Source organism: Gossypium arboreum, chromosome 7, assembly GCF_025698485.1.
Source record: "Gossypium arboreum isolate Shixiya-1 chromosome 7, ASM2569848v2, whole genome shotgun sequence".
Classification (NCBI taxonomy): domain Eukaryota; kingdom Viridiplantae; phylum Streptophyta; class Magnoliopsida; order Malvales; family Malvaceae; genus Gossypium; species Gossypium arboreum.
In genome coordinates, this window is record NC_069076.1 from 96,761,599 (window position 1) to 96,833,687 (window position 72,089).

General features: G+C 30.1%; 5 protein-coding genes and 1 long non-coding RNA gene across 9 annotated transcripts in view; 2 read left to right on the forward strand and 4 right to left on the reverse strand.

Annotated features, from left to right (window-relative positions):
• Window positions 1–19,459: 19,459 nt before the first annotated feature.
• Window positions 19,460–21,319, reverse strand: LOC108472346 (40S ribosomal protein S7). Its single transcript, XM_017773855.2, has 6 exons — window positions 21,146–21,319; window positions 20,850–20,933; window positions 20,686–20,759; window positions 20,477–20,600; window positions 20,077–20,259; window positions 19,460–19,883 (listed from the first exon to the last, which is right to left on the reverse strand). Exons 1-6 carry the CDS (start codon window positions 21,302–21,304, stop codon window positions 19,764–19,766), a joined length of 744 nt encoding a protein of 247 aa, XP_017629344.2. The 5' UTR covers window positions 21,305–21,319; the 3' UTR covers window positions 19,460–19,763.
• Window positions 21,320–28,341: 7,022 nt separating this feature from the next.
• Window positions 28,342–30,119, reverse strand: LOC108480275 (transcription factor MYB62-like). The gene is made up of 3 exons (XM_017783208.2): window positions 29,891–30,119; window positions 29,435–29,564; window positions 28,342–29,368 (listed from the first exon to the last, which is right to left on the reverse strand). The coding sequence occupies exons 1-3, from the start codon at window positions 30,030–30,032 to the stop codon at window positions 28,852–28,854; spliced, it is 789 nt and encodes a 262-aa protein (XP_017638697.1). The 5' UTR covers window positions 30,033–30,119; the 3' UTR covers window positions 28,342–28,851.
• A 5,468-nt stretch (window positions 30,120–35,587) lies between these two features.
• Window positions 35,588–36,420, reverse strand: LOC108472287 (uncharacterized). The gene is made up of 2 exons (XR_001869527.2): window positions 36,233–36,420; window positions 35,588–35,913 (listed from the first exon to the last, which is right to left on the reverse strand). It is a non-coding gene; the product is annotated as an uncharacterized LOC108472287 (long non-coding RNA).
• Window positions 36,421–43,923: 7,503 nt separating this feature from the next.
• On the forward strand, window positions 43,924–45,791 carry LOC108487859 (transcription factor BEE 3-like). 2 transcript variants are annotated; one of them, XM_053031170.1, is made up of 6 exons: window positions 43,924–44,395; window positions 44,737–44,856; window positions 44,940–45,005; window positions 45,102–45,170; window positions 45,288–45,365; window positions 45,473–45,791. In XM_053031170.1, the coding sequence occupies exons 1-6, from the start codon at window positions 44,006–44,008 to the stop codon at window positions 45,581–45,583; spliced, it is 834 nt and encodes a 277-aa protein (XP_052887130.1). In that variant the 5' UTR covers window positions 43,924–44,005; the 3' UTR covers window positions 45,584–45,791. The 2 variants fall into 2 exon arrangements, with proteins under 2 accessions (XP_052887130.1, XP_017647691.1); XM_017792202.2 differs by having other exon boundaries at window positions 43,926–44,389.
• A 17,022-nt stretch (window positions 45,792–62,813) lies between these two features.
• LOC108456009 (glycine-rich RNA-binding protein RZ1A-like) lies at window positions 62,814–66,065 on the forward strand. Of its 2 annotated transcripts, none has more exons than XM_017754604.2 (4): window positions 62,814–62,965; window positions 64,189–64,307; window positions 64,802–65,340; window positions 65,446–66,065. In XM_017754604.2, the coding sequence occupies exons 2-3, from the start codon at window positions 64,197–64,199 to the stop codon at window positions 65,324–65,326; spliced, it is 636 nt and encodes a 211-aa protein (XP_017610093.1). In that variant the 5' UTR covers window positions 62,814–62,965; window positions 64,189–64,196; the 3' UTR covers window positions 65,327–65,340; window positions 65,446–66,065. The 2 variants fall into 2 exon arrangements, with proteins under 2 accessions (XP_017610093.1, XP_017610104.1); XM_017754615.2 differs by having other exon boundaries at window positions 62,851–63,018.
• A 3,391-nt stretch (window positions 66,066–69,456) lies between these two features.
• The window catches only part of LOC108458189 (malate dehydrogenase, chloroplastic-like), a 2,946-nt gene continuing 313 nt past the window's right edge, over window positions 69,457–72,089 (reverse strand). The window contains exons 1-2 of one of the 2 annotated variants that reach the window (XM_053031287.1): window positions 71,977–72,058; window positions 69,457–70,986 (exon numbers count right to left, since the gene is read on the reverse strand). In XM_053031287.1, the coding sequence (XP_052887247.1) occupies window positions 69,742–70,980 (1,239 nt within the window). In that variant the 5' untranslated portion in view covers window positions 70,981–70,986; window positions 71,977–72,058 and the 3' untranslated portion in view covers window positions 69,457–69,741. Of the gene's footprint in view, window positions 70,987–71,976; window positions 72,059–72,089 lie in introns of those variants that run through there. The other variant, XM_017757488.2, reaches the window with a different exon arrangement.

Below are 72,089 nucleotides of genomic sequence, written 5' to 3' on the forward strand. Positions count from 1 at the left end.
ATGATGCCATAGTGTCTTTCAACTATGGTCTTACTCATTTTCTGTCATGTTGCCATGGTATCTTTCAACCATGGTCTTGTTCATTTCATATCACGTTGCCATGGTATCTTTCAACCATGGTATCTTTCAACCATGGTCTTGTTCATTTCATATCACGTTGCCATGGTATCTTTCAACCATGGTCTTACACATTTTATATCAAGTTGCCATGGTATCTTTCAACCATGGTCTTACACTCAGGTTGCCATGGTATCTTTCAACCATGGTCTTACACATTTCATATCGAGAGCACACTCCATGAACCTCATCCTTGCAGCGGATTACCACCGAGCTAAATCCTCGCAATATAAACTCATAGAGTATTGTCGGGATTACCATCCGAGCTAAATCCTCGCAACGACAATTACTCTAATGAGCTTGGATCTGAATTACCGTCCAGCTAAATTCAGACCCTAATTCGGATTACCCGTCCGGGCTAAATCCATTTTACACATATTCTTGGGAGGGCTATATCAGATAGGATCACCCGTCCGGCTAGATCCTTTTTACCGTCAATTCCTTTTCGAGATCCATCGAATTTTCCTTTCATTCAACCGGATTTCTTCCCATTTTATCAAATATATCAATGTTTTATAGATTTTCATACAATGAACATTCAAATCATATTCACATCAATAACATACAATCTCAAGCATTTCGAATATAATTCAAGTTACGAACTTACCTCATTGATTGCTCGTGTTTATTATTTCATTATTCGATATATTTTCTTTCCATGATCAAGTCTCGTATTTGTGTCGTCCGGATCTTTATAAATAAATTTGATCATCATTTTCATTCATTTCATATTCTAATACATTTAATTAATGCTCTAGGCAAAATTACCATTTGCCCCTAAACTTTAATTAATGACGATTTCATCCTTAGGGACGGAAAGTAAAATTCTTGCAATTTAATCCTTATTTCCAACTATTATTCTCATATATATTGATAACAGTCCATGAATTCTATAAAATATCAAAATTTTCCATAATTTCAACACTTTTCAATTTAATCCCTAAAACATGTTTTCCCCCGATCTTGAACTAAATTGATAATTTCGTTAAATTTTTGTAATTTAAATAATAAAATGATCTATTTCATGCAATTTAGTCATTTCTGACATTTTTACAAAATTGCCCATAAAATTTTACTTTTATTCAATTTAGTCCCTGAGCCTAAAACATGCAAATTAGCCATGCTAGATGAATATTCATACATATTTTCCTCCTCCTCCTCCTCTTCATTCCACATCCTTAATTTATATAACATACAACAAGTAACATTATCAATAATTTCACTATTTACTTATATGTACATTCAAAACTGTCCATTTGCGTCATAGTCACTAAATTATTTATATATTAAGATACAGAACTCGAAATTAAGATCCGTTAATTTTTCCTGAAACTAGACTCACATGTATTCTTATCATAAAATTTTCAGAATTTTGGTTTATCCAATTAGTACAGTTTATTCATTAAAGTCACCCTGTTCTGCTGTCTGACAGTTCTGACCCTTCTTCACTAAAAATTAGTTATTTCCTTTTACAGAATTCAAATGATGTTCTAGTTTGTTTCTAATAAAACTAGACTCATTCAGGATTCTATAAATATAAATTTAACCCTCTAATTATTTTTATTCATTTTTTATTATTTTCAAAGTCTGAACAGGGAACCTGAATTCATTCTGACCTTGTCTCACAAAATTCATTATATATAAAATTTACAAATTCATTGCTTACACTGTTTCTTCTATGAGAAACTAGACTCATTAAGATTTAATTCCATATTTTTTCATCTTCTAATTCAATTTATAAAATTTATGGTGATTTTTCAAAGTTAGACTACTGCTGCTGTCCATAACTGTTTTAGTGCAAGATATTAATTACCATGTTATAACACCCTTATTTTCTTTTTCTACACCATTTCTCATCACTTTCTCTTATTTTCTCTTCACTAACATATCAAGAACATAGGACCTTATGTAATAAAACTCTACTATAACATTATTTCCATGATTTATCGACAATAACAAACTTAAAACATATTGAAATCTTGATGTACTTACCTTATTCTCTTGATACCAATCTTTAACTTGATTTTCTCTCTCCTCCAGCTTCTATTTCTTGAATCCAACTTGATATTCTAACTCCCCATGTTCTCCTTAACATTTTCTCTCTTGGTAGCTATGGAAATTCATTTGATTTTTGGGTGAAAATGGTGAATTTTTGGTAAAGGACCAAATTGTAAAGAAAGTAAAACTTTCTTTCTTCCTCTCTTTCTCTCACGTTAGTTTGCATGGAAAGGAAGATGATGAAAATTCTTCATCTTTCTTTCCTTATATACTAAATAAATAATAATAAAATAATATTAAATATCTCATAAAATATTAATAAAATAATATTTATCTAATTAATTAATTTAAAATATCATTAACATAATCATTACATTCTAGAATTCTCTCTCTTACTAATTGACCATTTTGCCCTTCATGATCTTTTAGAATTCCATCCTTGAGTCATCATTTAATTTGGTAAAATTGCAATTTAGTCCCTCATAGTTCTTCACTTATTCAATTTGGTCCTAATTCATCCATTTTCCTTAGTTTCTAGATCATTCTACCCTTAAAATATTTACACTATTGGCCCTTCAACTTTTTCATATTTACACTTTAACCCTTTAAGTCTTGAGTATTTACTCTTAGGCAACAAAACTTTTCTAACTTTTACAATTTAGTCCTTTCCTGAATCAAGATATCATAATTTACTTCCCAATGTTGCCATAACTCAAAACTTCCCTTTTTTATCACTTTATTTCCTTATTTTATTATATCAAGGATAATATATTACTGTAAAGATTTTCAGGGTATTACATTTCTCTCCCCCTTAAAATAAATTTCGTCCTCAAAATTTTCTTGTTTTCTTTTGATCATGAATTTCATTATTTCTATAGTTCTATAGTTTCTTTCTGTACATATTTACCCAGTTTATCATTTATATCCATTCTCTATCTTTTCATTTCATAATTTATTTTCAATACAATATTTCACATTTACCTTTCAGAGCTTCTACCAATAGAAATAGAAAATAATATCATATGAATCTTATTATCAAGTGTTCTATCACATATATTAGCTTGAAAACCAAAGAAAGATAGAGTAGTACCACTTGTGAATCAATCGACTTGCGATAATTTCGTCTATTAGCATATTTATCCAACCTTTTCATATATTGATTATAGCATCCAAACATGAACAGTTCCATATGCCTCTGAAAATATCAATATATATAAGATACCCATATAAAATCCCAAAAATTTACTATAATATACCCAGTTATAACGGCTATATTCAAATATTTTTGCAATCTATTCACCAATCTATTGACTAGTATAGTCATCAATAATTTCACATCATTTACTCCACTAAAAAAAACTAATTCGGAAGAAATTTTCAGTTAACTATTCTGTAAATACCATATTTAAATAAATCGATTTTCCCATAAATAACTTCTTTCTTTAACAGTGATACTGTATATCTCAACTAGTTTAAGAAAAATCTGATATCTTTATTCAGAACCCATCTTTACTTATTAACTCATTCTCGGTTCCGACTGCATTATCAATTGTTCAACTATTGAGTTTTTTCACTTTCCGCTTCGAACTTAATCAATATAAATCTCATGAATTTCATTGCATATAATTGTACTAGTAAAGGGTATAGATCGTAAAGTCTCATAATTTAATTGTCATATATTTACTCATATAACATTTATCTTTCTCAAGTACTATAAAACATTTATTCGTACTTTTACGAGTTCTACTTCATCATAACTAACATTTTTACTCGAGATAATCCTTTACTTCAGAATTAAAATTGTTTACTTTTTACTTAGCAGAGGCCCAAGAGACTAGATAGAACACTTGGATATATGGGACTTATATAGAGGTGCATTATTATGCACTATTAAACAGAAAACACTGAAGTGCTATACAGAAAGTACAAATGTGCTGAATGTGCTAATAATCAGAAAGCATGCTGAGGTCCCTTAATATACTAGTAGTTCTAATCTTGTCTACTTGGGCAAATTATTTCATGCACGCATATCACTTTTACACCTTTCGCATGATACTTTTACATGCTTTACAATTTAATCCTTGTACCAATAATTCATATACTTATATCTTCTGTATCTTCCATACATGTAATATATTTCAAAATTCACTATTTATTCATAATTCTCTAATAATCCTTATCATGTACTTCATATATTACTTTTATATATTTTGTAATTTAGTCATCAAGACAATATTTCATGTAGTAATATAATTTGCTTTTAATAATACATATAGCATCATATTCATCATCGACATGTATTATAAAACATTTATTCATACCATTTTTTTATACCGATTTATCACAATCAACTTTCTACTCATATACTTGAGTATCGCTTTTAACATTATCGAATTAGCTTGGTTGAAAAACATCTCTTTCTATAAATAAAACAAATCTCATCGAGTCGAAAGATATCACACTATCACATATTATAATGACATGTGTTTTAGACTTCACATGTACTACGTTTGGTCCGAGAATCGACTAAACCATAGCTCGATACCACTAAATGTAACACCCTAACTCAGATCCGCCCAAAACAGGGTTTGAGCATTACTACCATTTACGATCACTAAAAATTTAAATACTTACCGATTCAATGCATCATATAAATAAATATATTACCATTCAATCAACAGTTTGACAGTTGTATAAACATCAAACAACAACATTGTTAGTATACTTGCACATATCTCATATAAATTCAACATCGATATATCTATTTTCTCGACATATCACACTTGAGTTTAATAATAGTCTCAATTACATAATTTCCTTGTATCAACATATCAAAGATAATCATATATGTACATGTCATGAAACATATCATGCTCTTACCGCTTTCTTCATAAGCATATATCATTCATTTCATTATATCAATATTTCATGCTCCATCATTTCCATATATTTTATGTATATTTATTCCGTAATAGCTTATATCAAACTTAACATAAATTATATTTCATGTACTTATACTTATTTCGTTTATCTATCTTCATAATTATTTCATATAACCATTCGTCATCCGATACATATTACACGAATATCAATTGTTCAACAGATGCTAGGCGTCTCCCATCCACGGTCTTATTTATCTTTGACATGATGCCATAGTGTCTTTCAACTATGGTCTTACTCATTTTCGTCATGTTGCCATGGTATCTTTCAACCATGGTCTTGTTCATTTCATATCACGTTGCCATGGTATCTTTCAACCATGGTCTTACACATTTTATATCGAGTTGCCATGGTATCTTTCAACCATGGTCTTACACATTTCATATCGAGAGCACACTCCCTGAACCTCATCCTTGCAGCGGGATTACCAGTCCAAAGCTAAATCCTCGCAATATAAACTCATAGAGTATTGTCGGGATTACCACCGAGCTAAATCCCAAACGACAATTACTCTAATGAGCTTGGATCCAATTACCACCCGAGCTAAATTGAGACCCTAATTCGGATTACCCGTCCGGCTAAATCCATTTTACACATATTCTTCGGAGGGCTATATCAGATAGGATCACCCGTCCGCTAGATCCTTTTACCGTCAATTCCTTTTCGAGATCCATCGAATTTTCCTTTTATTCAACCGGATTTCTTCCCATTTTATCAAATATATCAATGTTTTATAGATTTTCATACAATGAACATTCAAATCATATTCACATCAATAACATACAATCTCAAGCATCTCAGAATATAATTCAAGTTACACGAACTTACCTCATTGATTGCTCGTGTTTATTATTTCATTATTCGATATATTTTCTTTTCCATGATCAAGTCTCGTATTTGTGTCGTCCGGATCTTTATAAATAAATTTGATCATCATTTTCATTCATTTCATATTCTAATACATTTAATTAATGCTCTAGGCAAAATTACCATTTTGCCCCTAAACTTTAATTAATGACGATTTCATCCTTAGGGACGGAAAGTAAAATTCTTGCAATTTAATCCTTATTTCCAACTATTATTCTCATATATATTGATAACAGTCCATGAATTCTATAAAATATCAAAATTTTCCATAATTTCAACACTTTTCAATTTAATCCCTAAAACATGTTTTCCCGATCTTGAACTAAATTGATAATTTCGTTAAATTTTGTAATTTAAATAATAAAATAATCTATTTCATGCAATTTAGTCATTTCTGACATTTTACAAAATTGCCCATAAAATTTTACTTTTATTCAATTTAGTCCCTGAGCCTAAAACATGCAAATTAGCCATGCTAGATGAATATTCATACATATTTTCCTCCTCCTCCTCCTCTTCATTCCACATCCTTAATTTATATAACATACAACAAGTAACATTATCAATAATTTCACTATTTACTTATATGTACATTCAAAACTGTCCATTTGCGTCATAGTCACTAAATTATTTATATATTAAGCTACAGAACTCGAAATTAAGATCCGTTAATTTTTCCTGAAACTAGACTCACATGTATTCTTATCATAAAATTTTCAGAATTTTGGTTTAGCCAATTAGTACAGTTTATTCATTAAAGTCACCCCTGTTCTGCTGTCTGACAGTTCTGACCCTTCTTCACTAAAATTAGTTATCTCCTTTTACAGAATTCAAATGATGTTCTAGTTTGTTTCTAATAAAACTAGACTCATTCAGGATTCTATAAATATAAATTTAACCCTCTAATTATTTTTCTTCATTTTTTATTATTTTTCAAAGTCTGAACAGGGAACCTGAATTCATTCTGACCTTGTCTCACAAAATTCATTATATATCAAAATTTACAAATTCATTGCTTACACTGTTTCTTCTATGAGAAACTAGACTCATTAATATTTAATTCCATATTTTTTCATCTTCTAATTCAATTTATAAAATTTATGGTGATTTTTCAAAGTTAGACTACTGCTGCTGTCCATAACTGTTTTAGTGCAAGATATTAATTACCATGTTATAACACCCTTATTTTCTTTTTCTACACCATTTCTCATCACTTTCTCTTATTTTCTCTTCACTAACATATCAAGAACATAGGACCTTATGTAACAAAACTCTACTATAACATTATTTCCATGATTTATCAACAATAACAAACTTAAAACATATTGAAATCTTGATGTACTTACCTTATTCTCTTGATACCAATCTTTAACTTGATTTTCTCTCCTCCAGCTTCTATTTCTTGAATCCAACTTGATATTCTAACTCCCCATGTTCTCCTTAACATTTTTCTCTCTTGGTAGCTATGGAAATTCATTTGATTTTTGGGTGAAAATGATGAATTTTTGGTAAAAGGATCAAATTGTAAAGAAAGTAAAACTTTCTTTCTTCCTCTCTTTCTCTCATGTTAGTTTGCATGGAAAGGAAAGATGATGAAAATTCTTCATCTTTCTTTCCTTATATACTAAATAAATAATAATAAAATAATATTAAATATCTCATAAAATATTAATAAAATAATATTTATCTAATTAATTAATTTAAAATATCATTAACATAATCATTACATTCTAGAATTCTCTCTCTTACTAATTGACCATTTTTTCCCTTCATGATCTTTTAGAATTCCATCCTTGAGTCATCATTTAATTTGGTATAATTGCAATTTAGTCCCTCATAGTTCTTCACTTATTCAATTTGGTCCTAATTCATCCATTTTCCTTAGTTTCTAGATCATTCTACCCTTAAAATATTTACACTATTGGTCCTTCAACTTTTTCATATTTACACTTTAACCCTTTAAGTCTTGAGTATTTACTCTTAGGCAACAAAACTTTTCTAACTTTTACAATTTAGTCCTTTCCTGAATCAAGATATCATAATTTACTTCCCAATGTTGCCATAACTCAAAACTTCCCTTTTTTATCACTTTATTTCCTTATTTTATTATATCAAGGATAATATATTACTGTAAAGATTTTCAGGGTATTACATGTTCCACTCCAGCCAGTGGGATGAGATCTGCTATATTTAGTCTGCTTCACTCCTGCTCAGTGAAGATAAGGCTGGTGTCTGAAATCTGCTCCATTGCCGATACATGGAGGTAAGATTCGCCAAAATTTGATATGCTCCGCTCCTGATCAGCGAAGATAAGATCTGTCGAAATTTGATCTATTCCACTCCTGCCAATAGGATGAGATCTGCTATATTTAGCCTGTTCCACTCCTGCTCAGTGGGATAAGACTTGCCGAAATCTGTAATTTTAATCAATCTTACTACACTGTCCACTGGGGAATCCATTTGTAGAAGTGATTTCCTGTGATTTATGCTTATGCTAAATGATTAGGATGCTATGATCAACATGAATCAAATGCCCCTAACTAAATGTATTATGAATGACATTTGTACGAATGCAGAATGTCATGAAAATAATCCCATTTTAATGCTTGGGCTACCATAACTCGCTGTCTGTTAAGGCTATCGCTTCACTGACATGAGTCTTTCTTGTTCAGCTGCTACTTTCCGACAGAAAACTCATAGAAACAATCCATTTTCTTCAACTGGTTTGCCCCACTATAATTTCAAGGTCCAGTCCACTGTACTTCATAGGATATAAGGCTTGCACCATCTTCAAACTCTCCTACTACAACTCGGGGGAATATAATCTGATTCCTCTTCAATTCATTCCCCCCGCAATTTTAAGGGTACAGGATTTGACTCTTCTTCCATTAATTTGGTCTGCTACACCATTCCTTGGGTGTCATGACTAGATGTATATGCTTGATATTTGCATGGATGCAAAATACCATCTTTCTCTCGAGAATGATCCCCTTTTAAAGCTTGGGTTGACATTGCTTGCTATTCGTCAAGATTGTACTTTCGATGCAATATTTGTCTCTGATATATTTGACAGAAAATCTTAAGGGGTAGTCCCTCAGACAATTCCAACCCTTAGGCTCGGTAAATTCTAAACAACAGTCCTGTTTCAAGTTCCCATATTATTTAGAACCTTCTAGAGTCATAAGCAGAATCTCCTTTGTGGAAATATTTTAATCTATATTTCAATGCGAAATGCTTGAAAGAGATCATGGCAAGGGATAAGAATGAAATTAATTAAGAGCATAGCTCGCAACAATTAAAGTAATCGGAAATATCCAAGGTAATAAAATAAAAATGATTGGGGCGTATCTCGAAAAGAATAAGGCAGCCAAGGATAGTAAACATGGGTAAGATAGAAAATTAAGTACCCCAGATATCGCAGCTTGAGCTTCTCTGTGTAAACTTCTTGATGACCATTTGAGCTCAACATGTGTTTAGATGATCCGAAGTACTTTGTCAATGCCCCAAGATGTAGCATACTTCCTCATTGTTAACTCAGGCATAGTAAGACTACTGTATGCCCCACTTTTGATCCAAATTTGAGCCGCCATTTTCGGGTTTTCAACTCAAATCCCCTTTGGTCTCAAAGCGCCCTTTGCGGGTTTTCGCATTGGCCTCTCATTTGCTTTTTTTTTCTTTCTCTTTTTTATTTTTCACTTCTTTTTCCTTTTTCTTTTTTCTTTCTCCTTTTTCTCTTCTATTTTTTTTGAAAGTGAAGTATTCTTCGATTAAATCCAAGTTCACAGGGTCAAGCAAGTTCTTGCCATTTATCTTAATCAACATCAATGCCCCCACCAGGGATAAGGTCATTCCCAATTTAACATCCATTTTCACTGAGATCCTTTTGTATGGGAAAGATCCTTCTCAAAACTAAGTTTCGTTGATGAAATTTTCTAGAATGATCTTTCCGTTATCACTTCGTATCATTTGACCATAACGGATAATTTTCGACCTCCTTTTTCAATCAGGTTCACTTGATCATCGGAATCGGATTTACTTAACTCTGACGAAACTCGTGGAGAAGAGACCTTGCCAAAATTGCATTCATTCCATAAATCAACGAAAAACGTTGCCCCAGTAGAGGTTCTAATAGAGGCTCCCATGATCTTTTTTTTTTGCACCGTTCATTTTCGGGCGATATGGTATTTAATATTGAACAGCCCGGATGCTTCAGATATCGTACTGCTATTTAAATTTAGTACATCGTCAGATATGGTCCCTTTCGGTACTCCATACTAACATAGAAAATGCTGGCTATTGACCTCGCATCATTGACATATGAGGCAGCTTCTATCCACTGGGCAACATAATCGACGACCACAAAAAGAATCGATACTCGTCAGAGGCTTTTGGCGAAATCAGACTGACGGCACACATGCCCCATATAGAAGAAGATTATAGGTTTCACTGATTCTTTGCAACATGAGGTTTGCTTCTCATCTTGTTCACCGTCATCAACAGATCAGGAGATAAGCTACAATCTTAGTCATCTTCAAAGTCTTGAGGTCCCACTAAACACATATCTCGCTCAAAAGGAGATTCTAAGTTAGCAACAGTGTCAATTATATCATTGATATCTAGAGACCTGTTATAAGGATGAAAGAAAATTTGAAGAACAAGAGAAACCAAGAATATTTACTCGTGTGGTATGATCATGAATGAAATGGTAAAGAACAGATGTTTGAAATAAGAAACAAAAGAATGTATTTCATTGAAATAAAGACGCTAGACATAAGCCTATTTCACAAAAGGATTCTTATTGCCTCTATGCTTAAAGCAACAAGTGTGTTTTGAATATGACTCTAGATTAACCCTAAAAAATACAAGGATCTCTTCCACCGTCCCATCGTTTAAAACACTCCCAAGTATGTAAAGGTGAATGCCTATCAATTTTTTTTCTCCGCATAATTAATTATTGCGTTTACCCCCTCATCAGCATGGTTGTGTAACAGATTTTCTACGCCAGACCTATTGTCGAACTTCACAATACCCATTTCAACGAGCCTTTCGACTAACTTCTTAAAAGGGATGCAATTTTCTATCGACTTCACCGTGATTCCCGCGTGGTATTCGCATTGGGCGTTTTCATTGTACCACTTAGGGCATGGAGGTTGCACGGGTTTTGAGTAGAACGGTGCTACAACATGTGCATCAAATAATATTTTGTATAACTCCTTATATGTTACTGGGATAGGGGTAAACTGTATCATATCCGTATTTCTCTTTGTGCTGGACTCCTGCCTTGGTGCAACTTGTTGGCCTGTGACTACCGTTCTCGATTGATTAACGGTGACAGGTTTTGAATAGCCTGAGCTTACATTGCTTACCTCACTTTCCTTTTTCTTTAGGGCTGACCTTTTCGTGCTTTCTCCCGTTTCTATCTTCCCGCACCTTATTGCATTTTCTATCATTTCACCAGACATCACTATGTCTGCGAAACTCTTAGTCGTGCTCCCTAACATATGATTAATGAAAGGTGCCTTCAAGGTATTAATAAACAGCATAGTCGTTTCTTTTTCCAGCAGTGGTGGTTGGACTCGCGTAGCGACTTCCCTCCACCTCTGGGCGTATTTCCTGAAGCTTTCACCTGACCGTTTCTCCATGTTCTGTAATGTCATCCTATCAGGTGCTATATCGGTCACATGGCCATACTGTTTCATGAAGGCCTGCACCAAATCCTTTCATGATTTGACCTGAGCCCGGCTCAACTGATTGTACCATTTGGCTGCGGCTCCAGTTAAACTATCCTGAAAACAGTGAATCAACAATTGGTCATTGTTGACATATTCCGTGATTCTCCAACAGAACATTGTAATGTGAGCCTCAAGGCAGCTGGTTCCATTATATCTTTCAAATTCTGGCATCTTGAACTTCGGAGGAAGTACTAAGTCCGGGACCAAACTGAGTTCCTTTGCGTCAACTCTGCAATAATGATCAGCACTTTCTAGCTCCTTGAACTTCTCCTCTATCCATTTGCACTGATCCTCGAACTACTTTGGGAACTCCGCCTTTACTTTTTCCCCTTCAACCTCATTGAAATCAGGGATCGTGGGATTTGCCATATTGTCTCCAGGGTTAGAGCATGAGCTCGTTGGGAAGTTTACGGTGCCAAGTCTTGAAGCTTGATCTGAGGTTTAATATTAACAGACACCCTTGGTGGCTGTGTTTGAATGTTTACTGGGGCAAAGCTTGTAGGACAAGCAGAGTTATCGTTGTCATTCCCAGTATCACCCATAGGGCCCTTTCCTTTGTCAAACCCTCCCTTCAGCAGCTGTGTCAGCTGGCTCATCATGTTGTCTAGCATGTTTTTCTGGGACTCCAGCATTTGATCCCTCATCTCCTGCTGGATCCTAGCTAGCTGTTCTTACATCTGAGCTTGCAGTTGCTCCTGCATCTCCTTTTGTATTTGTTCTAATTTCTCTAACCTCTGATCCATATCCCTTGTTTTCCTTCGTGTATAGTAACGATGTTCCAGGGTAACTAGATAAATTATCACTAATTAATAGGGTTCTTTCGTGCAACTTAATTTTTATGATGCTATGCAATGCAAATGCATGACATGAATGCAAAAAGGAGACGTCGATTCGAATTCAATTTCATTTAGAAAACTTCACTGAAAAATAAAATCTTTTACATAAAATGAATTACATATACGGTCTTGCCCTAGTACTCAAAGCTTTTACTTTCCTAAGAAGGCAGGCTAACTCTCACCTCCGATCTGACTCTAACTTATATTTAACTCCTAGCACATCTGCTTGGACCGTCAAAGTCTGCAAATGATCAGCCACCTCTCGTATCTGAGCTATAGCTTCGCCCATGAGGTAATCCCTATCTCGGACCTGATCTTGAGATCGGTGAAGCTGCTCCCCTAGTTGCTCATTATTTACTTCCAATAAATCATTTGATTCTCACAGTTCTGAAGTGTAGTCTCAAGTTCTTCTACTTTCTCCTTCAAATTCTCGATCTTACTTAGGCTAGCCCTTAATTCAATCACTGAGTTACGACTCCGATGTTGCTGTAGTGCCATTTCTAACTCTGCCACTCGAGCTCTTAACATCTGTTTTTCATTCTGGCTATCATCCAAACTCTTTTTACAAGTGACTTCTCGAGCTTGAACATCATAGAACTTTTTCTCCCACCAATCAGCCCTAGCCTTTTCCTCTTGGATTTCTTGCCTCTATTGTTCAGACGTTTTACCCAAGCCAGCATTTCTCATTAACTTATATAGCTGCTTGTAATCAGTCTTCAGACTATCCAGGTTCTCCTCAAGCTCTCTTTTTCTCTTCTTCAAATTCTCAGCCTCGGATTTTTGAACATCAACATCCAGCTTTAAGTACACTTTTTCCTCCTCCAACTACTCTATTTTCCTTTCTAAATCTGAGGTTTTCTTTTCGAAGTCTTGCTTTATGATTTCCAATTCGGAGGGGACCGCTCGCAGATATTCCTCTATTGGTCGAGCTTCTTCTAAATTTGGCCTCGGGATATTGTTGTTAACCCTTCTACTCCACCATTCATTATATTCAGGAGTCACCATTGGATTTACAGCAACTCCTTTTATCTGGCAGGTTTGGTTTCAGGCATTATAAATCTCGCGGCTCTTTTTCTTGGAGTCTTTCTCCCCATACGAGAACCCACTCTGAGCTAACCCATGCATCCAACGGCAGAGGGGCGCATCCAACGGCACCCCAAATCCCCAACAAAGGGACCCAATCATAACTCCCACATCGGTAGAGAATCTTATCGGAAACCATCCAAGGGGCTTTCCTTTCGATATCCTCCTCTTGGAGATTTTGAAGTATCGCCATCCATTTTTCCTCTGTTATGTCATCTCTTCTCGATATGGTCACTATCTCCTTCAAAGGTGAGTAATCTCCGAGAAAATATCGGTAAGAGGCCTTTTCTACCTTCCAAAAGTGGCTATGAAACCATACTAACAAGAGTTGTGCACACCCAATAAATCTGCCTTCACTTGCCCTCCGACATGCACTCAAAGATCTGAAAGTCTCAGCCAAGATTGCAGGAACAGGAGTGACTCCTTTACCAAGTCGGTCAAATAGATCGGTGACTGCTTCATCTATATGCCTTAAAGCCTTAGGGAAAATAACCAAACCATAAACGCTTAAGGCGAAGACATTAACTCTTTTCTTCATATCAAGGTGGGTCAGGATCAGATCTCTTAAATTTTCCCAAGGGATGCACTTTCCATTACCTTTCTACTGGACTCGAGTTGCAACCCACTGCTCACTCATCCCAGTGATGTTCATCAACCTCTTTACAAAGGTTGGGGTATTAACAGCTCTAGAATAAATCTTATCAACTTGAAACCTCGGACAACGAAGCAAGGCTGTATATTCCTTGACAGTAGGTGCTAAATCCACCTTTCCGAAAGTAAAACAACTGTAGATAGAATTCCAAAATTGAGCCATCGCGCGGAACAAATACCTATCTACCTTAACATCGAGGAGATAAGGAATATTACCATAATTACAGTAGAGTAGCTGCTTCATCTCCTCATTCTAGTAACTCTATAATTCTTTCAACTCCTGAAGATCATTCTGAACCACACTAATACGGGTAAAGTCCCATAACTCCTACGTGTACTCCTTTATCAAACTGTCACCTTTCTCTAAGTGTGCATTTTCCAACCATCTTTGGACAAACACGTTGTCTTTCACTTTATCAAGGAATTCGTTCTTCATGGTAAAACTTTCTATTAGTAACCGAACCGTATATCGACACCTCCTTTTATGATGAAAATGTTATACAATCACTATTAAAGAAAGAAGGAAAAACACAAGTTAAAATTATGCATAAGAATAGAAATCAAAGCAATCAAGAAATTATCAAACGCCTATTCGGGAAACCACTAGGGCTAGGTGTAATTCTACCTAAGGCAATCAAGAAATTATCCTACAGCTTACTATATGTGGTTTAGTTCTAGAGTAAAGGCACCTGAACCAGCAGATTCCTCGGTCCTTACCCATTATAGGTTCATATGGATCAAGTTCGGTTCAGGGGAATACATTTCCCTATGCCCATGCAGAGGTGAAAACCTCACGAAGACATAAGTACGGATGTATTCCGGAAGCGATCCCCTAGCCCATGCGGAGGTGAAAACCTCACAAAAACATAGTTTCTCACTCCCACTTAAAAGGTGTGACTACAACAGTCATGCGATATGATGCGAGAGTATATAAAGAAATTTAACGAAACAACAAACTCAACAAGAACACAGAAAATGCAAAGCGAGGATCGTGTATTTTTAAAAAAACTGAATTTCTAACTTTTGACAAGAAGACAGAAAAAAATCAATTTACAGCTTGACTCTCTTATTGGTCCCTAGTGGAGTCGCCAAGCTGTCGAAACCATTTTTTTGAAAACGGGAAATCGACTTTTGAAAATGAAAAGTTGGGAGTCGCCACCAATCGTTTTTAATAGGATGTGATTGGATCACCTCAAAACACGGTCATTTTTAATAAATGAATAAATTTTTTAAAACGACGATTTTGGTCTGCTAAAATAGAAAACCGGTTCGGGATTTAGTTACGTACGAGGAAGGATTAGCACCCTCGACACGCCCAAAATTGGTACTTGATTGATTATTTAGTGTCTTAATGTCGAAAATTAAAGATTTGGACAGAGTTCAAAACACGATCCTCCTTTTATTGGCTTTTATAACATTTAGGTAAGTCAAATGTGTATTAAAGACCATCTCACCTCAAGGTAAAACATTACATCCAGTACGTTAGGAACAACATTTTTTACCCTCAATTGTGAGCTTGCCGTTAAAACGTGCGTTTTAGCCTTAAGAGGATATTCGACTATTCAAAACAAACAAAGAAAGCAAAACCCAGTACGTTAGGGCACGATTTTTCGAATTCTTTAAATACCGAACATTACCTTTATTTTGAAAATTTTTGAGAGTGAACTGGTAAGAGGATATTCGAATATTCAAGACAAACAAAGAAAGCGAAACCCAGTACGTTAGGGCACAATTCTTTGAATTCTTTAAATACCAAACATTGCCTTTATTTTGAAAAATTTTGAGAGAAGATCAATGGATAAATGAATTAAGGATATAGATTTTTAAAAATGATGATAATAGACAACATGAAAATAATAATATGAGAATAATGCTAACCATATATAAATAATAAAAATAATAATAATAGTAATTAATAGAAATAACTAATAAAACAACAAGTAATAATAAATACAATAATGTAATAAACATTGTGCTAATAGTATTAATAATAATATTAAAAACATGATGATAATAACAAAAAATATGTTGATGATAATATTAAAATGGGGATAATAGTAAAAAAATTTGGAATAACAATGTTAAATTAGTAATAGTGAGAAATAGTAAATAATAATAATTTGATATAAAATGGTAACCGATAATAAACAATGGTATAAAAATATATATAATAAGTCTATGTATAATAGAAATTTATATTTAAAATAATTAACTTCGCTTAAAAATATATATATTTACATAATAAATCTATAATAATAAATAAATAATATAATAATATGAAACATAACTCAAATTAATTAAATTAATAGAAAATAATAAAAAACAAATATAAAAATAATGAGAATAAAGCTCAAATTAATTAATTTAACAAAAAATAATAAAAATAAAAAAGGGTTAAATTGAATTAAAATGAAAACTTTAGGGTCAAATCAGAAAGGAAATAAAATCAGAGGTAAACTCCCTCTCTTTTTCCTTCTTTCGTTTGTGTAAAGAAAAAATATGAACGCCAAAGTAAACAAAATTGAATAATATAAAAAGTTACCTTAAAAATCTGATTTGTATTCTCTTTAATTTCGTATGTGTATTCTCTAAAAAAATTCCCCCTTACGATAGTTTTTCCAGGGCTTTTATAGCCAAATTTTACAACTTATAACAAGTAGGGTGATGGAGTTAGTGGGGGTGATGGAGGTAGTGGATGGTTTAGTAGGGTGTGGGGGTGATGGAGGTAGTGGATGGTTTAGTAGGGTGATGGAGGTAGTGGATGGTTTAGTAGGGTAATGGAGTTAGTGGTCGGTTTAGTGGAGTGTTTAATTTGGGGGTTTGATTGGGCCCGGGCAAAAATTGGGCTTAACAAAGCAAATATGACAAGAACCAACAAATTGCTTTTATTTTCCCCTAGTTTTATTTAGATTACAAAAACAAAGTGTTGAGGCAAGATAAGCTGATTGTTGTTGAGTGGCACTCAATAGTGCACACTACAAGCTATTACTAAAGTAGTTTAAATACTTGTCATATTTGAGTTGGTGATTTGATGAAGAAAATTTTTGGACTCAGTTATGTGATGATATATTGAAGATATTTTGGTTCATCTATGAAAACCAATCCTTGGAGTTTGAATATTAGATTGGATTTGAGTAAATCAAATCAATCCTTGGAATGTGAAGGATCGATCAAGATTGTGTGATGTTTTGGAAATCATATCTTCAATTGATTGTGTTTGGTTGTTAATAATGTAATAGCTATTTTCAATGAGTTACTTTTGTATTCACTAAAATTCTATGTTAGCAAGCCGAAATTGATATATGTTTTGAGGCTTGTCTAGGTTTTGTATGAGAGCTTATTGAGTGCATTCTAGTCTATTCATTATGGAACTGTTTTGTGAAATAGTGCAAACTGAATTGTAAAACCTTATTGAATGTTTACTGCCAAAGTTCTTAGGACGAGGATTTGGACGTGAGTGTTCTAGTCGTTAGGTACAAATGTGAGATATCTATTCTTGGGGAGCGATAGAGTGTGAATCACTTGTTGTATTGTGGATTAAATATAACGGAATTACTCACTGGGTTAGGCTCTGTAGACATAGGGAAACCAAACTGTGTAAACAAACCTTTGGTGTTCTTTATTTTGTTTGCACAGTTTCTGTAATGTTAAGTCGTAGCGGCCATTTTAGTCAAGCACTTACATTACAATTTTCATTTTAAGCAAATAAGCAATTTAAGGTAGCAACACAAATAAGTTTAGAAAGACTTAAGAGAGATGAAAAATTAAGATTTGATGTTGCTCTATTGATCAAATGACGTCTTAATCTCTTGATGTTCAACAATGTTCCATCCTTGTTGAAGTGTTGGAAACTTGTATGTATAGCTTGAAAGAGTTTTAAGACCATTACAATGGTTTGAAGGTGAGAAGAGTCATTCAACCTACAAAAGTGGAGTTCTGGAAGCTGCCCAGTCATAAGGGAATAAATCCTCTAGTGTCTAAAGGTCATATTTTCTTTACTGTTGTGAATGAGGGATCAATCCTCTAGTGTTCTAGGAATGATAAAACTCAAAATCATTCTAAACATTTATGTTACATTTGAAAAACCAAAAAGTTAAAGTTCACTTTTATTAAAAAGGAAAAAATTAAAAAGCAATGATAGAAACATATAAATTCAAGTTATTTGAATGGAGTGATAGTGAGAAATTTAGTCGGGTATTTAGATAACATCTTTACTCTTAATATTGTGTTTATATAAAAAAAAAAAAAAAAAGGCTTTGTTATGTCAAAATAGGAATAAGTTCAAAGCTAATAAAGTTAACAATGACCTATTAATAGAATGAGCTCGATCAGGATCCAATATTTTTATTCTTTATCTAAACCTATTTTTAAATCAACTCAACCAATCTAACTCAATCTAACTCGAAAGCCTAAATTACTATTCATTTCATATTAAAAATTAAAAATAGTTCTATTAATATTTACTCGATTATGACCAACTCACTATGTAGATGAAAAAATATGCTAAAAATATATTTATTAAATGGTTACGTAAAATCCTTGATTAAAATGATAAGCCAAAAATTGAGATACTATGGTATTAGATTAAAACCTCAGTGAGTTTTTAAATTTTTATTGATTTTATATTAAAATATATAAGAAAAACATTTACATTATAGTTACCTTGAAATGTATGGTGTGTTAATATTTTTAGAAGAGTGACGGATGAAATCATTTAAAATATAGTATAAATAATTTAATTTGACAAAAATCTTCTAATTATTAGATAATAATTTAGACCATATCAGATTCATTCGAATCAAAATTACCTTAAATAAACGTAATTTGAAGGTATGAAGTCGGTTTCACGTAAAATACCTACGACTGCTCAATACAATGATACTTGCAAGCAGTTGTCTCAAAATAAATTCAACTCGATTTGATAATAATCAAGCTAAATTCAAGCTAAAGCTATCAATTGAGTTAAATTTAAACTTAATAATATTCAATTTGAACAGCTTATAATCTTATCTAACTTTTTATATTTTTTATATTATTACTCTTAATATGTCATTATCCCTAAACTTAAATATGGAACTCAACTCAAGATCAAATTAGAGCTTGAGTACAAAAATTAGTAATCGAACTTAATTCCATTGAACTTGATTCAAGCTTGAGCTTAAAAATAGATATTCGATTGAGCTCAACCCGAGTATCGAGCTCTGAATTTTAAGTCAAGCTCAACTCAGACTAATCTTGTTTACCTAATCTAATCGTTTTCGATTCATAGTTTCTAGTAAATTCCATTTCCATGTATCTTGTCCCTTTGCTTCAATAACAAAGCTGATGAGAACCAAATTAACAAAACCTTTCTAAAACTCATCTTACACCATCAGAAGCAATACCACATAATCAAAACAAATCCATCCATCATTTCTCTGCTTCCTTAACAACTCCTAAATGTCAAAATTTTAAATACCTCCATAAAAAGCAGTTTCCAGGACAGAAAGGTGTTAAAACACTTAAAATACACACACACACACGCACACAAAATACTTATCTATGCCTCTGTAACTGGGAACTCAAACACAACATCCTTTCCAGCAAGCTTCCGGTAAACCGCAGAAAACGTCTCGAGCTTATACTCAGTGTTGTTCCTTTCTTTTGGGTCCAAAAAGACCTGCCAAAAAGGCAAAGATTGTATGAAAAATGCCCTTTGAAAAAAGCAATTGATGTATGAACTAGGAAAGATGACTACAATCATAACAAGCCTCCTAATATACGTTTAGTTTTTCAACATCACATTGCTTTTTCATCAACACTTAGAAACCTAATTCTAGTATTACTAAGTAGTATGACATTGGAGGTTCTACCTTCATTATCTTTGATCCATCGATTCTATATCTAGTACGCTTTCCAACAATCTCGGCAGGTAAGACGATATCTTCTAGCATTGCCTCATGTACAGCGGTCAATGTGCGGCTACGCGGCCTCTGAACAGCAGAACCTTTCTTTGGAGGCCTCAGTATCCTCCGAGTGGCAATGAGAATCACATCCTATCATATATGGATAAACTACATTAAAGCTTAACACCAAGAGCATGTACTTATCAATCAAACCACTTGATAATCAATAAATCACCACCACAAGTACAAACTGAAATTTATGTAACACAGTAAAACCATTGAGCTAAATTGTTATTGAACTTGGAACAAAACCTCGATCCCTCAATGTAGAAAGGAGGAAGGAATATCTTATTAGTCTTTATCATACCTTGCCACTGAACTTCTTTTCAAGTTCCCTCACAAGCTTAACATGAACCTTGCGAAAAGCTTTCCTTAATCTGTAGGGAACATGGATAACAACAGCTTTCCGGCTCCCGGAAACATCAATTTGGCTGCAAGTGAACAGATTTGTATCAATCATATAATGGAAAATACATATGTGACATTATTAAGAATCCCAGTGAATCATTTTCTTACACTGCTGAATTAATGTAGAGATCTTTGAGGTCACTTTTCAGGTCCTGGTTGGTATTCTCCAAATCGAAGAATGCCTGTTACAAAGAAGCATAATGAAATCATAACCAGAATTTCTATCAACTTTCCAAGTGCAACAAACAAACAACCAAAGAGCGTTTTAAAACCTGGGCAACCGACTCCTCAAATTCAGTTGGTTCAACATCCTTATCCTTGTGGATCTTCTTCATTGATGTATACATCTTCAAGATCTGCAAAAGAATGTCATTACAAATTGGCTATCACAATTGTTGAACCAATAGTTTATACTTGATGAGACAGAGTAATCAGAGAGCGTATAGATGAAACAAAGTAACATGCAGTAGGAGCGAAAACAGAGAATCAAATCTAGCAGAGTGAAGCAGATAACTCAAAATCTAATGTCTCAAGTAGAAATCAATCTTCAAGTTAAGTTTAAAGTTACCTTATTTGAATTACTGGCTGGCCTGCTCAGGGACCGGAGAAGGGGAGAAGGAGAAGAAGAGAAAGAAAGGGCTGCTGAGAGGCTTGTTTGACGGCGGGGCTGTGTAAAGAGACTGCACAGTGGGTCGTTAAATTTTTGAAAACCTAATTTTATTTGCATAATAAAACATTTTAATTTGACAAAAAAAAATAGAACTTAAATTTGTGTAATTTAGAGAGTTAATTGTAACAAACATCCCCAAACTATGAGCTCATTCTAAATTGATCCTTAAACTTTAAATCACTCTAATTACATCCCTAAACTATCAAGGTTATATCAATTAGACCTTTACATTACTAACATTATTAATTTAACTGTTAAATGACAAGTCGATCTTATATGATATAATTTAAAATGAAAATTTTAAAAAAATGAATATTGTAAAAATAGATGTTTTTGAAAATTTAGTTATGAGGTTTTAAAACTTTAATAGAAACTTTGTCGTTCACCCTTTCTCTTTTCTTTTTCTTTTTCCAGTTATACTTTATTTTTAAATTTTACTTTTGAAAATTATGCGAAAATGTTATATTTTTCTTTAAAGTTATCATTTTAAATTTAGTTACGTAAGATTTGAAGTATCATGTAATGATTAAATTAACAGTTTAATAACAAAATTAAGGATCTAATTGATATAACATTAATAATTTGAGAATGTAATTAAAATATTTTGAAATTTAAGAATCAATTTAAGAATAATGATTTGAAGATGTCTTGTGCGATTAACTCTAATTTTTAATGTAGATGTTGTTGGTGTTTATATTTTGATTTGTATTTGTTATTTTATGTGTTATTCAGTAATAATGAGAAACAGTTTATACTTTTATATTTTTTATTGTATAACATTTATTTATTTTTTACAGTTGTATAATATAAAAGTAAATAATTTATTGTACAAAAGGTTAAATTTTGTGATTAATCCTCAAGTAAATCAAGTATAAAACATGCAAGTACACGATCATTAACAAAATATATCAAAAGTTCATTAGTCAAGCAAAAATATAAACTATAAACCATGCACTCATCAAATAAATTCACTTTCAAAATCTAAAGAAATGCTCAATATATCAAATATATCAAAAATATTAAGATATACAAAAAACATACCCAACATACTCAATATATCAAATATATTGAAAATACCAAGATATACAGAAAAATACCGAACATACTCAATTTAGCAAATATATCAAAACGGTAAAGAAATGTACTCAAGACATGAAAGTTCCCTAATGACCTAGAGACATGCCCAAAACTAATTCAAAGAAAGGAATTACAAAACATCAATGGATATAGCTAAGACTCGAGAGGTCGAATGTTGCAATTGACTAACCACTACTTGAATTCACTTCTAAGACTTAGGCACGAAACAAACAATCCACACATTAAGTATTATAAAGCTTAGTGGTACTAATAACCAATCTCCTAATATAAAATCATTAAGCAATAGTGAATGCTACCACAATAATAAATAAGTGATTAGACACATTTCCTAGGTTCGTTATAACATCAATCATTACCCTTTTTTTATAATTCTAAGTACACAATTCAAAACAATTGACATGTTCAAAACATATATCGCGAAATCTCGATATTACATTTCTCTTTTCCATACATTATAGCAATCATCAAATTCATTTAACAAACATCATTGTCATAATAATTATCATTAAATTAAGCCTCTTTAACCAATTATGAATCAAGAATGGATACTTGAATTAATCCCCAAACACTCCACAAAATGCGCACAAACACCAAGAGGCATAAATGTACTAATCTGTGTAAAAACATGACTTCCCCTAACACTTCAAAAATGTACACAAGTGTCAAATGTAAGCGCACACAAGCACCAAATCTTCATTCATCACAAAACAAATCCTATAGCATGCAGACTATACCTGAACCATTTCTAGATTGTTTAATAGGATGTTTAACAATGAAACATATTATCAGAGCAACAAAGATGTCATCATGATTATATCTCATTAAATTTTAGTCACTTAATTATTGCATCAATTCCAATACAAAACAAGCTCATGTTTTTTTTCCTAAAACCATCTCAACTCACAATAAACACGTATATGACATAGAATAGATTATGCATTAATAACACATATAATAAAAAACTCATCACCAATAAAATGATGCTAAATTACTTAATTGAATCTATATTAGAAAATTAAGTCAAGTTAACACAAGCTAAAATCATCACATTTTAGTTATCTTCTTCTTCTCCATAGTCTTGGAGGATTCAATCACTTTTTTTGCTACAATAGTCAATCGAAATAATGAAATAAAGTTAAAAAAACATAATCAAGAATTAAAATCACTTATAACTATCAATGAGATGCAATTTAATATAGTGAGAATTTTACTGCTTCTAACTCAAACTCAAGAGAATGCTAAACTAATCCATTCAAACTTGAAAATTTTTAAAATTAAAATTAAAAATTCTTAAATACTCAAAATCCACCAACAATACTAGTTCTTACATACACTCTCTCTAGAACAACTTAAGCACAACAATGAAATCTCAATATAACTCCATTAAAATTAAGAACAAACCTTTATTTCTGCCTTCCCATTCCACTCTAAACATAAAACTAAAAAGAATCTAACTCAAGAATATCATAAAAACATTAAATCAAATCTTTCTCATACTATTTTGAAAATTGCTAAAAATTGGGAAAAAATGGAGAAAAATCAAATATCATCTTTTATTGTTTAGAAATCATAGATTAGGATTAGAAAACATGTCACCTTGCTGGAAAATATTGAACAAAGAAATCAAAAAATGCTGAAATTCTTATTTATGAAATCTTGTAATGAAAGGATTTAATGAAAAGTGAACTTACCAAATAAAAGTTGATTGAAAGAAAATCAAACTTGAGAGAATTTTAGAAATAATATTTGGAAAACTACTCTTGCAAAAATGTACTCAACCATTCTCTCTAACAACTAATTCAAAATGTGATTTTTTTTTTCTATGAGGAGCTTAGGTTATTGACTAGTTAAAGACCTCCCCTCTTCTAATTGCTATTTTCTAGTTTTCTCACATTAACCTCACTAATATTACCAACCTTACAATTTAGTCTATAGGCCTTAATCTCCTTTTTACAAATTCTCACTAATTTAATAATTTTAATCCATAATCATTTACTAATTCATTATCGTGCCTATTATGAGAAACCTCTTAATTTAACTTCTCGGAGCAACTTAGTTTAAGAAATCCAACCTAAAATTGAACTTCCAATACACTTGATAGATTTTTTTTAGTCATACAATAGTTCAAAAATAAGGTCGCATTGATTGGGATGTTTACAAAGATCATCCCATTTCACAAGATGAATTCTTTGTTTTTTTCTCAGTGTATCCCTATACAAAATGAAAGATGATTTTCTTCATCTCAAGGCATATATCTTTAGTAAGGACTATAGATTGCATCACGTAACTAGAAACGCCGCCAAGACTACTCTGGTAAACGTTATTTTGTCTACTAAAAAGAGAGTTTTCGCCTTCCAACATGTCAACTTCTGTCTCATGCTTTGAACAAGATGTTGACATGTATCCTTCGTGACATATTGGTGTAATAAAAGAACCCTTAGACACTTTCCCAAATCATCAACATGAAAAATTTTAAGACCACAACTGAGAGATCCTTTTAGAGATAAGGGGCACATTATTGGAGAAGAAAATGTGCATCTTTAGTGCACTAATCCAATGTTTAGAACTGCCACAAAAATCATTCAGCACTCTCTTAATAGCAGAAGATTCAATAAATAAAACTAAATCATCAACAAAGAATAGATGAGATAAGCTAAGATCATCCTTGGCAAGTTCTATAGGCTTTCACGCCCCATTTTGCACCTCTACATTGATACATTGAGCCAAATATTCCATACAAAGAACAAATAGACAAGGTGAGAGAGGGTACTTTTTAAAAAAAATTTAAATCATATTGTTTAATGTATATTTTCATATTATTATCATTATTTTATTTTGTTGGATTGATTTCTTAAATAGATAGTACCAAGTTTGTTTTTCAAAATAAAAAAAAATTCAATATTTTCAAACAAGTCAGGTACTTACTATTTAATCATTAACATTTTATTTTTATTTTTATTTTTAAATAATAAATAAAATATTTCAAAATACGTGGATGCTATTTAATTATTAATATAGTATTAATTTCTTCATATCTGAATACTAAATTAACTTGTAAATAAGTTTGATCGACTCTTAAATACGATTTTTTTTCAAAAATAAAGTTTTTGGAAAAGTAATTCTGAGAAAGTATTTTTTTTAAATATTATTTAACCTCGCCATCCATGTCCGTTGAGGTGTTTAAGAACAATTTAGCCTAGACTCCGATGCATAGGGGAGGTGAGGTGCATTTATTTCTAGACTTTCTCAACTTTTAGAATCAATTTTGTCAACTGAACCTTGCCACTTTTTTCACTAATTTTGGTCTTATCATCCACCCAAAGTAAGTGATTGAAGCTTTAGTGCCCGAGGTGTTTTAATTTTATCTAAATTTTTATTTCATAATAATATACACATATTATTCATTATTCATTACTATTATATTGTTAATGATTTGCATGTTAAGCAAATGGTATAAGGAGACATGGCTCATTGATTATCCATGAGAAAATAGCATAAGAAAAGAGTTTTGTATGCGAAAGACAATCAATAATCTAAACATGTTAAAGTAAATGGTACAAAAAATAATGACTTATTGATTACCGGCATAACAAAGGAGTTTTTGTGGGGAAAAGATACTATAGTTGGTAATCTTAACATAATCATTTTTAGTGGGATTATGAGGAGCAAGTAACTCATGTAAGAACTATTAGGTCACTTAAAGTCTTTACAAGAAGATAGCTTGTCTTAGTTATCGGATCGTTATGAGCTTAGCCTCGAATTAGTCTCAGGCTTGGATCTTTTTGGGTTTGGATCATTATTGGCTTAGATTGGCATGGTGGGCTTTTGGATTCGGCCCTAGTTTGCTAGCTCTACATTATGCTTTTAACTTTTGGACAAAAAAATATAAATAATAATTGTTATCCTCAAAATACATCAAGAATTGGGTGAATTGGTGTTAAAAAAACTAAAGGAAAAAAATAGCTCAAAAACTTTGCAAAATGATATTAGGGTGATTTGTCCTCAATTGTCTATTTTCACTACCTTAGCATCCCTCAACTAAGGATTTTTCTTAATTCACTAATTGATACCTTACAAGAATAAAGTAAAACTTTTACAAACTTTATCTTTTAATTTGGTTATATAGCACCACAATTCCCTTCAAGGTTTTCTACTCAAAACCTTATTTAAACTCTCAAATAAGATAAATAAGAATATGAAACAAATGAAACCTCTCAATGGTGAATATACAAAGTTTAAGAACTCACAAATACAATTAAGCACTTGCATAATGAATAACAAATGAACCCAACAAGTATTTTTGAAAGAAAGATGAGAATAACAAATGAGGGATTGGATTTTTTGCTCTTTGATCTTTATAAGATTGTTTCTTATCGTCATTAAAGTGTTTTCAGACCTTATTTATATACTCTCATTGATTTGTAGCTGTTCGAAGCTGTTAGAAGGAGTTCAACAGTTGAAAGCATTAAATCTACTCATTAATGATAGCCTGCAAACATAGGTATTAGTATCTAAAAAGATATTATTGATACCTAGCATAAAAATAACCATTGGAATTGTCTAGGTATTAATACCTCCAAGGTAAGTACCGACCTCATGGGTAGGTATAAACACCTAATTGCCCCCTCTTTTAAAATATTGGCTACCAATTCTCAATGTATTGATACCTTAAGGTAAGGTATCAATACTTTACCCTTTCAGAAAATATTTTTATTAATGAGTTGCAATGTATCGATAAATTAGTCTTGGGTATTGGTGAACAAAAATCTTTTGCTCCCACCCTATGCCGAATTCGTGCCCCTTCCATTATGTTAAGCAACACACTATTTTTTTTTCTTTTTTTAAAATTTTTTTGCAACTCATTTTTTTTATTTTAGGACTAAAATTGGTAAAAAGAATAAGATTAAAAATGCAATAATAAATAAAATTAAATCAATTCATTATTTTTAATTATAAAATAAAAAATAATCAAATATTGATATTGAGTTTTGACAAGATAGTTCTTGAATTAAATTTACAACATTAAACTAAGAGTAATTATTTGATACACAACTTGTAAAGTTTTTAGACTCATGGTTAAAAATATGACAAGTGTCTCATTTGATTATATATTAATTTTTACTATACCCAATAGAACACATGTCATATCCGTAACCCACTTGTAGAGTTTTAAAAATCCATAAACTCATTCTAGAATGGTTTTCCTTAAACTAAATAATTAAACTAAATTGAATTAAATTGCAACATTAAACCACATGTAATTATGTATTTGCCAAGGATAAATCTTATCGATTCTTCATCTGCTATGCTTTGTATTAATTGGATTTTGTTTTATAGTTGTTTGAATTTATATTTATAATTGTATTGTAATGTATTTATTACATAATAAAAGCTTTGAAAAAGTTATTGTCAAAATTCATGTATAATTGACTAATTGAGTGTGGTTTAATTTTTTTTATTTTTTATGAATTTTGAAGGGTCTTGGGATGGAGTACTCAAAAATATTTTTGAATGTTGAAGGTATTTTAAATATTTGTTTTTATTGAAAAATTGTTTTGAGTTTTTCAACATTTGAATTTTTTAAAGATTACAAAATTAATTTTCATTACTTTGATTAAAGGAATGAAAAAAAATCAAAACTAACTAACATAACAAGATTAAACTTGGTATTCTCAAGGATGAAATATTGTTTAAATGGGTAAAATATTATATGAATGAACAAAATTGTCTCTCATTTAAATCGTGTCATTAAATGTTTATTTTGGAGTTTTATCGTAAGACATGATGATAAATGTAGTACTACAACTTTATATTTTAATTCAATTTATCTCTAGCTATTATTTTATTTAGAGCAAATTGACCCATAACCCTTCATTACTAATGTAACATTATTATTATTTTATTTTATATGACATACCAATAAATGATTTTAAAAATATAAAAATCATAAATAAAAGATATTAATTCTCAAAATTATGAAATAAAGCTCTGAAAAATTTATAATCAAAATACATACTAGTCATTTAACTCCATTAAAGTTATTGTTTTAGTACATATATATTCTTTCCTATTCCTATTTTTTGAAGAAATGCATATATCTAACCAATGATACATAAAAAAGAATACCTCAAACGATTGGCTATACATGTACTCATGAATCTCACATTGATCTAGATTCATCTTTTCCTTGGAGAAACCAGAAAATAGAGAAAATATGTGAGTTCACTAAGAAAAACAATATGAAACAGCATGATACAACCAAGATCTTAAGCAAAGATGGTAAGCAACAAGGTCGGTTATGTGATTATCAAGCCAATGGGATTGTTAGAGAGAAATGAAACAAATATGAAGGTATTGTTGAAAAGCAATGAAAATATGAGGTAGACTAGTATTTTTTATGCTGAGAAGTTTGGGACCAAAATGCAAAATAGATACTTTTAGCTGCTGAAAAATTATATATAAAAAAAACATGGCAGGGTTCCCCTTCAATGCAAGTCCCTAAGTTTTCATAGTTCCCCCATGCTCCATAGACCATCTGCAAAGCCATCATTAACACAAGTATAATCTTGCTTGTGGCCGTCGCCATCCAGGTATGGTAAATCCTCAAATGCTGATGTGGATGCCAAGTTGTAATAGCAACCGTTTTTATCAATATTGTCATCATGGTAGCAATACTTTGCAAGTGTGTAGTCATCATTGCTACTAATGATGCTAAAAGGACTTGTTTGAGACTCTGCAACTTGGGATATGGTTGACATGATATCCGTAGATCCTGAAATCTGCTCCTGTACTGGCACTTGTTCCATTGTCATTAATTCTTGATCATGCTGAGAAGTTTGGTTTAGTGATTCCATTTTTGGAAGCAGTCTTGGCATCCAATTACAACATCGAATAACATGTTGAAATGGTGTGCTATTAGCATCAATCTTTAGATGACGTGCTTGTTTATGAACACGGGTTCTCCAGTAGTTTTTTATCTCATTGTCTGTTCTTCCTGGTAAATATTTTGCAATCTTTGACCACCTACAAATCAATATCATATAATGTCAACTAAATAGCAGAATGGGAAATGGTAAAAGAAGTTATTACCTGTTACCCCACTTGGAATGGAGTTGAAGAATCAAACACTCTTCTTGTGGAGTAAGGTTTCCATGCTTAACATCTGGTTTCAGATAATTTAGCCATCTCAGCCTGCAACTCTTTCCAGTTCTCCTCAACCCTATCCCACAAAACCAGCAATTTCTTATTAAGACACACACATATATAGTTCAACTTAGTAGATTTTATTTTCATCTGACAGGTGAATGGTGATTTTGTGTTTTAAGTTTCTTTTTTTCTTTTTTTTTTTTTTGTCCTAATCAGTTATCCATGAAAGCAGTGATTAACCCGTCGTTGTGGTTATAGATGCTTTTTAAAGGGGTTAATGGCTAACAATTAAATGTACTCAATTATCATGAGTAAGAATCGAAACCACAACCCTATTATTAAAGGATAAGATAAGTAATCACTACAATACACCTTATGATGATTCCAAGTTTAATTTACCTGCTCGTTTTGCGAGCAAATTCCAGTGGCCTTCGCCATGGCGAGCAATATAATGAATTAGGAGAGAGTCTTCCTCAGCAGACCAAGTTCCTCTTCTAAGCTGCTCAGCATCGCCTTTACTAGAATTTGTATAGGATAACATGACTCTATCTGACAAAATATAATATTTGCTGAAGAACTTTTGGGTCTGAATCTACAAGTCACGGCCGAGGGAAAGATTTAATATATATATACTCAGTGAACAACTTTTTGAGAAGTACACGTGCAGACACAAATTTGATGCATTGAATTTACTCAACTGCTTTAGGAATGGTCAAATTTTCTCCAGTTTACTTATTGAAATGAAAGTCGGTGGTCTTACGGGAAATGGGTTTGATTCAGTCCCTATTTGTGTTTTTGGTTTCAGTGTTTTTGTCAGTAGATACTTCAAATATGCTAAAGCATGAAACGTGCTTTGACTGAACAAAGTATATGTATTATGCCAGCAGCATATATAGAGGAAGACGTGGGAAATTGGTGTTGAAGAATATTGAGGCTATATAAGGAAGTCAAAAGCACGATCTGTTCTTGGTTGCCAAACACACACAAAAGTGTCATTTCCATGTGGTTCCAGTTACTGTAGAATGCCAGCAATATGAATTGGAGATAAAAGAATTTACAATGCTTTAGTAGTGCATAAGCAGCTAATTTTGACTATAAATATGACTTGTTTGTCGCCACATTATGTGGCGCTGCATCTTCTCCCGATTGAAATTGTTGTGCAGGAATCAGGATGGTGGTGATCAAGGTCAAAGGTTTCATTGATTTTCATATTTGGATGGGATTCTTCAATGGTTTTTAAAACAGAACCATGGAACCGATCAGAATATCCCAGTTTCGGTTTCAATGGTTTTAGGTTTGGTTTTAATTAAATAAATTTTTTAAAATTTTATAAAACTTTTTTAAAAAATAAAAATTTATTAAAAATAGAAAAAATGGATCAACCGATTCAACATGTTCCGAGTGCTTCACTCAAAATTCAGTTCAAACTTTTGTCCAGACTAGTATTATCGATCGGTTCTCAGTCCAATCAATCCGATCAATCAATTCTCAATCTAATTGACTTGACCGATCATTTTGGTCCAATTCCAACAACTATCCAATTTAGATTTTTTTATTTTTTTTTTAGATTTGGATTATTTCAAATTTGGATCCATTTTAATTGAAATGGATTTTCATATAAAATATAATAATTAAATCGAATTTTTGAATGGTTAAAAATTGAATGGATCCATATAAAAATATAATAATTATTACATCAACTTTAATTTGGATCCATTTTGAATTTCTTCTCGATGTTTATCAACTACTTTCTTAGTGTTGACGCAGTGGACACTGGTTCAAGCACCAGTTATGACACTCTTTCACCTTCATTAGTAGCACCCTTCTGAATGGATTCATCATTAATAATAACATTAATAGACTCTATTATCTTTTGAGTTTGTTTGTTATATACTTGAAACGTCTTACTTGAACTTGAGAACTCCTCATTCTCAAATTTTCGACTATGATCGCTTTTGGTTTTTACAAGTGTGTCATTGGTGCTTCTGTTCTCATTTATCTGTCTTCTACATAGCTTCTTGAATTCTCAAAAAGCATCTGATTTTTCATTGAGAAACCTTACCCAGGTAAGTCTACAATAATCATCAACACATACAAGAATGTATCTATTACCACCAATACTCTCAATTAGCATTGGTCCAGTCAGAACCATTGCAGCAACTCTAGTAAAGTAGTTTGCACCAATTGTAACCGCTTGTGGGACTCCCTATGTTGCTTTCCTTTGAGATAGTTTCCACAAACTTTAACTTTAGGCATTGCTCCCCTAACTCAGGCATTCTTCTTATTGCTTCATATTTGACCAAACAGTTGAGCTTTGTAGTGAATTTGTCCAAGCTTTTCATGCCACAACTCAAGTTTAGAGATACCAACTTTACTGCGCCGAGATGGCTAAATCACCCTGTAGCAATTGTCTAATGTTCTTGCTCATTTCATGACACTATCACCCAATTTAGTGGTCACAAACACTTGTTTTTGGTGAAGCTGACATACATTTTCTGATCACATAATTGACTAATACTGATTAAATTTTCCTTGACTCCATCAACAAGAAAAACATTTTTCAATTCAGATAAACCAGGGACATTAAGAATTCCTTTGCCAAGAATTCTTCCTTTCTTGCCATCACCAAGTGTTACATGAACTCCATGGTTTTCATCAAAGTCAGAAAGACAAGTAGCATTCCTAGTCATGTGACACAAACATCCACAATCGAACTACAATATATGATATACAATAGTCTTTAAGGAATGATGAGCAACAAGCAAACATTTTTTATCCTTCTTCCCCTAGACAAGATTTTGCTTCTTTCTTTGTGCAGTGCTTGGACAAGTGGGCACTGGGGTTGAAACTACTCGCTTCCATCTCAAGTCATGCAACATTTTAAAACATCTTGGCCTGATATGGCCTGGAGTACCACAATAATGACAAATGATTTTAGGTTTAAAGTATACCTTCCTATCAACATTGATGATCGTAGGCTTCTTCGAGCTTTCACCGTGATTTTCATTTGTAGCTCTAACAACGGCCGTAAGACCTTCAGTAATAGTTTTACCTTTTTCCTCAACATACCCTAGTGTAAGAAAATATAATATTAATATCATATGTAGTATTAATATGTCAATAACAATAATAATGTAATACAATGCAGTAGCAATAACACAACAGAATACTTATAATCGGATAGAGTTGAAAATAAGAATAAGAATTTTGTTAAGACCTACATGAATAGTTTCCTTAGACAGATTTGACCTCTCTTCGGTACTTTGAGTAACGTGGGACGTCTATCTCCCAGAATACAATAATAAACATTCACAGTAGTAGCACAATAACAGTGATTGATCAAACACAATCTTGTCTTTCTCAATCACCAAAAAGAATGAATTTAGAAGGAATTTTTTATATTGATGGTTTTTGATGATGTGTTTTGAAAGCCTCTTAACTTGGCTTTATATAGAGAAGAGGAAATGAATGAAGAGATTTAGACCGATTCATGAAGAGTTTTGTTGAAAAGTTAATAGATATAAGTGAACAGACACAATAAACGAAAAGATTAATATTAAACCAAAAGCAATGAATTTGTTCACCAAGAGATACAATTGTTCATCAAGAGACATAATTATTGTTTAATTTGAGTATCAATTTATCATTTATCACTCAACAATTTTGAACATATTATATAGAATATAAATCTATAATTTATTATTCAAACCTTCAATTTTATCAATAAAATAATATGCCTCAAAGTTCCAAAATATTCATTATTTTCCAACACCCAGTCCTCTTTTTCCAGGGGTCCTTCTTCCTACAGCTAAAATTTCATCTAGTTTTCCACTGCTAGAATTGAATTTCTCTAGCATCTACTTTGTTGACTCAATCTCCATCTGAGTTTTCTCTAGATTTGCTTTCTCAATAGCAAGTTGAAACTCCTTTGCTTCCGCTTTTTTGATCAGCTTCGAGTTTTCTTTTTCTAACTAGTTGTTCTCAATGATTAGTCTAGAGTTTACATAACACACCATTTCTCACTTGTCAAGCATTGTTTTGTAAGTCTTCTAGAACTGAACGCTTGAGTTAACTTCAAATGCTTCATTATTGTCACTTTCGAACTAAAATTAAGGCTTCATTTAAAAAAAACTTTCGAAAAATAATTTTTGAAAAATAGATTTATTTTTTAGAAAAATTAAATTTTCTAATGTCTGGATGATTCTGCGTAAAATACTTTTTGTTATTTGATAAATTTTCCTGAAATCATTTTCTAAAAATTACTCTTAGTAAAACAAACACGACATAAATATATTTCTTGCAAAATATTATAGTAAATTTCTTTTGACAATCGAAATTTATTTTATAATAATATAATATTGGGTAACAATTAATGACATCTATAAACTTAATAATAAATAATACTTAATTAAAACTTAATAATATTACATATATTACATATATGAGAGTGAATATTAACACATTAAAATTAGAAGGGATAAATGAAACTAAGAATGATTTAAAGAAATACTTATATTTATATAATTAAAATACTCATATTTTATTAGGTTAAAATATGTCATAAGTCATCATACATTTTGAAAATTTAGAATTTTGTCCCTATACTTTTATTTTTAGGAATTTAGTCAAACTTTTAGATTTTAAATTTATGTCCAACTTACAACGTATTTTTAGATACATGACTACTAGGTTAGATTTTTTTTAAAATGACACACCAACAATTTTAAAAAAAGTTTTAATAGTGTTAATAATTTGACTGAATTTTGAAATTTGAAAAGTAAAGGGACTAAATTCTGAAAATAGAAATACATTGACTAATTCCAAATTTATGAAGAGTACATAAATTTATTTATATATTTTAATCTTATACTATAAAACATTTATTATTAATATATTTATAATTGTAATATATATTTATTATTATAATATTAATATAAATATTTTGCAATAATATATGAAGAATATTATTTAAACTTCAAAATTATTATTTTAAATTTTATTATAAAATAAAAGTTTTAATAATAAATTATTTAATAAAATAGTAAATTATATTAATTATATTAATAATTTATTATATTATTAAATATAAATAATTAAATATGTATGTTTATTAATATTAAAATTATAATATTTAATATTAATATTTTAAATATTTAAAATTAAAATTAAACAAATTATTAATATAATAATATTAGATTGGATTCAAGTTAATTTTTATATAAAAATAAAACTACTTATAAATGAGCTCTTTTTCTAAAAATGACTTATTTTTCGTTGTGTAGTAAATTATTTTCTGTTAACCAAACTGTTTTTCATAAAAAAATACAGAAAAATGCAAAAAAATATTTTTCATTAAACAAACTCACCCTAAATTGAGTTATGCTCTAGTTACTTTTAATCTAAACCCAACCTAATTTTAATTCTAACCAACTACTTGAATATTATTAATAAGTGTTGAACGTAACGACAAAATGCATTGCATTCTAAAAAAAAACATAATAAAAGTATATTATTAAAAGAATAATCACAAAGGTTGATAATAATAATAATAATAAATTACTAAAAATTTAAAGGAAATATCTAATTATTGAATGTGTCTTACAAATCTAACCCATACTATTTAAGCCCAAAATTGAAGTTCAAGGCACTCCAACTAAGTCAGTCCATCAATTTGTAAGCCTAGCAGACAAATGATAAAGTAGTCTTAATTTTGATACTTAAAATTGGGTATACTTAGGAATTTTGCTGAAGGTAAAATGTAGATTTCAGAGGAAAGTTGTACCAAGTCTCTCAGTTAGAATTTGTAAAGGTAGGATTTAAGATATAAAAATTTAATTTAAGTAATTTAAAATAATTAATATTTTAATTATATAAATATAAAAAAATTATTTTTAATTTTTAAATATGATACCATACTTTTTACTTTAAAATTTCAAATGAAATTGATTACGTATATTTTTAATTTTTATTTTTATATATAGTTTTTAAATTTGAATTTTTAATATATGTTCATTATTTAGGATAATTAAAATTAATAGTTAGTAATTGTAATAGGCCCAATTTGCCCGGCCCATTATAAACCAAAAATAATAAATATAAAAAACAAAAGAAAATAAATGGCCTAAAATTAGTCAAAGTCCAAGTTCTTTTACAAATAATAAAATAACCTAATTAACCCAAATAAATCACCAAACCCAATAAATAATGGCCCAAAACATTAACCCAAAATCCTATTACACCCAAAACCCCTAATTTAGTCCCTGACCCAATTCCTAAATGGCCCAAGGAGCCCAATAATGTGAAAGCACCAGAAACCCTAGGGGTTTCTGGAAGACGCTAGAGCAGCAGCAGATTGATTCCACGAGTGATTCCCACGCACGGCTTCCACGAGCGGATTCCTCCGTACTGCCGTTTCTCCACACCTGCAAATTGAACACATGAGAAGGAGCAAATAACAGGAATAGGCCAGCAAATGACAGCAAAAATTAGAGTTTTTTTCTATTTTATTTATTTTATTTATTCAGTAAATCGGTCATAAAAAGGTCAAAAAAATCAGTGTAAAGTGATTTACGAAAAGATTGAATACGAAATCAAAAAAGAGAAAATTCCACAAAAATTAGAAGGTGATAGTTTACTTTATTTTTTGGTTTTAAATCTCTATTTTCAGTTTTTTCCTTTTTTCCGTCTTTGAAATACTTTTCTTGTATGCGAATAAATAAAAAAGAAAAGAGAGAGGAATACCAAAGTGGATTCACTCTTCCCTCGTCAGAAACTCTCCCTCTATCGTCAGAGTTGGCCTTTGGGGGGAGAGTAAAGGTCCTCCGATCTTCTAGCAGAGGCGCGGTTGAAACCCTAGAAATGAGGGTTAAAAGAATAGGGAATTAGGAGTTAATTTCGGCAAAAAATGGCAGACTGCCATTTAATTTTTCTTTGATTTTGACCACAAAGCGAAACGACGCCGTTTAGGGAGGGGATCCGCGCGTCAACCCGCTCCCCAACTCGGATCCGCGTTTTTGTGCGTCAAATGGAATATTTACGAAACTAGTCCTCCTATTTTTCACGTTATTTTTAATTGATCCTTATTCGCATTTATTTTGTTTTAAATTTTTCCTAGAATTTGCGTGACACTTCAATTTGGCCCGCACCTAAACGTTGTGCTGTGAGGTCTGGAATATTTTCAGTTCTGACCCCTGCATATTCAAGCGCGTTGCGCTTTAGTCTTTTACGATTTCAATGGTTTAATTTATTAATTATCCCTTTTAATTTAATTTTATTTTAACTGAGTTTTTCTATTTTTATAAATTCATAATTATTTTTAAAAAGATCCACTTAACCTTCATTTTTAATTCTTGTTTATTTATTTTTATAGTTTGAGCTACTTCAATAATTTTATTTTGTTTTTTAAATCATTATTGTAAAGTCAGTATAACATGCTCTTTTAATATTTTGTATAATATTTCATATAAATTTTCTTATGTATTGTTATATATAAGTAGTTCAAAGTAAAATTAATTTTATTCTATATACATTATTAATTTTATATTATTTTATACATGTGATTTCTTTTAAGCCTATCCTTATGTTTTGTTATATATGTTTTTTTTTTAAAGAAAATCCACATATTTTATGTATTATTTAAACAATTATTATTCACATACTTGATGCATATATTTGATCATTTTATTTTAAATATATAATTTTTAAAATAAAAAGAAATCTATTAGTCTATATAATTATGTTGTTAAAATATATTACGATATAGCTTATGATAAAGTTAATTTAATCTTATAATTTATATTTTAGTTCCATGATTTTATATAATTTCTACTTGTATTTCCTTTCAAATTTATTATGTACATAACTTATTCTTTAAAAATACATATATTATTATTTCTTTATTATTTAAGATTCTTTCATGTATATGTAGTTTCATTGTATATTGGTGTATTCTTCTTTCATGTATATTGTTTATTCTCTATTATTACATTATATTTTTATTATATATTGTTTTATTGATTTTATTATTGTATGTACATTAACACCTTTATATATATAGATTCCGTTTTAAAATATTCTTGCATGTTATTAGCTCCAAATGTCTTCTTTCACAATATTTATTTTCATATTCATTTACGTATTCATAGTTTTATTTTATATATATGCATCCTTTCAAACCCAATCATGTGTTGATTCATTTTGTAAGTTTTCATATATTTAATAGTTTTCAAATTATTTTCAAATTGTTTTGTGTACTATGTGTCGCTTAGGTTTTCATGTTATTTCATATATTATTGTTTTATATTGATTATTAGCCTTTTGCACTATTATTTAAATTATGTTAATTTGTTCTTTTGTTTACTTGTATAATATTTCGTATAGTAATCCATGTTTGTAACTTTGATTTTTTTCTATATTGTTGCATCATGATTCAAATTTCAATATTTTGATTGATATTATTTGTTTCGTTGTTATTTCAAGAAAAATAAAAGTGTTTTGAGCAAATTCTCAATTTTTCTTATTATTCAAAAATTCTGAAATAAAGCAATATCCAATATTTGGGAATTCGAGAAATCGTACTCAATCGTGCTGGGTATGATTTTTTTCGGTGAACTAAATATTTAGGATAACCTTTTATAATGTTAGTGTACGAGTTTTTTGAAAGTCAAAAAATCGATCTTATTCTTGAAAGTATAAAGGATAGTATCCAATCGTGCTGGGTATGATTCTGCATATCTATGAAACGAGAGAATTTTGACAGCTAACTTGAACTATTTACACATTTTAAAGAATCATGCTTTGAAAGATCTTTTTTTTTTTCTTAAAATCTTTGATATAAGGATAGCATCGAATCAATTTGGTACCAATTTTTGGGCGTAATGAGGGTGCTCACCCTTCCTCATACGTAACCGGCTCCCGAACCTATTTTTAAATTTTTGTGGACCAGAATTGTTTTAAAATGTTTTATTAGGTGATCCAATCACACCTAAACAAAAGATTGGTGGCGACTCCACATTTTTGTTTTCAAAAGTCGATCCCCATTGCTTTCAAAATAAAAAGGGTTTCGACAGTAATTTTTAAAAAATAATGTGTTTGTTATTTAGGTTATACAAAAATATTTTTAAATTTGAAAGTGTATTTTAGATAAATAAAATGTTAATTTTGAAATTGGTTATATATTTTTAATTTTAAGATACAATGTTTCAATTTTAAATTTGATATATATGTTTTAAATTTTAAAATTAAAATTTTAATATATTTAAAAAATTTAAAGGTTAAATAACTATATAAAATTTTAAACATAATATTTGAAAATGTTGGAAGTTATGTTTATTTTTAAAAATTAATAAATAGATAATTATTTGATAAAAAATTGCCACTAAACTTTTAAAATACATTTTTACATGCAAAATTGTCACCATATTTCGCTTTAATTGATATTTATCATTGTACTTATAAATTAAACGTAAATTTTCCACTTTGCTTTAACTCTATATTAAAGTTTGTTACTTTACATATATTTGATTGAATTTTGTCTCTAAAATTTAATTTTTTATTGAATTTTCTACTCAATTTTAATTTTAAATAACTTAAAAGAATTTAATAATTTTTATATTTTATCTTAATATTTAACATCAATAAGTAAAACAATATAATGTCAAAATTAATAAAGTAAAACAATATAATGTCAAAATTAATAAAAGGGTTATTTTATAAAAATAAATATAGTTTTTACATACATATATATTATTTTTCAAGTAGTTATTTCATTAATTTAAAATTTCTAAGTTAATTTATTAATTTTGATATTTTATAAAATAACTTATTATTAACTATTGAAAGCTTTATTATTAAAATTTGTTTTCAAAATTTTAAAATTAATATCGAGTGATAGAGTTTAACTAAAAAGAAAGTTGGTGGCAAAAATTAATTAAATTTAAAGCTTAATGGTAAAATTCAATAACATAAAAATTTAGTGTCAAATTTACTTATATTAAAAAACAATGGCAAATATCAATAAAAATGAAGCATAGTGGCGAATTTCAATATTTATGAATTTGCACTTTAACACTTTTTAAAAGAAATTATTTGAATTTTTTAAAATAGTATGGTAAAAAATTTGTAAAAAAATAGAATTTTAAAACATAATTATCATACCGGTTGTTTTAAATTTTTTAGATAAATTGGTAAAAATTTAATTGTATTTTAATTATTAAATAGTATAGCAATTTAAATAGTTTTAGTAAAAAATCATATATATTTAGAGAAATGATTTAGTACATTAGCAGTGGAGTTTTTAGACTCTACAAGTAAGTTCAAAGAGTTGGCAAACGACCTATAGAAGTATAGTAAACAATTTTTAAGTAAACAATTTTTAAGATTGTTTGTGGAATAAAAAATACTCACCCATATATTTAATATAATTACTCTCATTATTTTGAATTTATTTTAAAAAGTAATTGAAATTAATAAATTTTACTTATAATGTTGATTAATAAATAGAAAGTCTTTCATTAACATTATGAGTATTATATAAATTAGTATAATTAATAATATTAAAATATAAAATTAAATATTATATAATGCTGATAATGTTATATAAAAATTCTTTCATTTATATAATAATCACATACCCGTATTTGTTAAATAATTTACTATATATTATATACACATATTACGTGTACTAATTAAATTTATATAAAATTATTATGAGTTAATTTATTATATATATTTGGACTATCTAATTATTCATGTTGTGCTGGATTGTATTTTAATTATTTTTCTTATATTTGTATTATTTAAATTATTTATTTGTAGGATTCATTAGAAATATTTAAAGCGGTTTTACAAATTATATAATTATTTTAGGTTTTGGTTTATTATTTTATTTTATTTTATTTTAATATATTTCTAAATTTATTTACATAAATATTAAAATATAATCAGATTTTGTCACACCCCAATGTGTGTGAAAGGAAATATTTTTCTTTAAAATATTTCCTTTAAAAATTATTTAATAATGAATATAGGTGGATTGATAATAAACTTGTACTTTAATGTTACGAACACAAGTTTAATATTTCGATTTGTAATTTTATTTTTTATATTTAAAATGATATAAATTTATGGAAAGTCAAAATGACATCATAGTAATATTAATTATAATTTAAAATGTGATATTTTATAATTTCATAATTGAGTTGGTAACTTACTAAAGTGCATTATAAATAGTATAGATAATTGTTTAAAATAATTATAAGATAAATTTAGTTATAATTAATGGTTGACATCTCAGGGTGCAAAATCTAGTTATTATAATTTTAAGATCTTCTATTAATTTAAAAATAGATTATAATTTTAAAATATTATTTTCTATTAATTTAAAAAAATGGATATATAAATGGATTGTGTTACCATGTGTCGATAGGATAAGTATTTCACATGTCAAAAAAATAGGCTGCCATGTCAATTGGAACTCTAGGACTAAATTTGTTTATGGGTAGGGCTACCCGCCCCAAATTTGGAAAGGTTTAGATAAAAATATTAGGCCAAATAAATGGATTTGGGCAAAAAAAAAAATTAAGCTCATTTGAAATATATATATATCTCAAAAATTTAACTATTAAAGTGTTAAAATATTGATTATAAGAAAATATATGACAGAGTTTAAAATTACTTTAGTTTTACACTAATGTAATATGAGGAAGGATCCACTTATATAACTAGTAGTTTTACACCCTTTTGTATCTATTCTTCAATTAATATTTTAACGATCTAACTATTAAATTTCATATTTCATTCATATATATATCATACATTTCAAATTTTACATAAATTAATTTTTAATTATTTATGTTATATAAAAAATTTCAACTGTTGAATAAATATTAATATATATAATATTTTAGATTATTATGATAGATATTAGATTGATTCAAAAATTTACATGCAGATATTAGTATAATTATATGCAATTCACGTATATGCTACGTCAAAAATTTTGTAAATATTAACTTTTCAATTCATTTTAAGGTGATTTGATAAACAATACAAGTTTAAAAGATAAAATTGAAGAAAATTAAATAAATAAATTTTTTATAAAATTAAAAAGTTAAATGAGTGATAATGCTATATATATTTATAATAGATTGCAGAAGAATCCAATTAATTAATGCATGCCAATATATATAATATCAATCATGCAAGCAATATAAATAAATGAAGTTAAGGTTGGGATTCAGATGATGCGCGGATATGAATGTTTGTAAGCACTATAAGCTAAGGATATGCCCAATTTTTTTTGTCTAAAATGCACTTAGCCACAATATTAACAGTGATTTTATGAGTCAGGGTGTGTGGTGGTGGTGGTGATAAGGTCCCCCAAAATCAATTTTAGTAATAATTATATATTGTAAAGAAACAGTCGCATTATAGGTCAAGTCCAAATTCTTCCATCCTAATAATTGCATGCATCCTATGCTAAATTACTTTTAGATTAACAATAGAAAAGCATAACCCCACTAGTCTAGGTTTTATATTTTAGATGCTTACTGGCTAGTATTAAGAAATTTCAAAATAGAACCGAATCTAATCAATTGGATGAGAAATTGATTATAGTATCAGTTTAGAATAAAAGATCAGATTGGTTAATTTATGAATGGGTTGAATCGACTGATCAAATAAATTGAAATAATTTTCTCTATTTTTAATATATAATTTTATTTTTTTAATAATTTATTTAATTACACCGGAAAAAACTGATTGGATTGAGAATAGATAGTTTGAATGGTTCGACCATCAATCCACTTTTGAAAACTAGAAGAATTTCAAGAAGAGATGAAGCTCAGATCAACATTTCTTGAGATATTCATCAGTGAACTTAAATATTATTTTGGTTAGCTTCATTACTTTTTGTTGAAGGCGGAGCGACTCCTCGAGAGAAGTCTATAGAGTGTCATCTTTGGGGACACCGATATGGTTCCTCAGCAATAGAAAGTATTGTCTCTTAGAGAGGATTTTGTGCCCCTTTGTAGAGAGCCTTGTACAGTTCACGAAGGAGGCGTATTGATTGTAAGTGGATGTATAACCACCCACCAAAAGGTAACGTGAGTGTCTCGCCCTTTGTGGGATTTGAACCCTTGACCTATGGTACATAGGTACCATATATCCCAATAAATGACCTATATTCCATAGGTCAGGGGTTTGAATCCCACCAAGGCCGAGACACTCATGTCACCTCTTGTGTCACCTCTTGGTGGGTGGTCGTACGTCCACGTACAGTCGAGGCGCCCTCCTCCATGAACCGTACATGGCTCATCGTGAATAAGGGACAAAACCCTCCCTTAGGGACAATACCTTCCATTGTTGAGGGGTCGGGTTGACATTCCCAAAGATGACACTTCGAAGATTTCTCCTGTAGAAGCTAAACCCTCTCAACAAATTTACAATTTTTAAGTTAAAAAATGAAGTTGCCTAATATTCATTTAATTTAATTAGTTAGAGGCTTGAGAGGTTTAAAAAGCATAAAAAAAATTAAATTATGGCACATCAGCTATGGGTGGAAAACAAAATTATAAAATAAATATATATATATATATATATATATATATATATATATAAAATGAAACAAACTGAATGGTAAAGTACAAATGTTGAAATTCATAAAAGCTTAGGGTTAAAATCTTAGGGTTAAAATCTTATTATGTGTATATTTATTAAAAATTTTGTACATAAAGATATAAAATGATAATAATAAAAAACCCTCAAAATAAACAATTTACTTTGTAAAATAAGGGTATTTTTGTTATTATCGAATTAAGTTAATACTTGACTAACTCGTGACACTAACTTAGTCAAATGCTTAATATATGGTACATATAAACATATAAGAAAAGGTTAAAATATGCTCCAAGTCCATGTACTCTTACATTGAAATTTAGTCTCTTTTATTTTTATTTTCAAGAATTCAGTCCTTTTACTTTTCAAATCTCAAAATTTAGATTCAATTGTTATCACTATTAAAATTTCTTTTGTTAAATTAGTTAATGTGATATTTTTAAATAAAAAATACTTAATGGTCATGTAACCAAAACATGACATTGTTATAAACCTAAATTTAACAGAAAAATTTAACGATATCAATATCTGAACTTGTTATTTCAAATCTAAAAGTAAAAGATTGAATTTTAAATGTAGAAAGAGTGCAGGGATTTATAGCATTATTTAACCAAAACAAAAAAAATTATTGATGGGACCATTCTATTATTGGACATACGAGTGTATCTGCTGAAACATGGGGCCGAACCAGGGAGCAGAATCACAGAAGCCTAAATTGCCACGTGGTCCTCTCAAAATACATCTCTTATTTTATTCTTAAAAATAATGTAAAGTTAAAAAATATATATATAATTCTTTTTTACATGGATATTAAAAATTTATCCCTCTCTATAAATACTACTCTCATCCCATTCTTCATCACCCAAAATCAAGAAAAAAAAAAAATACCAACAGATTCCAATGGCTGATTTCTCAGCGCAAAGTTATAGGCAACCATTTCCTTTCTTGGATATTGATCCTACCATGGAATCACTTACCCAATTTGCTGAGTTAAACCCCCAAAGTTTCATATTAGACAACTCAGCCTTCAATTTCCAAACCTTCTTCCCTCTCTCCATTAATGACAGCTTGTTCAGTAACCAAGCATCTGAAGGAGAAACCATGTCTGGTTTTATCCATAATAGCAACCAAAGTTCAGTGTCTGCTCAGCCCATTTTCAGTGCTAAAACTGAAATGGAGGAGATTAGCAACAAGAGAAAAGCATTGGATATATCAGAGAGTAGTTCTGGGAACTCATCATCAACATCTCCTCAGGTTTCTGAAACTGGGATCAAGAGAAGAAATGTATGTGTAATGTTCAAACTTTTTTTCTTTTAAAAGTTTTGGATTGTATTTTTTATTTTTATACTCAAAAAAATTCTAAAAAAATCCTTATATTATATCAAAGAGTAAAATAATTTTTATTAAAATTTTATCTATTTTACTATAAAACCCATCTCAACATATCAACATGACAGCCTTTATTGGTATAAATGGATGAGATTTTAAAAAAATATCAATTTATTCTCTACAATGACGTAAATGATTAATTTATCCATTCCGCCTCCACCGTACTTTTACTTCTATTTTCTTTTATGGCTTTTGAAGGGTAAATTTCAACTTTTTTTTGATTTGGTATGATTGTTATGCAGAATTCAGGAAGAGGGAAAAGAGCAAAAAGTAATGAGAAGGAAATGGAGAAACCTAAAGAAGTGGTTCATGTCAGAGCTAGAAGAGGTCAAGCTACTGACAGTCACAGTTTGGCAGAAAGGGTATATACATACGTACATCTTTATTTGATTGATTTAGCTATGCCAACTTATTGGAAACGACGTATATTTCTGTCAACCATCAGGTCAGAAGAGGGAAAATAAATGAGAGATTAAGATGCTTGCAAGACATTGTTCCAGGCTGCTACAAGGTAAAATGGCTTCTTTTTTTTAAAGTACTGAAAGTAGCAAAAACGACGACGAAGTTTTCACTTACATTTCTCAATGGTGGTTGATAATATGTGCAGACCATGGGCATGGCATTAATGCTAGATGAGATAATCAATTATGTGCAGTCCTTGCAGAATCAAGTTGAGGTGAGTTTGTAACATATATACACATGTATATATATAAATGAATGCATGATTATATGGATTGTATATGGACATGTTGGTAAAGCTTTAACACTAATTTACTATTTGGAAATGTTGTAGTTTCTTTCAATGAAGTTGACGGCAGCTAGCACATATTATGACTTCAACTCAGAGTCAGATGCCATGGAAAGAATGCAGGTGCTTTCCCAACTCAGAATTATACATATACATATACATATACATATACATATATACATATAAGTTCAAAAAGCTTATGGTTTGTAATGTGTAAAATGGCATTTCAGAGGGAAAAAGCAGAGGAGGCAAAGGAGCTTGAAAGATTGATGAGAGAAGGATATGTTGGAATTGGAGGAGTAGCTTGTTTCCACTCATCATCAACATATGGTCCTCTTTGACTTGAAAATCTAATTGCCTTACAACACATGATCATGAAGATGCTCTAGTTTTCAACACTTTTTCAAGTTTAAAAGTATATAAAAATGTACCCCACTACTTCACGATGTGCCTACCATAAGTGAAAAATAATTTATACTTTGTATTTTATTTCCCATCACAATGCATTAATGGAATTGTATTATGTATTTACAAGAGATTAACATAAAAGTACACATTTCTTCAATTCCTCTTCTGCTTTCTACTTAATCTCTATTTGGTTAATTTCCTTTGATTAAATCCAATTAATTTTCTTAATTGAGTAATATCATCCAAATCTTAATAAAGCATCATTCAACGTCAGTAAAGATGATGAAAGTGAGAATTAGATTTTAAAAAAAAAGTTACAAATGTGCTAATGCACTTGTTCAGCTAGGGAATCATTTTCAACCTCCTACTCCCTCGGATGGCTTTCACTTTTCCACTTTGTTTAATGTTTATAATACTCCTAGTAGTTTGGACCCTTTATTATTAGTTGATAAGCAAAGGTGTATTATTTACCAAGCTTGACTCTTATGATATGTTTGTGAATTTAGTTTCCTTTTCGACCATATATATAACATGTTTTACTTGGATTAAGTGACAAGTAAAGATAAAAGTAGACATAGATATAGAAAATTTAGTTATGTAGTTCGGTTTCTTCCTATATTTGTGGGATTTTATTTAAAGAGTTAATCTACTTCAACTAAGTACAAACTATAATTTAAGTCCTACAATCTCGCCATGCAACACCTATATTCTAAATTGAATAGCTCTCCTCTAAAGTTTTTCCATGAAAATTTAGATGTAAATTAAGTGACTCACCTGTACTTTCTTACTTATCATTTTTGCACTCAAAAGATAGAGACTCTAAGTATTTTTACCTAATACAAGCCAATCATATATATATATATATATATATATATATATATATATAGATTTATCAGTATTCATAAATTACAATCACTTTTCTCATAAGTAACAATATAAAAGGTCTTCAATTATTAAAGACTATCTTAATCAATACATCTAAAAATCAATATAATCTGATCTACTCAATCATAAAAAACCATAACCAATTTCTAGTGATCACAAACAAAAGCTGATACAGTTTTGGATTAAAAAAAATTACCAAATTAAACAAAAACAAATCCAGTAATACCTCAAATTGCAATAACTTTGTTTGGTTTTAATAAAACGATAAAAATGACAGCAGAAGAGACAAAAATCCATTTGGACTTTGAAGACACTAAGCTTAAAATGAATAACAACTTTAGTTACATCAGCACCTTTCTGAATAGACTTCACTTGCATTTAAGACAATAGTTTAATGACAAACTTAGGAAAAATCAGTTGTTAAGAAAAACCAGACAAATGAACAAAAAAGAGTGAGACAAGAGTTTTCATGCATCCCATATTATTAAATTAATCAAACTTAAGACACTGTAGTTTTGCCTGTATATTAATGGTTTAAATGGATATAGGTAAATATTGACTCCAAGGATAAAGTAGTTTTGACTTCATAGCCCCACATTGTCATCTCAAAAGCTTGAGTAAAAGACATATAACCTTGACATTTTTAAAAGCAAGAAGCATTACATGTTGCTTGCCATCAACATGTTTAGTTGTAAATTAAACTACTTCATGTTTCTTCCCAAATCAAACAAAATCATTTAAACTTGAGTTCTATTACAACATTTATGATTTTTTTTACATTAATAATCTCTTTCATCATTTTCAATTTTAACATCATTTGTTTTCTGTTAATTATGTTAAATAATTTGACCATGCTTATTTTTATTAGTAGTATACATATTTTTATTTTCTATACAATTGGAAAAATATTATAATCTTTCTTTTTGGTTAAAATATGCTACTAGTTCTTCTACTTTTATAATATTTGAGATTTAGTCTTTATATTTTAAAAGTTAAAAATTCAATTTTAAACACCAATCTTACTTTTTCTGTTTAAAAGTTCTAGTCTAATAACTATCATAGTTGGTTGTTTCTATTAAAATTGATCAAATTTACATGTTTATTTTCCATCAATCATATGACATGTCATATGAGGGTAGCTTAATTAACATATCAAATTGACAAATTTTGAGAAAAAATACTAACAATTTTAATGATTGGATTGGGATTTTTAAATCAAAACAGTGGGAGGACTTAATTTCTAGCTTTTTAAGTATATGAACCAAATATCAAATTTTGTCAAAGTACAAGGACTAATAGCATATTTTAACCTTTTCTTTTGTCTTTTTTAAATATACAAATTAAAAAAGTTTGGTTAGATATACAAAAAATCTCAAGGTGAATTATTTGACGGAACTAAAAAAAAAAAAAAAGTTCGTGTGAGATCTAGAAATACACACATTTCAAAAAGTAGAGAACATGAAATAATAAAAAATATAGTAAAGAGACTAAATTCGCAAAAAACTATATACTACAAGGACTGTCTCTACAATTTAACTAAACACAAATGTGTACTATAAACATATACCATAAACACCGGTCTGTTCATCATTGTGGATAAGCTAGCTAGCTTGAAAGAACAAGTTCTTAAAAAAAATCCTACTTGTCTATAAAATTATATTCAGAAACTGATTATCCTAATTTGACACACCAACAATTTAGTGGTGTGTCCCATGAAACAATAAGATTTTGATGCAAATAGGCTCTACAATTAGAGAGGCAATAAGTTGTTGTACTTGGAAAGACGGTGAAAACCATGGCCAATTTGTCTAATACATGCTGAATGGATCCCACAAAATAGAAGCATACATAAAATCTAATGGATGTTGCCAATTCATTAAGTGAATGATTGGAGTAAACAAGTTTGATGTATAGGAGGGGGAAACAATTTTTAGTTATTTATTTGTAGTTATATTTTGTTTTGTAGTGCAAAATAAAAAGAGAAGAGGGGGCAGATGCAATGCATTCAAGAAATTGAGGGTGCAATAAGGAGAGGAAGACAGCTTGAAATGGGCCATGTAATGCCCCCAAGAGGATGGGCAACGTGGGGGTTCTAGGACCTCTTTGAATGACACTTGATAAGGGCTTGTTAACCTTTTAAAGCCACTTTTATTACTCTTTCCCCCAATCAAAATCTACCTCTTTAGACCAAGTCTTTTGCTTGCGGGTGAAAGTGTCATAAAGGTACTTGTACTAGGATTGAATTGTATTTTGTCCCCTCTACTAAAAAAGGACAAATTAGTCCTTGCACATTAGATCAAAGAGCAAATTTATCTTTCTGTTAAAAAACCCATCCATTTTTGCTGTTAAAATTTGATCTCTATACGTCATCATTAGATACACATGGCGCGCAATGTGTCACTGCCTAGTTGTTTCGTTAGTCACACCAATTTTTAACAAAAATGACCAATTTACTTTTTTATCTAATATACAAAGACTAATTTATTCATTTTTTAAGTAGAGAAAGCAAAATACAATTTAACTTCTAGTACAAGGACATCCATAATAATTTTATGTTATGTGTTGGATCTAACATGCATGAACAAGGAAAAAGTCGCCTCAAATTGGAAAATCGCTTTGTAACTAAAAGGATAGGTTTTGATGTAGGTTTAGGGTCACATATTAGGTAGATGAGAAGAGGTAACCACTTGGGGCAAGTTCAAGGATCCAAGTACAGTAGGCTTAGTTAGTGGAGGAGGTGGTTAGCTAGTCATGCTTCTTATTAACTCCCACTACTATAGAAAAAATGGCATTGAATCTTCTTGCATGCATGCTTCTATACCTTTGTTTTAAGCATTCAAAACCTAAAGCTCAACTCAAAAAAGTTGATCCCAAAGTACCTTTATCAACATTTTTTCAATTACTTTAGCGGGAGTTTTCTGAGGAGGGGAGAACATAAAACAATAACATTATAAATTTCAATATTATTCAGGAATCAATTATGATACTAATTTGGTAAAAGGTAAAAAATCAATTAACCAGTGAACTTATATAGACCAATTGAATCAAGCTATAAAATTAGTTGAATCAATAGTTAGATCGAGATATAAAACCGGTTTACTAATGGTTGAATTGAATTTTATATTTTTTAAAATATTTTAATATTTTTTTGAATGGATTAAATTAATGGAACTAAAAATAGTGATCTAACCTGATTCACCCAACTATCCAATTTAAAAAACATTAATAAACCCATGGCATAAAGGAATTAAAGACCATTGGTCAAAGGAAAAAAAAAAAAAGGCAATTACTGCAAATCCAATTATAAAAGTCCTCAATCTCAAAAAAAATTATATAAAGCCAAATCATACAATAAAGAGGATGCACTATATATCGTGTTTCATGTTCGGTTTCATGTAAGAGGATCTTCATATTAGGATTTGGTCTAACTTTACGTTAAATTATGTAAACCCTAAACCTACAAAAACATATATTATAATATATGTTACGGATAAATTATATTTGTAAATAAAAGTTATACTTTACATATATTATAATTGTAAACAAAAACATATATTATAATTTTTAGGTTGAATTTTACTATTTGTCCCTGTATTTTGTGAAAATTATGGATCAATTTTAATGCATATACTTTTCAAATTTTGAAATTAGAATCCTAACCCAAATAGTAGCAGTTAAATGCGTTTGGTTAAATTAAATTACTGGTCCTTTACTATGTGTATAGTTGTAAATTTAGTTCAAATTCTCCAATTGGATCATTCTAAGTCCCTATATTTTTTCAAAATTTGAAAACCCAATCTTGAAGCAAATGATAGACGTTAATCCATTCACTAAATTTTCAGTGAGTAATATGTGAAAATAACAAAACGATATATCATTATACATATGATAATATATTTGCCGCATCAGATTTTGGAAATAACAAAACTTAACCAATTTAATAATTATCGTTTGGTGAGGACTAAAATTTTAAAGTTCAAAAAGTACAAGGATTAATAGCATGATTTAACCTAGTTTTTAATTAAAAAGGAAATGTTGGTAATGAACTTTGTAACCACATTGGCGTGTGAAAATGCTGACTTTTAGGTTCCAGCTAAATTAAAGTAAAATCGAAATAGATGTTTTAACAAGAGATGTTTCTGAATACGTCCAAAAAAAAGAACATGTTATTGAATAGACAAATATGGAGATTGAAGTTGTGGTAGATAATTATCCTTAATGAGAAGTCTAGGGAAATATATATGTTTTATCTAAAAAACACGAGCAGTGAAATGAAGTGCCACTAGCTAGCTGTCTTGACCATGCATTCAATCCAACAACATTGAGAGTTACCATGTCTTTGACTCATCATGTATTGTTGTTGGGTCTGTTCTCGAAATGTAACCTTGTGCCCCAGCCACTATATTTAGACAAAAGAAAGAAAACAAAACTTGCACGTGATGAATGATTTTACAAGGATTTTTTTGTCTCTTTGCTATGTGGGGAAGAAGAGGTGCGGCCAGTAATCCTCAAAATATGGATTTTGTTCTAAACATTTTTGGACCCAACTTGGACTTTAAAGATTTGGATTATAATGAATGACATTAGTAGGCCCTCAAAATATGGGTTTTGAGACTCACTTAAAAGGCACAGATAAGACTTTAAATGGAATAAGCCCATGCCAGATAGAAGAAAGATTACAATAGGTATGAGTGGCAATGATAAGCATCCTAACTTGATTTCAAGTTCACTTGCACATAGTGAGGTTATTAATGTTGCTTTTAAATATCTTTCATTGATTCGTGAACACTACAAATAAAGGAGTATAAAGGTCTTATACATTGGAAATACAACACAAACAGAAAGCAATATGAACACTTGACAAAAGCCAACTTATATTGGAATTTTTTTTGAATCGAGGATAAAATGCCATCATCATTGGTATCAAAGCCACATCGTCATGTGCCAGCCACTAGGATAAAGAAGACGAATTGGTGTGTTATAACAGCCATCAACGATCTTGTTCTTCCTAGAGCTCAATTTAAGGTTTTGAAGTATATTGAATTATTATGATCAAATGTAAACAAAAAGAGTCAATCAAGTCACTACAGGCTCGAGATAAGCGAGTCATTGTAAACCCAAGAGAACAAGAGTCATTATCGACTCGGAAAACTTCTTTCAAGGGAGGAGTAAAAGGAAAAACTGTAACGTCCCCCTACCCGAGACCGTCGCCGGAGTCGAGCAGGAGACATTACAAAACTTATCTTAGCACTTAAATAGTTTTCGTAGTAAACTATCCATCTGCATCATGGTAGCTAAAAAAATCATATCTCGAGTTACGAAACTCGAAATCTAATTCCGTAAATTTTCCCTGAAACTAAACTCATATATCTACTTACTAATTTTTTTCTAGAATTTTTGGTCAGGCCAATTAGTACAGTTTATTAGTAAAAGTCTCCCATGTTTCAGGGTTTGGCTACTCTAACCCCTGTGTACTACGAATCAAATTTCTTCCTGTACAAAAATCTAATGACTATTCTGTTTGTTTCAATTAAAAATAGACTCAATAAGGAATCCATACATATAAAGTATGAGTCCTAATTATTTATACACAATTTATGGTGAATTTCTAAAGTCAGAATAGGGAATTTAAAAATTGCTCTAACCCTGTTTTGTTTCTTCCATATAAAAATAGATTCATTAAGCTTCAATTACATATTTTATTCATCATATAATTCACTTTCTACTATTTTTGGTGTATTTTCAAAGTTGGACTATCTCTCATCTGTCCAAATCTGTTTTAGTATAAAATGTTGATAACTAAGTTTATAACATCTTCATTTCTTCTCTCTACAATATTTACCAACACTTCCTCTTATTACTCTTCACTAACATATCAAAACATACCATACTTAAGGTTTTGGTAACATTTACAAAACATACCAAAATATCACTTAACAACTTAGATACTTTTAAAATGACCAAAAGACATCCTAGGTACAATGCCATTTTCCAAAAGATAGAAACTTCACCAATTTGAGTTTGGAGATCGGCTTGTATCTTTGAGTCCTTATACTTTCAGACCTAGCTCACAAGACGAAACAAACCGACACCGAGAATACTCTCGATGGTATTTCTATAAACAATAGCTTAATCAACTTTAAAACATGGTAATTCAAACACATTATTGCTATTATTCAATATCAATCAAGACTTTAATAACCTTTACTTATTTACCCTTATTAACATAACTTTCGGACATCGACGGATACACGGATCCAATCCACACTCGGATAAGCACATAGTGCTTCATCGAATAAATCTGAACTTTAACATTATAGTACACAAAGTACTTCATCGGAACAAATCAAACTTTAATGAGTCGACACATAGTGTCTCATCGACTCAATGTCGAATATCCCAATACTTCCAATTCCTATGACATGTCAACTATATCCGACTAGCCCGACACTGTCAATAGGGTATTCAAAATCACATTCATTTCAATATGGTAAAAATACTTACATCATTCACATTTTCATACAATATAAATATCAAATATAGCAATAACGATTAAGCTCGGTTTATAGAAATACAAACTATTATTTATCGAATTTAATTGATATCTTCGTTCACTTTCTCTTTTCCCTTCTTTGATGACGTATCCGGTGCTACGTTTGCTACTAACAATCATACAATTAAAAATCATCAATATACTAATTCATAAAACACATTTTCACTTTCTACCAAACTTTTACAAAAATTCCAATTTCGTCCTTTTTCCATTACTAATCTTTTTTTCTTTAACTTAAGCTTCATATTCTCTTTTAATCCACTCATTAACAATTTCTAACTCATAAAATTCATTATAAAATATAAATTTTGAGCTCTATTCAACTTAGTCCCTATTTAGACCTAACTTAGAAATTCCTTTAACTAATCACTTCTAACTTCAATTTCTATCAATTTAACCCATAAAACCTCAATTTATTCAACTAAATCAATATCTAAAAATTCTCTATTTTTCTTCATTTTAACCTTATACATATAGAACTTTGAATTAGGCATCCATAAACATAAAAATCATAAGAAAATGAGCTAAAACAACTTACCAATCAAACTTTAGGGCCTTAATCCTCAAATTTTCCTTTTTTATTTCTTTCTTTCTTTCTTCTTTCTTTTACGTTTGCTCTCTGTTAGTCTTTCTATCTTCTTTTTCTATTTTATCAATTTTACTTATTATACTATTATTAACCTATAATAAATATAAAACTAACATGTGTAATAGCTATAACATAAAATATCTTGTAGCTATTACACATATATACCAACTATTACACACGTTATTCAATATTAACACACACATGGAACTTAGGGTCTAATTACTAGATTAGTCCCTTTTACTTCTTTAATCTATAATTAAACTTTTATTCCTTATGCAATTTAGCCCTTTAAACTAAATTCAAGCTACTTCACTTAATTAAACACTAAATAACCATTCAACTATAATTCATAAATATTTCTAATAAATATTCATGAATAAATTTCACGGAAACAATACTCAAGACTCAATTTCCGATACCGTAACTTTCGGTTCATTACAAAAACTATTGCCTTATTATTATTTTGAACAATTCACTTTTTAGAAAAAAGATGTGGTTGATGAAGGGAACAAGGGTGGTGGAGGATGAGTAGAAAGATAGTGTTGAAGATCTCCGACAAACAAGGCAAGAAATATCCTATGTAGAGTCGTCACTAATCAGTTTTAGGCTAGTGTAATTAGTCACTTATAAGTATGTTCAATTTATGATTTACCTCAGTGTAAACTAATGAAAACCTTAAAAGAACAGACTCAAGTCTATGTTATCGTTTTTAGGTTCAAGAGTATAGGTATGTGTAAGGAAGGTGTAAGAACCTGATGTTCAGTGGTGTTGGAAACAATAGTTCGAGACCACTAAATTTGATGAGTAAGCTCGTAAATCTTATTATTTAGTATTTACGAGTCAAATGTGGTTTTAGAAAGATTTTTGAATTGGCAATTTAAGTTTTATAATAAATTATTAAGTTCAAGTAGTAAAATTCTAGATCAAGTGGTTTTAAAAATGAGGTATCGAGACCTCGTTTCTATAAACCAAGTCGTAAATATTTTTATAAATATTTACAGAGTGTCATTAATGTAGTATTAAAATTTCATTGGAAAATCTTATTGTTCCGGTAGTTAATTAATTAAAAATAACTAAATTGAAAAAAAGACTTAGTTAATTATAAGAAGTAAGTAATTAAATGGTTTAGATAATAAACATGGGAGGACTTAAAGGATAAATATGCCTAAATTTATATAATGGGACTGCATGTAAGTGTGAAATAATAAAATAAATTAAATGGATGGCAAAATGGTAATTTATATAAAATTTTACCTACAATTTGAAATTAAAAGAGAATTCTAGACATTTTTCTTCTTCAACTTCAGTAAACCAACATGGGAGTGAATTTCTAAGCTGGTTCTTCATATCGTTAAATTTTTCTAAATTAGACACGGTTGTGTGCCCTAATTTCAATGCCCATACGGCTTGAGACACGGGCGTGTCTCTTGGTCGTGTGAGCCACACGGCCTGGTTGGACGGGCGTGTGTCCCCTACTCCTTTGAAATTTTTTGATATTTTCTGAAAAAATTTTTGAGTTTCCAGTTTAGTCTCGATTTATTTTAAATGTGTATTTGGGCCTTGAGGGCTCATATAAGGGACGATATGAGTTGTAATAGGCTAATTTTGGCCTGGGCCCCCAAAAAATAATAACCAAATAAATAAAGCCAAAGGATACAATCGGTCGAAAACAAGCCAAAAAGGGCCAAATTGAAAGACAATCATTAAATTGTGGCCAAATAAAAAAGATGGAGAAAGCCAATGAGTTCAAAATTTGTTGACTTGGTAAAAGGCTAAAAATAGGAAGATATGATTTTTTTTTTGTTTTTATTTTATTTTATTATTAAATTATTTAGGCTAATTTTAGTAAACCCAATGTATATAAATAGGGGTATTTTGTTTTTTGAATGGGAGGACTTTTGTATTCCTACTTCAATTTGGAATTGGATTATTCTCTCTTTTCCTATTTCCATTGGAATTGAATATTATTTTCTTTTCTCTTTCAATTACGTGAGAATTTTGTCCATTTCATTTCAATTTCTTTGTTTTTTCTAAATTCGTCCAATTGCTTTTAGCCCTTCCGTTTTTTATTGTTTTGCAATTAAGTTTTCATTTTTTTTTGGCCCTAAAATTTGTTTTGACTGCATTTTGGTCCTCCTTGAAGCTGTGCGTTTTGGAGGGTGGGGATTATTTCCCTTTTGGTCCATCCTTGTTATTCACATGTTCAAATTGGTCAATTTCCTTTTATTTATTTTTGATTTGCCCCAAAATTTTGCTTTAAGGTTCGATTTAATCTTTTTTTTTTATTTTTACTATTTTATTATCAAATTAACTAATTTAATATATTATTACTATTATTATTATGTTTCTATTTATATTTATTTTGTTATTCTAATACTATTATTATTTATCTAATTTTTTTATCTATTTATATTTCTACTATTATTATATTTCTATTTATTATATTTTTATTTCTATTTATATACTAATATTATTTTCATTATTATTTTTCTTATATATGTTTTTTACTTTTTTATTAACATTCTATTTATTTATTTATTTTACATTTTTGTTATTATCTATTTTAACTTTTATATAACACTCATTTCAAATTTTATACATTATTTACTTTAATATTTTCATATATTATTTATTTCAAACTTTTTTTTACACATTATGTATTTTGAATTGTTTATATATTATTTTTAAAGAGTTTTATGTATTATTTTATCTTGAATGGATACTATTTTTTTAAAACTATTTTATATACTTTAGATCGCTTTTATAACATCCATTTTAAATTCTTTTTATGTATCATTTTTTAGAATTGTTTTATATTTTATTTTAGATTTTCTTACTTTGTATTTATTTGTTATTTGTGATTCGTTATTATAACATTTTGTTTATGAATTATTACTTTGCGTTGTATATTATTATTCCATCGCATTTTATTCGTTTAAAAAGTTGTGTTTTAATATCGTTTAAGTTTTAAAATCATTTTATTCAAAAGTTTTCAAAATAAGACAATACTCGGTATTTGGCATCTTCGAGAAGATTGTGCCCTAACTTACTGGGTTCCAATTTTCCTTGTTGAATCTAAGTAACCGAGTACCCCTTTTTCAATCAAAAAACATAAGTTTCAAATAAAAGCTTATTATCAGGAATTCGAGGTGTTGTGTTCTAACTCACTGGATATGACATTTTGTATCTCGAGATAAGGATTTCTAAAAAAATAAAGGCAATGTTCTATGTTTGGAAATCCGAGAAATCGTGCCCTAACGTGTTGGGTTTTGGTTTTTCTTTGGACCAAATAATCGAATATCCTTTTGTAATTTCCAAATGAATGAGCTTTTGGAAATTAAGAATTGATCGTGGTTTCGAAGGTTTAAAGAATCATGTCCTAACGTGCTGGATGTGATATTATATTCCTTCAAAACAAGAGAATTTTAATGTTCAATTTGAGTTATTCAAATGTTTTAAAAGAAATTGTATTTCAAAATATTTTTTAAAATTTTAGACAATAGGGCATTAATTGATCAATTGGTACCAATTTTGGGCGTTACGAGGGTGCTAACCCTTTCTTGTGCGTAACGGACTCTCAATCCCTTTTTTCTCGAATTTCGTTGACCCAAAATCATTGTTTTAATAAATCAAAATGTTTTATTAAAATGATCAATCTCAAGGTGATCCAATCACACCTCGAAAAAAAATCGGTGCCGACTCCATTTTTTTTTTAAGTTGACTCCCGTTTTTCCAATAAAAAATGGTATCGACATGAGTAATTATGATTAGTTTCTTATATTTATGTTAAATAATATGAAATGTTCGTATTTATTTGAAAAGCCTGGCAATGCTCCATAACTTTATTCCAACGACGGATAAGGGTTAGGGGTGTTACATTTAGGATTAGCCCTTATAAACATGTCGTAGTCTTGTAATGTCCAAACTTGAACCTTAAAGTTTTTTTCAATAAAAGGGTAGTTAGGTAGGTAGTGATACCCCTTTTTCCATGTGTAGATATTTTAGTAGTGATACTAATACCACTTCTCAAGGTATCAATTTAGGACCACTCTCAAACGTTCAGTTGGTTACTAACTTGTACTTGTATTAATACCTCTATTATGGGTATCAATACTTGATTGTAGAGCATTCTCTAAGCAAGACCAAAACACGTTTATAACTTTCAACATTAGATATTCCCTCTCCAATATTCTTATATACTTCTAAAGTACCTAATGAAAAGAAATGCTACATGAAACATCTTATAATTGGATATAACCTCACATGATATACCCATTTCAATTATTCTTATTACCATGTTACCGCATTCTAGCCAACTAGGAACTTCTCATCTCAAACATATCATTTCATTAGAATAAGCCATCCAATTATCCATGCCAACTTATAACTCATATAGAAACATTATAATGCACCTTATTATGCAACCCAGGGGCAAAGCAAAAAAATTTGGATTGTGAGGTCAACTTTTTAAAAAAATTAAAACGTTTATGAAAGTCATATAAACTAAGTTGACTTTTTTTTAGAATATTTTTGCATTATTGTTAAACATTTAAAACAAATATGTCTAAACATAAAGGTTTTTATGAAGCCAATATATCACTCGTAATTTTCTTTCACAAAAATAAACACCACTTAAGTACTTTTTGTTGTCATGATAATGCAATATATCAATTTTCCAAACATAGATTCACAATAGTCACACTACCAACAACAATTTCTAAATAAAAACACTAAATTTCTAATCAATCTTAATTTCTTCAAGGGTTTGTATTAATCAATCTTAATTTCTCCAATGATTAGTATTAATCAACCTCTAAAATTATTACCCAATCATGATGTTAGGAATCTCATACAAATTCAATAATCGTAAAATCATTCAATAAATAAATAAATAACCTAAATCTTGCATAAAAAAATCCTACTCTATCATAAGAAAACACACAATCCTAATTTTCTAGAGATTAATCAATAAAGCATGAAAAGAAAAGAAGAGTTGTTACCAAATTGGGAGATCAACATGAAAGTATTGAAAGATTAACACCTATCTTTTAAAAATTCTAATGAAAGAAATTTGAGGAAAAAGTGATGAGTGTTGGAAGAAATTAAAAGAATTAGGGATTTTTAGTTTTAATGATGGGGAGAGATTCATTTATTTTTATATAAAATAGTTTATTTTATAAAAATCTTTTTCAAAAATTTTAGTAGGAACGATTTTTTGTGGTCATTTTCAATTTTTTTGTGAATTAATGCATAAATTATATAATTATAAGTAATATTTACTTCTTATTTTTTTGTGGAGTCAATCAACCCTACAACTATCAAATTTGGCTCCACTACTGATGTAGTCTATGTTCGTGCCAACTATACCATTTGAGTAAGTAGCAAAATAGATCAAAACCTATAAAATACATTGCCTTGGATGAGGCTTTGATGTTGTATAATTTAAAAGCAATCTTTATGAGTCGTTCTATAACCTATGCAAGGAAAAATAGATTTGTACGCTAAGCATTCAAGAATTCTTAGGTAGTATTTGGAAAGTTACCTAATAATTAAATTTGTGTGTAATTGCTTGTAATTACATGAAGATGACATGTTTCGACAACCACTGTAATTGTGGGTCCCACTGAAATGGGTGTAATTAGAGCACCGTAATTACAGTTTTTGATTTTATGAGGAGGGTGAGAATTGGAGTAATTATGCAGGTAATTACACTCAAATTTAATTTTAAAAAATTACTTTATACAAGTTTAAGTTATAGCTTTTTATTTTATAAGCATAAACACATATAAGTGTTTGGAATAATTACAAGCATTTAAAATATTTTAAAAATATAAATCATAAAATTAAAACATTATTATTGTATAAAAAATGTTTAAACTTAAATCGTATATAAACATGTTTGGAAAGTCATAGAGTAATTGGATTTGAGTGTTATTGTTTGCAATTACCCGCGTAATTATTCAAATTCTCACCCTCTCCTTTAGAGTTGAAAAGTGTAATTGCATTGTTCCAATTACACCAAATTCAATGAGACATAGCTATTATAGTGGTTACCTAAACATGCTACAAGTTTGTAATTACAAGCAATTACACTCAAATTCAATTACCATATGGCTTTTCAAACGCACTTTTAAAATTAATAACATTTATATATATGATAATATATTGTAGTACCCAAAGGAGAACTAGGATATTTTTGAATTGTTTGCTTATCTCAATTCATAAAGTAAATTTATTATTTTGAGCATTTATGTATTATTTTTGCAACTATTTCTCTTCATTTGTAAGCCTCATATGTTGTTTTATTTAATGTGTTAAACTTCTCTAAATGGAATGAACAAGTCAAGCTCCATTTAAGTGTTTTATATCTTCAACTTGGTATTGTTAGAAGATAAATTAACTATTATTACTAACTTAAATAACGAGGAAGAGAATTTGTACCATAAGCAATGAAAACGGTCAAACAAATTGAGCCTTTCTTTCTTCCTTTTTATTTGCAAATGAAAATAGCTAAAAACATTAAGACCAATATTTCACAAACTAAAAGTACAAAAGAATATCTTAAGTTTGTAGAAGAACATTTTCATTCTACAAACAAGTCATTTGTTGAGACTTTACTGACACAACACACAATCATGAAGTTTGATGCATTAAGCGGAATGCAAGAACATATCATTGAGATGACTAATATTGCAACAAGGTTAAATACCTTGAGGATGATGGTGGATGACTTCTTTCTTGGTATGGTTCATTTTGAACTCACTACTTTCGAATTATGGATCATTTTAGATTAACTATAACATTATTAAAGAAAAGTGGGATGTTAATGAATTGGATAGTAAGCTCAATCAAGAGGAAGCGAGATTAAAGAGTTAAGTAAGTCATTCCATCAACCTTGTAGGTTAATAAGTTGACAAATGACTTAAGGTGAAAACCAACAAGTTTAAGAAGAAGAAAAACACATTCGTTAGTGTCTTAAATGGCGAGAAAAAAGAATGAATGGAAGATTAGTGTCACTTCTATTAAAAAAAAAAAGTGGTACTATTAGAAAGATCACCAAAAATGCAAATCTTGGTTCGAAAAGAAAAGAATACTTTATGATTTTGTATGTTTCAAATAAAACTTAATTGAAATTCCGTATAGTATTTGGTGGTTGTGCTACTACTCATGTATACAACAAAATACAAGGATTCATTTTGATCCAAACTACAAACCTAAAGGAAGATTTTCTATATATGGGGAATCGTATGAAGGCTCTAATTGAATGTATAGGGACTTATCATTTAGTCTTTGATATTAGTTATCACTTAGACTTATTTTAAACTCTTTATGAACCTTTAGGTTTTAGGAATTTTATTGTTGTTTCAAAGCTTGATTTTTGGATTTAATGTTACATTTAGATATGATTATTTCAGTTTATTTAATAATAATATTGTTAGTGATTCTAAAAACTTTATTGATGGATTATTATATTGAAACTTAATAAAAAAATTCTAAATCCATACTTGTTTAGTTGGAATTAAATGTAGTATGCTAAATAAATATTTTTCTTATTTGTGCATAAAAGTTTAGGTCTTGTTTCCAAACAAAGATTAGAAAAATTAGTAAAGAATTAATCCAAACAAATTTAATTTCATTATGGAAAATTTTAATATTAAATTTCTAAAAATATTAATAATTTGCCCAATATACAAATAAACATATAAGATAACAATATTTATTTATAATATAAGAATTAAACTATTCAAAATTATTATTATTCGTAATTTTTTAATTTTTTAATTATTATCTTTCAATATAAATTTAAATATAAAAATTTTATAACGACTAATATTACTTATTATTTTTAATTTATTTATCAATTATTATATTTTAACTTTTATATGACTATGATATAAGCATACTCAATTCAAGTCTTTCTTGTTATTGTATAGAGTTGTCTATGGGCCAAGTCGGATCCTAACAAAATTCTAGGTTCGACTGATAGGCTCGAGCCTAACCCGAAAAATGAGCCTAAATTTTTCTCAAGCTCGCTCAAATAAAAATGTTAAAAATCGAGTTCACTGGTTCGCTCATATTAAAAAATTTTATTTTGTTTTTATATTAAAAATTTTAAAATATAATTCATCACAAAATTAAAAACATTAAAATAAATTTTTCCCCAAATTGAAAAAAAAGTCTATTTAAATAACATTAAGATAGGTGCAATTTAACAAATAAATACCTATAAAATAATAGCAAAATTAATAATAAAATAAAAGTTATACAATATTCAAACAACAACAAAAATGATACTAATATAATAGTGGAATAATAGCAAAATAGTGGGAAAACGGTAGAAAAATAGCAGCAAAATAGGAAAAACAGAAACAAAATAATATTTTTTTCAATCGGGCCAAAAAAACCTTACTTGAGGCCTAACCCATTTTCTAAACGAGCATTATTTTTTTGTCAAAACCCATTTTTCAAGTCTATATTTATGTCCAAACCTTCTCACTTTTTAGACAAGCCTTTGGGCTGGATTGCGTGGCCTAACTCATGGACAAGTCTATTATTATAACAGCAGTTGTACTAATTGAGATAAAACTCAATAAAAAAACACTTTAATTTTTTTAATTATATAATAGTAGGAGACGAAGAAAAGCGATGACATAATTTGAACCCGTAACATTTATAAGATGAAAACCTTAAAAATTATTTATACTAAAAATCTTATCACACGTGCATACATTCAATATAAAGAATTAATCAATTACTAGATAAGAAACGATTTAATTTAAAAATAAATAAATTTCTTATCATAGAATATAGTTCTCATCAAATTTAACCTTAATTTAGGTGAAAAGAGGTAGACAAAACGAGGAAGTTAAGGTTAAATAAAAGAAGACAAGAGAATAAAATTTTCTGACTATTCACGTATGATAGATACATAGGGTTTTTCACCCTTTATGCTATTTTTTGTTTTCCATGTTAAAAAGGAATTGGGAATAGTTTAGTTATTTCCTAATTAGATTAGGAGTTCTATTAATATTATAAATACACAAATAATGAGAGAAACTATTTTTATGGTAAAATTATTATTTTTAAATAATTATATAATCTTAAAAAAAAGTAAATTTTATTAGAAATAATTTCAAACCAGTTATAACAAACAAATATTTAGAGAAGCAAAAACCTAATTTTAAGGTTAAACCGTGTAGCGCTGTCACTTCCACTTTTGATTCTCTCTATCGCTTTATTTTTTTCCTCTGCCTCGCAGTTTATATTTTAGGGTTCCTTCGAAACAAGGTGATCTTTACAAATCTTTTTAACTTTTCTTATCTTTCGCCTGTTCTTCTTTGGTACGCTAATCTTCTCTATCTCTCTTTTTAATCCTTAATACTTGACATTAAATCTGCATCTTTTCTGCAATCTTCTAATTGTTCTTCGTTATCGATTAGGTTTTACTTAATTGCTTATCGGCTTCTGATATGAATAATTGATTTTTTTTATAATGCTTTCGATTGCATTCTGTTGCTTATATTTGGTTATCGGACTAGGACTGTATTAAATTATCTGATTTTTATGTGAATTCTGGAGATATTCGGTTGTATACGGACTGTTTCTAGGGTTTTCCAGAAAAGCCAGAGTTACCTAGGTAAATTCTGAATTTGAATGTATACAACTATACTGCTAACTAACTTACGGTTTGATTGAGATGATACAAATTGTGAGGATTGCAGTATCGACGATGAAGAAAGGGGAAATCTTCTTCTTTTTTCCTTTTTATTAAACAAGATGTGTAACTTGCTATGTTAATTTCTTTGACTAATGTAGTTTGGAGATTTGTGCCTGCTGCAGCCTGTTTTTGGTTGTTGCAGTAAGTGCTTTCACATATGCAGAAGCAAATACCACATGCTTCTAGATGGTTGAAAATTGAAAACTGAAATTTTGTAAACTGCTAAAGCATGATCATTAATTTAGTATTGAGAAAATCGCAATAGAATGTGTTGCATTTGGATTATTTTCTGTTTTTAAAACATGATCTGGTTTTTTCATTATTCTCTTTTCCCTTTTTAGCAACACTTGTGGAAGCAAAATTGTGACAACCATGGAGTGCATAATGTTATCTGTATTAAACTTGTTTAAGCAAATACAATGAATTAATTTTGTTATATGCTGTAGCCAGTCATTTACTTTTTTATTACAAAAAATTTGGTGCCTTTAACCATTTTTAATTTTCACAAAATATTTCTTTTGAATGTGTGGTGGCATCATAAGTCATAAGTTGCTTTAATGTCTGGAGAGTGTTTACATCTTCTGGGTTATTTGTCATAAGTTGCTTTCTATTCTTTGTTGCTCATACTTTGAAATCCTCTTGCTCGATTATTACATTTACTAAGCATGTTTCATCCATTTCTGAATGCTGATTTGGTGATGGCATGTTAATCTCAAGATATCTATAATTCATTTAACAGACGTATGCTAGTTGATAATTTTGTGTTGATATTCCTTTGCTGAAAAAAATGCAGCTTACAGGATGCCAGAAGACGTTGAGTACCGTTGTTTTATAGGTAATCTTTCATGGTCAACCTCAGATAGGGGCCTAAAGGATGCATTTGAGAAGTTTGGAAATCTTATCGAGGCTAAGGTAATGAATAATGGAACTCTCTCATCATGGTATCTCTTATGTTATTCTTTTTTAAGAAAAAACTTGAGTTCACTGATTTCATCAAATTGAATCCTGGTCAAAACTTGTATTTCTGTATGTTACTTTTACACAGGGAATAGATTTCATTAGTTTATAGGCTTTTTTTCTGTCTTTGTTGTCACGACTATGCTGCCACCTTCTGTTTCTGACCATGCAACGCCTCTTGCTTTTGAAAACTATCCCTTCTACTTGCAGATGTTCACTTATGCTTCAATTTGGGGTGAAGGCAATGCAAAACCTGAAAGACATAATTACTTAGATAATAGGAATATGTTTTATGGAACAAAACTAGTAATTGTAATGTAATTATTTATTTAAAGCATTATAACTGATGAACTGTTATAGAACTTTATTCTTTTTTAATACATTATGGCATTAATTTTTATGGTTTTGGTTTGCACAACAAAATTTGACTGAACTTTTTCTTGATTCAGGTTGCTGTCGACAAGATTTCTGGACGTTCTCGTGGATTTGGATTTGTCTCTTTTGATGAGAAAGCGGCCATGGAAGAAGCTATTGAAGCAATGAATGGAATGGACTTGGATGGGCGGAATATAACAGTTGATAGAGCTAAGCCTCAACAAGGGTCGGGGAGAGATTATGATGGCGACCGTAACCGTAACCGTGGACGTGATCGTGATCGTGACCGTGACCATGACCGTAATCGGGGCTATGATGGCGGGCGTGGATCTAATGGTGGGGAGTGTTTTAAGTGTGGAAAGCCTGGGCACTTTGCCAGGGAGTGTCCTAGTGATGGGGCTAGAGGTGGCAAGTATGGTGGTAGGGGTGATCGTCATGGTGGAGGTGGTGGCCGTTATGGTCCTGATCGGAATGGAGATCGATTTGGTGGGCGCAGCAGGGATGCAGGTAGTCGTGGGGGATCTGGAAGTGATAGATACAATCGTGATCGATCTGGACCCTATGACCGTCGTGGAACTGGAGGTCCTCGTTCTGGTTAAGATGACTGCTTGTGGTATGCATATTTATTTTCACTGTTCTTCTTTGATTGCTATTCTCCTTTCTTTTGGATTGAAATTTATATTATAATTGGACTGATGGAAGCCATCTCTGATTGCAGCTGATGAACTAGGTTGCTGCTTTTTGGCAAAGCATGAAGTTTCTTTTTTACAGAATGTGCTCTCTTCATTGTTGTCTGGGTGGAACAATATAATAGTTCAGTCCTTTGAAGTGTGAAACTTGGCACAAACCTACAACTATTTATGTGTTCGTAAAATGCTGTGTTCGATGGAGTTTTGTGCTTTCTTGACATGCACTTTCAAATATGGTCTTATGCTCTCTGCTCCATTTTTTGTGACTCATGCATTACCAACAGCACTTGCCGTTACTTCTGTCCAACTTCTCGTTGACTTTTTCATTGCCCAATTATGGAAGATGGTTTGGTCTTTGCATGGGTATTTGGAAGAATGATGGGGAGGGGTTCACCATTTGAGTTTTGCTTTTTCTCACTTGTGGAGTAGAATCTTTAGTTAGAAGTAATGCCATTTTGTCTGCCCTGTTTTCGCTATCTAGTAAATAAACAGGAGTGAAGCGGGTAATTTATTTTCCTTATGTATTGCTTTGCTCTGTGCTAGTTTTTTAATTAATAGTTTGCGCAGTATTAATGCTGTTGACATTTTGGCAGGATGCTTGGCCGTTTCTGGTTTTTATGGACACTTTATTGGGTTTCTTTGTTTCTAATTGGGCATGGTTTAATAAACTTTAAAATTGCGAGTCCTTTTGGGCGCAGCAAGGCCTCTGCATACTAATTGAATATTAAGCAGACCCAATGTTCATGGCGCGCTGATGAAAGAGTTCCATTTCCACTAAAATACATCAGCAGCCGGTGTTATTTGGTCCCACGTGTCTATACTATGTTGCTCTGTTTGGGTTCAGATTGCCCTTCTTGCCTAGTTTTTCTACCAGGCTCTAGTGTCTCGATCTTTTTGGCTAAGTTCAGACAAGTTGTTGATATATAGTTCTTTCGGCTCAGATCATGCTTTTCAAGTCCTTTACGGTTCGTAGTGTCAAAACTCTTCGACTTTGAGGTACAGTTTGCCTCTGGCTGTGTAGCAGATTGGTACCTTCTTTTCTTAGCCCTTTCTGAAATATCCCTGAAAGGAAGTTGCTCTTTGGTTCCTTTGTCCTTAAATTGCTGGGGTGTGGTATTTGCATGATGAGATATTTTCTCGGTTTACCTGCTTAATTCGTTCTTGCATACTCAATTTGTTTGTTGCGTTTATCATTTTTTTTTCCCATTTCTTTTTGCTGATTATACCTACGTCGGTGCTTTTTGTATAGGACCTACCGGTTTGGTACTAGACTACTACTAGTAGATGATTAACTAGGATATAGTTCCATCAATTCATTGAATGAAATTGAATTCATGTTCTTGTAGGTATGCTTTTAGCAGTAGCTTTTCTTAGGATCCAACCATCCACAAACTATTTTAACTGAATCAAGATTTCTTTATGTATGTATGCATGCATGTGTATGAACACTCGTAACTCTGATGTGTGTTTATTTAGAAGGGATCCTTTTTTCCCTGCATCTGGATTTATGATATAACGCTGGGAAGTCGTTTAGCAGGGACTAGGGATTGCAATTTGGCAATTCCTATGAAAAATGACTTGGATGCGTATCATGTTCATGGAAATTGAGTGGGTTTTGGTTATTTCGAATGATTTTGATATCGGGTTATATTGGTTTCATTTTTGGATCAGAGTATTTTTCATTCAAAATAATTTTCAAATTATTTTGAGTTTGGAGCACTTTCGGATACTGATATATTTTACTGTCATTTTTTTGTTTAAATTACAGTAGAAGGTCAATTTCCTTCAATTCATTTGAACTTTTAGAAACTGGCAAGTTGGTTATTATTTTGTTTGACATCTAAAGCAATTTTGGTGAAAGCCTGCAAGAGAAATTTGAATTAGCAAAAATAAAATACTCTTGTAGAATAGATTAGTTGATATTTCCAGGATTTGTGAGATAGGTTTTTAATTTTTGTTAGGATCCACATTGGATTCAATTTGAATGAGTAGAACGAATTTAGCTTTCATGACTTGTGGATTGATTATTTAAGTTAGATCATCTACTAAATTTATTAGAAACTTGAAATAATATTTACTCCTTTTGTATAAATATTTAGTCATTTTATTTAAAACAATTTGAACGACTTCCATTTCATTTTTACCATCTCAATCAAGCAATATTTAATTTTTTATTAATATTTTTATATTTATTACACTTTTATTTTCACCCATATTATGGGTGTGCCAAGGTTTAATTTTATTTAATATTTTGACATATTTGCAAGGTTTATTTTATTTTTAATCTTTGGCTATTTTTGAATTGATTTCTTTTCTGTAATCCATTTGTCCAGAATATTAAAAAAAGTGTTATATAATCTGAAAAGAATAATACACACGAAAACATGTTATACTTAACCTTTTTACTTAATTTTTTTATTACAAAAGTGTGATATAGATATGAATAAATTTTAATGTAGAATTTAACTAGTACAATATATAGTGGATGGAGAATTGAGCAAAGCTTGATTAATCTAAAAAGAACAAAATAAAATTTACACACGACATAAGTGTATCGTGGGAGTGACACTCAAATGTAATTTATAGTTTAGGGTCTAAACTTTTACCAATTATGTTAAATTCTATTGGTCATGATTACTATTTTTATCGCATTTATTTTTAATTTAGTAAGTAATATATTTTTATAATTTAAAATGCATATTTGTTAATTAAAAGAAAATTGGTCAAAGTTATAATAAAAACTCATTATTTTTGAAAAATAATTTAGATAATAAAATAATATTTTAAAAGTAATGAAAATTTTAAAAATAGAAACAAGTAATAGTAACATATTAAGTAATTAGATAAAATAAATTGAAATTCAAATATGAGTGTGAATTTCACATATAAAATTATCACTTTAATACTAAATTGCCTTTGACATAATATTTCACAACATAATGATAAATAACATTAATAATTATATAAATAATAGTAAAATTATCGAATATCAATAACTAAACATCTCAAATAAAAATGAAAATAATACTTTTTTTCTTTTGTGATGTAAACAAAACCTCTTAAAATATGTTTATATATGTGTGTGTCGGTTTGTGAGACATAGTAACAAATAAGCTTAACACTCCCTTTGATTCTTGCATTATAGTTAAATTATCAGTTTGATATTTGTATTATTTTTGTCAAACTTTTTACTTTATTTTTGTTATTAATTTGACTCACATATTTTCATTCTATTAATACCCTTACTTCAACTCAAATTTTTATTTAAAAAGTAGACCAATTAATGGCACGCTACCACATGTCAAGGAAAAAATCACTTGAAAATGTTAAAATATAAAAAACTAAAAGAATTATTAGAAATAAAAAATCATAAAACTCCCAAAATCTTAAAACCTAAAAAATAAAAAATTATAATCTATTTTTGAAAATTATATAAGCACGCAAAACATTAAAAAATAAATTTTTCATAATTTAAATAAAATTAACAATTATAAGTATATGAAACTTCAAAAAAAATAGAATTTTAGGTTTTTAGAAAATTTTAGAATTTTTATGAATTTATTAAAGATTTTATGGGTTTTCTAAAAAAATTAGGGATTTTTTTTTGCATTTTTATATTTTAAAGAAATTTTGAGTTTTTGGTAAAAATTTTCATATTAATATTGAAATTTCTGAAAAAGCCTAAAATTCCAAATAAGCAATTTTAAAAGTTTTATGAAAATTTTAAAATTTTTTGATGTTCTGCATACTCGTAATCTTAATTTTTATAATTTCCAAAAATAGATTATAATTTTTTAGTTTTTTTATAATTTTTAAGTGTAAATATTTTTGGGTTTTAATGATTTTTAGTTTTTTATAATTTTTAACATTTTAAGTGATTTTTTCTTGACACGCGGAACTGGTTGATTTAATTTTTTTTTAACGGTAAATTTGGGCTGGGTAACAGAGATTATTGGGACAAATTGATAACAAATATGAAGTAGCAGGGTCAAACCGATAAAAAAATAAAAAGTAAAATAGGGGGTTAGTTAAAAGTGGTATGAAGCCTAACAAATAAATAGCAGCAACATATTATTTTAAAACTGTCAAAAGTACTACAAAACTCTGATTGAGAGAAATGATTCAATTCTTCTCATCTACAACACCAAATTGCCCTTTTTTTAAGTTCCCTTCTCTGTGATCATCATTCGGGGAAAAAAAAAAACAAACTGAAAATCTTCCATTCTGCAAAACTGAAAGTTCTGATGCAGGGTTAAACCCAGATTTGGTCTACTCTCTCTCTCAACCATGGTTTCAATGAAGTTAGAGCTTCAAAGACCGAGTTTTTAAGCAGTAACCGGTTGCTTTTGCACGAAAGCAATTCCCTTTTCGATGCTGGCCTTTAATTCAGGCTTAAGCGCTTCCAAGGCCTTCTCTTCATACTCGGATAACCCGGAAAGGTCAGATGGAATCAAAGCTTCGATCCCTTTTCTTCCAAGCTTGATCCTAGATGCAAAAAATGGAAGATCGGTTAGGTCGGACTGCACGAAAGAGCACTCATAGACGTCTCCATCTCCATCCAGAGCACGAAGAGATGATTCAACAAATCTTGCTGCTGCATAAGCCATAGATAAGGTGGCAGACCCTGCACCAGCCTTTGCCTCCACAACTTCAGTCCCAGCATTTTGAATCCTAACAGTTAATTGTTCCACTTCTTCATTGGTAAAGTTAACAGAGGGTTTCGTCTTTGACAGAAGAGGTAAAATGGTGATACCAGCATGTCCCCCGACAACTGGAACATCCACATCAATGAGCTTAAGGTTTTTCTTCTGAGCAACAAATGTGTTAGCTCTCACAACATCCAATGTTGTAACACCGAAAAGCTTCTTTGGATCGTAAACACCCTTCTGCTTCAGGACTTCAGCAGCAATTGGTACTGTGGAGTTAACTGGATTGCTAATAATATGGATGAAGGCATCGGGACAATTATCAGCAACCGCCTCAACCAAGGTCTTCACGATGTTGGCATTGATGTTGAAGAGGTCATCACGAGTCATACCAGGCTTTCTTGGAACTCCAGCAGGAATAACCACTACATTTACACCTTTCAAACAATTTCCTAATTCAGAAGCACCAGTGAAATCCTGAACTTGAGACGGAGTATTACAGTGACTGAGGTCCGCAGCAACTCCCTTGACATTTGCTATATCATAGAGGTTCAGGGCTGAAACTAATGGAGACATCTTGATTAGAAGGGCTAATGGCTGCCCTATCCCTCCAGCAGCTCCAAGTATTGCGACTTTGTAAGATGCCACAGGCTGTAGACCATTCTGAGACTTCCGGTTTGCTTTCTGTGCTTTTGGTACAAATGAGCCTCTAAGAGCGGCGCTGCTTTCCTTGCCGAAGAATGAGGACTCTGACTCACAGTTCACATATGTTGCTGCCTTGAGACCACTAAAACTTGCAAGTGAATTTGGGGAGGTGAACCTCGCAACAAAAGGTTTAGATTGTGGAAGTGGATTTCCCCTGCTTCCGAAGGAGACAGTCGACCCAATTGAGAAGGTTGTTGCTGATGTTGTCGCCATCTCACACTATAAAACAGGAAAAAAATGTAAATGATGGTTTAAAACCAGATATAAGGTAATATAATTATAATCAACAAGCTGAACGACTCACATCCAAATGAACAAAAGCAAAAGCAATACATGATATGCATATAAAAGTCATCATTGAGTGTTTAAAGAAGGTCTAATAGTGCTATCATGCATTTAAACCAAAAGGCTCAAATTTTTAGCAGGGCCTTCCATGCAACAAAAGTTATCAATTCTTTTTTCCCTTCATTTCAAATCAAAATGAGCAATGACTATTCTCTTCTTACACAAGATCTCCATTTGTCACTTGGGAAAGTTAGATCATCGAAACCATGTAGATAAAGTACCAATGATCCCATTGCTTTTGCAGCACATGTCTAGTTAACAACAAATCTATTCAAAACGAAAAATGAGGCTTCTTTACTACATAAACTTTGATGCCGTTGAGTGGCCGTGTTCTTTCTATTCATTATATTTGGTACGTTATATGAACTCTTCATTGATCCTAAAGTGTACTCGAATGAGGCTACAAAGTCATGATCCTTGGAATACATCAAAAATGTTAGAAGAAAACTTAAGCATGCTCATGTCATACACATACATGAACATGACATTTACCCCCAACTCCAGGTAACATAGCGTATTCCTAATATAATTTTCACAAACTTGAAATAAACAATAATGTCGAAGGGATCATATGTCACTTATCCATAATCCATAAATCTTGGGTGTAGAATTCTGGAATTTCAGTATTGAGGACCATTTTATATATCATTAAAAACACTTTCACTAACAACATAGCATATTTTGCAGGAGATATTTAAAATGCATACATTTCTATATTTATATATAAATGAATAGAAATCTCAAGCTCCAATCTGAAAATGAAAGAAAATAGCAATTAAATACAGAAAATGATAGAACCAGATCTAAGCAATACTACACCATTAGTCAATTACTAAGAAAAAATTAGAAAAAAAAAATGAACACCTTAAACAGTACAATGATAATCAGAAACAAGCAAAGAAAGCAAGATAAATAAACAAAATCTATAGCTTAGATTTTATGAATAATAACCCCATCTGAAGATAAAAAAATGAAAA

Excerpts from the sequence above, each read along its gene's own strand:
- LOC108480275 (XM_017783208.2), bottom strand. The coding sequence starts at position 30,032 with ATGTTATCCTATACAAATTCTAGTAAAGGCGATGCTGAGCAGCTTAGA. Across the intron at positions 29,565-29,890 it reads TTTGCTCGCAAAACGAGCAG|GGTTGAGGAGAACTGGAAAG; the intron begins GTAAATTAAACT and ends TTTGTGGGATAG. Across the intron at positions 29,369-29,434 it reads CATTCCAAGTGGGGTAACAG|GTGGTCAAAGATTGCAAAAT; the intron begins GTAATAACTTCT and ends ATTGATTTGTAG.
- LOC108472346 (XM_017773855.2), bottom strand. The coding sequence starts at position 21,304 with ATGCAAATAAAATTAGGTTTTCAAAAATTTAACGACCCACTGTGCAGT. Across the intron at positions 20,934-21,145 it reads CAGCCAGTAATTCAAATAAG|ATCTTGAAGATGTATACATC; the intron begins GTAACTTTAAAC and ends ATTCTTTTGCAG. Across the intron at positions 20,760-20,849 it reads TTGAGGAGTCGGTTGCCCAG|GCATTCTTCGATTTGGAGAA; the intron begins GTTTTAAAACGC and ends TCTTTGTAACAG.
- LOC108456009 (XM_017754604.2), top strand. The coding sequence starts at position 64,197 with ATGCCAGAAGACGTTGAGTACCGTTGTTTTATAGGTAATCTTTCATGG. Across the intron at positions 64,308-64,801 it reads GAAATCTTATCGAGGCTAAG|GTTGCTGTCGACAAGATTTC; the intron begins GTAATGAATAAT and ends TTCTTGATTCAG.
- LOC108487859 (XM_053031170.1), top strand. The coding sequence starts at position 44,006 with ATGGCTGATTTCTCAGCGCAAAGTTATAGGCAACCATTTCCTTTCTTG. Across the intron at positions 45,006-45,101 it reads TTGTTCCAGGCTGCTACAAG|ACCATGGGCATGGCATTAAT; the intron begins GTAAAATGGCTT and ends TAATATGTGCAG. Across the intron at positions 45,171-45,287 it reads CCTTGCAGAATCAAGTTGAG|TTTCTTTCAATGAAGTTGAC; the intron begins GTGAGTTTGTAA and ends GAAATGTTGTAG.